We start from the raw sequence: 71,861 nt of genomic DNA, 5'->3' as shown, positions 1-71,861 counted from the left end.
TAATCATCTTGGTTCATTTGGTAAGTTTCACTGCTGCCTTAAAAAAGAAAAAGCACAAGCAATTGGGAAATTAGCTCTCACTGCTATACATTTTAAGATCACCCAAATATTCAAAGACTCTAAAGCATTAATTTACTAAATACTTACTGAGCATCTACTCTATACCAAATAGTAAAAAAAAGGTACAAAGAAAATAACACTTACAAAAAGATGGTAATATTTTCCCAAATTCTTGCAATTGGCGGGGGGGGGGGGGGGGAGGAGAGTTGTTATCCAATAAACCCACACAAGCAGAATCTGAATTATAAAAATGTTGCTCCCTAATCCCTCCACCATCCACTTCCTCAAAAGGAAAACCACTTGACAACCTTCAAATAATGGATTATTAAAGTTATTATTAAATAATGAATTCATTTTAGCAAAAATTATGAGCACACTGCTAAAAGCAGTAAAGGAAATCAACTACCTTGTTCTTCAGGTGAGAGGTCACTATCCTCATCTTCACTGCTTTCTTGTTCATGAACCCGATACTTTGGCTCTGAGCCTTCAGCAGCAGCTAATCTACACAACAATCATTTACAAAGACATCAACACTGTGATATTCTTTTACTGAGTGTCTCATTCAACTTCTCAGTCTCATAAAAACATTTAAAGATCATTAATATGCTAGCTATAACCTGATGAGGAAAATAAAATAAAGTGGGAATGAGTACAGAAACCAGTAAGCAACAAGAACAGTGGAGGGTGACAGAAATCAATGAACAGCAAAGGAATAGAGCTTTTTGTTTATGAACCCACTTATTTTTGCCTTTCTTACTTCAATCCTTTTTAAAGTTTATTTATTTTTAAGAAATCTCTAGATGCAGACCCAATATGGGGCTCGAAATCATGACCCAAGATCAAGATCATGATCCCATGCTTTTGACTGAGCCAACCAGATACTCCATCTTACTTAGATCTTTAAAATACAGGATATTTAAAAAAAAAAAAAGCATAGGGTATTGACAAAAGGAACCTGTGTACCAGCCTCTAGTACTCTAATCTTTCTGCTACCTGCATACTTTGATTTTAATCTAGAAGCAAGTTGCTATGAAAAATCCAGATAAATTTAGCACAGGCTTTTTCACACTTGTACAAGTGGAATGCATTTAACTCTGCACAATTAAACACAAGTAAAAATGCTTCATAGTAGTCTTCAGTACTTACTTCTTAGCTAAGATATCTGGGGTCAAGGCTTCAGTGGTTTCTGAATCACTCAATGCATCTTCATCATCACCTACCATACTAGAATGACAGCACATTATAATTAATACCTGAACTATAATTTTTCAAGCAGAAAAGCAAGGTAGAGAACGGTAATTCTATTGATTTAGTTGTATCAACATATTTATAGCTCTGTTGTCATCTTCAAGCCTTAATTTTGTTTCTATTTCATGCAGATACTTAAAAATTCAGCACTAATCAAGAAAATCCTCAAAATGATCTACTGTAGCCATGAAAATAAATATTAACAACTCGAATCATTTGTAAAAAATAAAAATACTCCAATTATTCCATCCAGCGGGAGGAAACAAATATGTAGGAAAACAGTAACAAAACCACTGTCTGGTTTCAGAATATGTATTTGTACATCAACCTGAAGACAGAAACAAATGATCTATATAGACATAAGATTAGGTAAAATACCATAATTAGATCCTAAAAGACCTAATTCAGAAAGTTAAAAAGCTATTTATATTTAGCTTTCCCAATCTAACTCTAATAAAACATTTTCTCCCCACTTAATTACAAACATGGGCATCTTTAATTCTCAAGTTGCTGAAAAAAAGCAGAAGTCACCTATATTTTTAAAAAATGCTGATTTATACCTTTTCTGGTCGACAAGTTAAATAAGTGCTATAGTTTAGATAATGCTCTTTTTTCCATGGGAAGTTGAAATAAACTCATTTATATTATTGGATATAATTAAACGGAGGAGGATAAAATAATCTATCAATTTGCAAAACTTCTACAGACAACTCTAGGTTATGCTATAAAATTTACAGACGAATCATATGTGTTTGTGTGTGTATATATACACATACGTACATATATATAGAAGCATAACTTTTGTACACTGTGAAATTTTTTTTTAAGTTTAGTTATTTGAGAGAGAGAGAGAAAGAGAGAGAGAGAGAGAGAGAGAGAGAGAGAGAGAGAACAGGGGAGGGGTAGAGAGAGAGAATCCCAAGCAGGCTACACACGAGCAGCACTGAGCCCAACACGGGGCTCGAATTCATGAGCCGTGAGATCATGACCTGAAATCAAGAGTTGGGACACTTAACCAACTGAGCCACCCAGGCACTCCAACAGTATGAAATTCTTTAGTATAACATGATTAGATCTATTAAAAGCATCTTCTTCTATTAAATAAAACTCTTTTTAAAAAGGGCCATTAAAGAAATTGGTAAAACTGAGCACTAAGTTGGGGCGCCTGGTGGCTCAGCTGGTTAAGCAGCCGACTTCAGCTCAGGTCATGATCTTGCAGTGTGAGTTCAAGCCCCATGTCGGGCTCTGGGCTGACAGCACAGAGCATGGGAGCCTGCTTGGGATTCTTTGTCTCCCTCTCTCTCTGCCCCTCCCCTGCTTGCACTCTGTCTCTGTCTCTCAAAAATAATAAACATTTAAAAAAAATTTTTTTTTTAAAAAGAGCACTAAGTCGATAAAAGCAAAGCACGTGTGTGTGTGTGTGTGTGTGTGTGTGTGTTGTGTGTGTGTGTGTGTGTGTGTGTGTGTGTGTGTAGCCTCAATTACTTAAGGACCAAATAACTTTGACAACTCCCAGAGGAAGGATATAGGTAAGGTAACGGTTGGGGGGGGGGGGGGGAGCAGTACCTAATAAAATACCATTCAGATTTATTATATTTTAAATATAAACAGTCTAAAAATAATGTCTATGACTGTTTTTTTCAGTCACATACAATTTTAATTCTTTTCGGATAGTTATTTCTAACCAACACAGATAATAAAGGATATCTATCTATTACAATTATTGAAAAGGAAGAAAGCCCTGATTTTTGCTTCTGGTACAATAAAAGCTTTAAGACATGTTTTATATTATATACTTGTAATTAGAAAAACAAGGGCATTACCTTTTCATAAATAATATGTCTATTTCTTCCCTCAAGCTTTATTAGTATTGAGTTTCAGTACCTGTACCTGTTTCATTATCTCTTTCTACCTTTGTCACAATCTTCATGTTTATTCTTGTTTTTAGTGTTTTTACTAGGGACCACTGAGTTACAACAAACATTTACTACTACAATTATGATGTACAAATGGATCCCCCAAATTTTAAAGTTACATATTACTTATACTATTATACAAAAATATTCAGTTAAGTTACTGATTAGTGCTCCAGTAGCAAGTATAAAATCATACAGAAACTTAAATCAGCTGTTTATCCAGAAGCTCAAATCGAATGCAAAATGGAAGTAAAAAAGGAATGTCTGGGAAACATTACCTATGGTAAGGAGTGCTAGGTTCATCTATTTTCATTAAACCATAGTCTTTGTCTGCTGGATGATATGTCGCCAGGATATTCATTTCATCCCACTTCTGGGATTTTTTACTAAAATTAAAAAGAAAAACAAATTTCCTTAGTGAAGTAAAAGATAAAAAATGTGCACATCTAAAGTTCACAAACATCCAAATCCCACATTTCAACTTCTATTTGACTGCTAGCTTCTATTTTTACAAATACTCTCTTGGAATAGAAAGTGACTTAGGGTAAAAGCCTAAGTAATTACAATAAATGTCAGTAAATATTTTATAGAATATTTAGTGCCCACATATTAAAAACACTATCTAGAATCTTCACCAGGCATTCAAGACACTATTACATTATGACATGCTTAGTCTTATCTGACCTATAGAATTAACAACAGCAAAAAACCTGAAATTTACACACTGCATGATATTAGTTGAGGATTTTTCATCTACTAGTAACCATTCAATAAAAAACAAGATGTTTCCAGGCCCTGAGCTTGGGGTGCCTCTGTTCCTCATGGTGGGACACCTGGTTTCCGCTTTGGCCTTCTTGTCCCTCCAGGCAGTGGAGGCGATAGGCAATGGAGATGATGGGCAGGGAAGGCCAGAGCCCAGCTGGGTTGACCCTCAGACCTGGCTGAGCTTCCAAGGCCCTCCCAGTGGGTCAGGAATGGGACAGGGGGGTTGGGCCAGGCCCTGAGATGTGGGGGATTCCCCCACGCCCGCATGCTGTACGAATTCTGAGGGGAGATGGCATACTGTGGACCTCAGGTTGGAGGTCCTGGCAGCCTGGAGACCTCTCAGCTGGAGGGTGAGTGGGGAGCCAGGGTGGAGAGCAACTCTGAGGGGGCCTCCCCCAATCTCTGTGGTGCCCCACCTGGGGCTGTGAAGCTTGAGCAAAACCCTAAGGAGTCCCAGGACATCAAAGCTCTGCAGACCTGGAACAATTTGCCAAGCTCCTGAAGCAGAAGCGGATCACCCTGGGATATGCTCAGGCCAATGTGGGGCTCACCCTGGAGGTTCTCTTTGGGAAGGTGCTCAGCCAAATGACCATCTGCTGTTTTGAGGCTCTGAAGCTCAGTTTCAAGAACATGTGTAAGCTGTGGCCCCTGCAGAAGTGGGTGGAGGAAGGTGACAACAACAAAAATCCACAGGAGCTATGCAAAGCAGAGACCCTTGGGCAAGCCCAAAAGAGAAAGCAAACAAGTGTCAAGAACTGAATGAGAGGCAACCTGGAGGACATGCTCCAAAACCTACCCTGCAACAGATCAGCCACACTGCCCAGCAGCTCAGGCTTGAGAAGGATGTAGTATGAGTGTGGTTCTGCAATCGTTGGCAGAAGGGCAAACAAGCAGTGACTGTTCGCAACAAGAGGATTCTGAGGCTCTGCATCCCCTTTCTCAAGGGCACCAGTATCCTTTCCTCTGGCACCAGGGCTCCATTTTGGTACCCCAGGCAGCGGAGGCCCTCACTTCACTACACTGTACTCTTCAGTCCCTCTCCTTAAGAGTGAAGCCTTTCCTTCCATCTGTCACCACTCAGGTCTCTCCCATGCAAAGTGAGGTGCCAGCCCTTCCCAGAAATGGGGGCCAGAGGAAGGGGGAGAGCTAGAGAAACAAAACCTGGGGTTTGTTCAAACCAGGACTTTAGGATTAAGTTCTTCACTAAGAAAGGATCTGGGAACACAAAGGGTGTGGGGGCAGGGAGTTTGGGGGAAACTGGTTGGAGGGAAGGTAAAGTTCAAGGATGCTCTTGTTTTTAATCCCCACATCACTCATAACTTTCTTAAATAAAGAAGCCTGGACACACACAAATAAATAAAGACAAAAAACACCAAAACTTTCCTTGGCCTAATTTTTTCAAAGATTTTCAAAACAATAAAAAGAATTAGAACATAAAACTGTAGAGAATACCTCACTAAATTTAAATACCATTAATAAAGATTTAGGTTGCAAATAAAATTACAGTTCAGTTTTTCTTTAATCTAGAAAAATAAGAGTTTGCTAAGAAATGGTATATTCAGAGCACCTGAGATAAATTTACTTAAGAGAAATACGAACAAGTGTTTTATAAACATTAATTAACATCCATTCAACAAAATATTTACACATCTTTTAACGTGCTAAATAATTAGATGACTTAACTATAAATTCTTCTGATCTACTCATTAAAAGAGACATCAAAGACCTCTCTGCCACCCAAAAATATTTTTTTCATACACAGTTTGTGCCTTGGTTATATACTTGAAAATAAAACTACTGTAAAAAATCAATGTAGATTTTACACAGATTCAAATCTTTTCTGCATTTGTCCACACTGGTGAGGTTTTTGTAGTGAGATATTGGTGAGGTATTTTTAATTTTCCTAAATCCACCAACATCCAGATTGAAATGCTCTTGAAAAATTACATTATTTAAACTTTAACACCGTATTCCCTTCATGCCTTGAGTTACCTCAAAATTTTATGTGCCTACTCATAGCAGGTGAGCCTTTTATGTTCTCTTGCTTTCTCCTCCAAAGCACCCCTGCACCCCTATCTCAGACTAAACACTTTTTTCTTCTTCCTATTATGGTAAAATGTGTATAACATAAAATTCACCATTTTAAACCATTTTTAAATGTACAGTCATCCTGTGGCATTAAGTACATTCACACTGCTGTGAAACCACCACCACCACCCAATCTCCAGAACTTTTTCATCTTCCCAAACTGAAACTCTACCCATTGAACCCTAACTCCCCATTCTCCCCTCTCCCAGCCCCAGGCACCCACAATTCCATTTTCTGTCTCTATGAACTTAACTACTCTAGGTACCTCATGTAAGTAGACTCATAAAGTATTTGTTCTTTTGTGACTGGCTTATTTCACTTAATGTCTTCAAGATTTATCTGTGTTGTGGCATGTATCAAAATTTCCTTCCTTTTTAAGGCTGAATATTCCACGACAGACTAAGTACTTCTGACTACAAGTTCCTTACCCTTTGTTTTATCAAGAGGCAAAGGTTGGCCCAGACATACTTCACAAGTGACTAAGACTACAATTCTCACTTTTCCCCCAAAAGCAGTCAGAAATTACCTAATGTCTCTTCGCCATGAAACAGGTAAAATCTTAAAAGCCTGTTACAAAGTTAAAAATTAAGACATATGGGTCCATCACTGGAAGAACAGAAACAAGATTTCTTCTTTGAAGAGTTGCTTTTTTTCTTTTTAAAATTCAGGATGGAATGCACCTGAATTTTCAACTTATCAAATTTAAATCTCACTAGTATTTCAAAACAAAAACAAAAACAAAAACTTGATTGAACTAAACTGGAAAAATAGACCCTGCTTTATAATATTGATTTCTTTAGAGGTCTAGATGCTATCTATCGAGTAATACATAACTGGTCTTGGGGCAGAAAAAACAAAACACAGTTTAACTGGGAGACAGATATTTAAGGTTCAAGTCTCAGTTAGTTACTCTTCACTAGTTCTAGGACTATAGGCAAGTCCAACAAACACCCTGCTTTGGGCTATATTTATTCTACATGGAAATTATAATAAAATGGAGTTTTAGTAAGTCTTCCTTACAATATAGGGTTGTTGAGATAATCAACTGAAATACTGTCTGTGAAAACAAAATTATACAAGTACCAGGAAAACATAAGGAGTTTTTATGATTTTTTAAAAAAAATTTTTTAATGTTTATTTCTGAGACAGAGAGACAGGGCATGAGTGGGGGAGGGGCAGAGAGAGAGGGAGACAGAATCCGAAGCAGGCTCCAGGCTCTGAGCTGTCAGCACAGAGCCCGGCGCAGGGCTCGAACTCACAAACCGTGAAATCATGACGTGAGCCAAAGTCGGTCGCTCAACCAACTGAGCCACACAGGTGCCCCTTATGATTTTAAAATCTAAAGCTTTGGGTTAAAAATCCTGAAATCATATCTCACTTAGCACTATAGAGAATGGGCTGAAAAGGGCATTCTGAAAAGACGTTTGAAGTTGCTTTTGAACTGGATACCGTCCATCTTGCCCTGTAAGACTCAACATTTAAATGATTTTGAAATATTTAAGATCTGCCACAGGATGAATTTTTCTAAAAAAACAACCTGTTCTGTATTTGACTAAGTCTACTGTTTCAGACATTTTGCTAAACACTTCTTATCTATACATTTCTGTGAATTTAGAAAGCAAATGACTAGGTCCGCTCATGGTCATAGTCTATATAAGGAAACTCACAGTGAAGAGATACATTTCTAAAGATTTAGGTAACAGACATGATAAAGGAGCTCTGATTAGAAGAGTCACAAAAGAAACAAACATACACAAGCTTTAAGAGAATTAAAGTCTGTGAAGAAAGCAATTCAATTAATAAACAACAGGGAGACTTATGATACCGTAGCTAATGTTCCCTCCTGAGAAACAAATGTCTCTGAAATGACAGCTGGAGTTAAGCGTGAGTCAGAAACAAAAGCACAGGTAAAAGTTTCATAAAACCTGTATTAATAGACAGTCCTATTCTATTAAGACTTCCTATTAAAGATACTGTGAAAGAAAACTAACACATCCATATATAAAGTTTGAAAGCTGGCAAAACTAAAGTGTGTAAGGATGTATGCTTATAGGATTACCATAAAAGTCAGGAGAGTGATTATGTTGGGGGTGGGGGGAGGAAAGAGTGTGACCGGAAAGGGCAGGGGACATTTCTGAAGTAATAGAAACATTTTTTTTTTCTTAAACAGGATGGTGGTTACAGGGGTTTTTATAATATATAATAATTTTATAACATAAATAATTTATAATTTTATAATTTCTTAAACTTTAAAATTACATTTAACACACCTTTCCATACGTGTATTATGCTACAACAAAATACTTAAATATAAACACATATTAATGACCTTGTTAGGTACTTCCTAACTTCAAAGAAAACAAGTTATTTCCTAAACGATGTTAACAATATTGAATTAAAAATGACAATTTATCATCATTACTTCTTAGGACAGGGGAATGATAGACCTTTGGAGTTTAAGAGGTTCTTCTAATGGGTGGGAAACCAAACACCCTATACATCTATTTTGTGAGATAATATGAGAAAAAGAACTGTAGGATACAAGCAGAAATAGTTTCCTTGGAGCACCCGGGTGGCTCAGTCAGTTAAGTGCCTGACTTTGGCTAAGGTCAGGATCTCATGGTCTGTGAGTTCCAGCCTGGCACTGGGCTCTGTGCTGACAGCTCAGAGCCTGGAGCCTGCTTCAGATTCTGTGTCTCCCTCTCTCTCTGCCCCTCCCCCGCTCATGCTCTCTCTGTCAAAAATAAACATTAAAAAGAAATTTTTTTTTAAATTTTTTTTTCAACGTTTATTTATTTTTTGGGACAGAGAGAGACAGAGCATGAACGGGGGAGGGGCAGAGAGAGAGGGAGATACAGAATCGGAAACAGCCTCCAGGCTCTGAGCCATCAGCCCAGAGCCTGACGCGGGGCTCGAACTCCCGGACCGGGACCGCGAGATCGTGACCTGGCTGAAGTCGGACGCTTAACCGACTGCGCCACCCAGGCGCCCCAAAAAGAAATTTTTTTTAAAGAAATGTTTCCTTAAAATTAAGGATAATATTTAATAATCACAATACCAGCACCTGAACCCATTAACAATTTTGATTTCTGCATATTCTTTCACTATAGGAAATAATATATATTATATAAGAATATATAAGCTATCAGTATATATATAAAAACACATACACAGCCTACATACACATATAAAATAATAAATACAATATATAAAATAAATATACTGATATGGAAGCTGTTACCATATATATTTTAGCATAATAAGCCAAGTTGAAAATAGCAAATAGAAAAATTGCATTTTCTAGTCTTTAATTTCTTTTTTTTTAAGGTTTTATTTTTTAAGTAATCTCTACACCCAACTTGGGGCTTGAACCTTACAACCGGAGATCAAGAGTCGCATGCTCCACCAACCAACTCAGCCAGGCTTCCCTCTAGTCTTTTTTTTTTTTAAGTTTTTTTTTTAATGTTTATTTATTTTTGAGAGAGAGAGAGAGACAGAGCATGAACGAGGGAGGATCAGAGAGAGAGGGAGACACAGAATCCGAAGCAGGCCCCAGGCTCTGAGCTGTCAGCACAGAGCCCAACGTGGTGCTCGAACTCACGGAGCGCGAGATCATGACCTGAGCCAAAGTCAGACGCTTAACTGACTGAGCCACCCAGGCGCCCCTAGTCTTTTTTAACAAATGCACAAGACTCATAATAAACTGTTCACCTAATATTAGATATTTATATTAAATCCAAGATTTTCCTATTTAGAATAAAGGAGAAATGACCATATTTGGGCACATTCTATTCAATGATATTTTTAGGATAATTTGCTAGGATAGGTATATCTAAGTTAAAATGTATTAAGGGCTTTATAGTTCTTGATATTGACAACATGGAGTGTCATGTTGTAAAAGTTTTACCTTTTATTTATTTTTTAAATGTTTATTCATTTTTGAGAGAGAGAGACAGAGCACGAGTGGAAGAGCAGCAGAGAGAGACGGAGACAGAATCTGAAGCAGGCTCCAGGCTCTGAGCTGTCAGCACAGGGGTCCCATGCAGGGCCTGAACCCGTGAAGTGCAAGACCATGCCCTGAGCCAAAGCCAGACGCTTAACCGACTGAGCCACCCAGGCGTATCCATCATAAAGTTTTAATAGAGAGAACAATACGTAATGTCCCCAATCATCACCAAACTTTGCCAAGATTGGGTATTTGTGCATGTGTTTTCTCCACCTGAGCAGGTATAAATCAGTATTTAAAAGGGTGGCTCAGTCAGTTGAGTGCCCAACTCTTGATTTTGACTCAGGTCATGATCCCAGGGTGGTGGGATTGAGTCCCTCATCAGGCTCCATGCTCAGTGGAGCCTGCTTAAGATTTTCTCTCTCTGTCCCTCTCCCTCACACATGTGCACTCTCTCTAAAAATTAAAAAAATAATTTTAAAAAGCTGGTTTCTTTGTTCATTACCTTATAAATATGGGAAAATGCTTGTTATTTTACTTTCCTTTTATTTTTAAAAGTTTATTTATTTGAGAGAGTGTGCAAGTGCAAGTGGGAAGGGGCAGAGACAGAGGGAGAGAGAGAGGGAGAGAATCCCAAGCAGGATCTGTGCTGTCAGCACAACACAGAGCGTGATACTGGGCTGGACCTCACAAATCGTGAGATCACAACCTGAGTGGAAATCAAAAGTTGGACATTTAACCGACTGAGTCATGCAGGCACCCCTTACTTTCCTTTTATGAATTATGTTTATATACTTTGCCTTTCTACTGGAAACCTTCTGAGTTTAACTAAGTTCTTTACATATGAGTAACTTCTTCACATCTATATAGATTTACAATGATGAATTATATAAAGCACTCAAATTTAAAGATTTAAACCATGTTGTGTATATATAAACCCAAGAAATATATATATATAAGATAATAAACCACATTATGTATCACTACATTATATATAGCCCAAAATTTTTGTTTGCCATTTACTCTCCACTATAAATAGAACTAAAGTTTTATATATTCAAAGCTTTACTCCACTTTCTCAACGTAATACTAAGAACAAAAGAAATTCTTAGAATTAATCAGCTCCAAAGAAGATAACAATATCTTGAAAAATCATCAATCTAAATAAGGGCATAAAACAATAGGCTACAAAGCACACCGGAATTCTTAGGGAGAAGGTAGTGAAGCAGAAGAAACTCTCAGCAGAGGACACTAAATATGGAAATAAGCATCTCTAAAGTTTTGGCAGAAGTAACATTAGTTTGGAGTAACAAAATCCAAAAAGCAGGATTTGAGGTTAATTCCAAACTGTTTGTATGACCTGCGGTTCATTCTCTCTACCTAGAAAAAAAGAGGGACACCACCACTTACACTGCAGATCTGCTAGGAGCACGAAAGCACCTGCTGGTTTCATTTTCCTCCTCCCACTTGGGAGATTGGTTTTCCTGCAGCCTAAATCTGGTCCAGAAAGTCACCCCTTCTCACTTTCACTTTGATAGCTCATATGATGCCACCTCAAAACCTACTCGTACTTCTTGTTGCTTGTGACTTGCTCATTTGATAAGTTTTAGCCACGCTTAGAGTGGGAAGCAAGATTTTGCTTCAAGGTGTTACACTTCTTAATTGCACATTTCAAGAAGTGGTTCTTTCTTTAAATAAAGATTCAACTTACGTAAGTTGACAAAGTACAATACTTTGAAGCTTGACACAATTACTGAACAATTAAAGTAAGAGTTAACAATAAAAGCAATCAGTAATCAAGAAGTCACTTTTGGAAAACTCTGCTCAGTGAGGCTTTGACTATAGTCCATATCCCTTTACAGGCAGAAAAAGATGAAGTTGAAGCATGCTTATATGAAATTTTATTAAAGGCAATTAATTCAAGCACAATGTTTTGAAGCAGAATTTGCCTGTATCACCTTAGAGTACCATAGAATTTGAATGGAACATAGTGACTTCAAAGCATACTGTGTAAAACAACCTACTGAGATGTGGGAAAAATTAGACTTCTATATTTATTTCTACTTGAAGACTAACATTTGAGGGTGAAGTACTGAGTTAAAAGCTTTACATTTATTAACTCATTTAACAATTAAACTAGGCATGGATATAATGAATAACCCACTGGAAGTCACAGAGCTAGTAACTAGTAGAATCCAAACCCAGGCAATCTAGCCCCAGATTAATCACTAACCTATAACACCTCTCATAAAATAGGCTTTAGTAACATTTCTAAGTTTTTTCTTAATGTTTGTTTATTTTTGAGAGGGAGGGAGGGAGAGAGCGAGCGCGCAGGTGCGAGTGGCAGAGGGGCAGAGAGCAAGGGAGACACAATCCTAAGCAGGCTCCAGGCTCTGAGCTGTCAGCACAGAGCCTAATGCAGGGCTGGAACTCATGGACCATGAGATCATAACCTGAGCTCAAGTCCAATGCTTAACCAACTGAGCCACCCAGGCGCCCTGTCTTTAGTAACATTTAACTTCATTATTTTCACCAAATTCAAAATGCACACGTTTCTCATTTCAACCTCTCTGAAAACAGTGTATCTTAAAATGGATGGCATCTTATAATTGACAGTATTTTTTTCTTTCTTGGTGGTACATAAAATCATGGTACATCTTAGAATACATGATTTCTTATTTCTGATGAAATGCACATGGCTACTCACCAGATCTGTTATGTTAGACCTTCACAAGTTGTACACTATATTCAAGGTATCCTGATAGAATGGGAATTCCAAAATCATAGGAGATGACAGTGGTGTTCTAATTAGTTGAACAATGTGATAAAATTGAGATTTACCTATAACTGGTTATGTGGATTTACAGATTCTGTCCAGTGGAACTAACCCTCAAAAAATGGTATCTGACAAGTGGTAACTGAAGAAACCATTCATTGACGATAACAGTACCGTAACAAGAATAAGAAAATAATAGCACTGAGACATCAAAAAAAGTTTGACAAGAACTGTATAAAAAATATTCCAGGACTATTTGAAATATGGCATTATATGAATCTCACTTTAAGTGTATAATGAGCCTTGAAATATTATCTAATGATAATAATATATGAGATAAATTATAAACAAACATATTTGAAGCATATTTTTTTCCTACTAAAAAGATACACAACAAAAAGTTTAGAGACCACTGGAATAAGACAACTCAACTTCTGGCCTTAGGAAAAAAAAATCCCTTGGTAACATGTCTCTATGTTAAATAAAATATTAAATAATATCCTCATAACTAATGAAACCAGGGTGAAGCAGTGGTATGTGCAGAAAAAGGAAAACTACGACTTGATAAAGGCACCAATAAAAGGTATGGTTACTTGCAGATTCTGAATTTGCAAATATGCCTACTTGATAAAATTTGTAACTCCAAAATCAATACCTGAGGCAAGTTTTCTCCATCCCTCACAGACATGCACAGAACAGGGAAAAATTTGAGTTGCTCCATGCACATCTTTCCAGCTGTTAAACAAGGGGATACTTTATCTTCTTGCTTTAGCACTCATGTTGTAAGTGTCTCTTTTGCAGTCCATTTAGTACCACGTTTTTTGCTTTTTTGTTGAATGTATTGTTTTAAATGGTTCCCAAGTGTAGTGCTAAAGTGCTGTCTAGTGCTCTAGGCACAAGAAGGAACCTTGCAGGAACCTAACTCTGTATTTCCCCTTGGAGCAATGGTTCAGTACTCACTAATTCAGTGTCTATGGTTATTATACAGAACAGAACTACTAAGAATAACAATTTAGAATTGACTTAGATCCTGGTCATTTTCACAGTAATCTGAGATTCTTTTGCCTTATACTCTGGTCCAACATTTAAAGGTAAACTATTACGTTACACTTACTAGTTTCTGAATTTTCAGTGTATTGTAACTAAGATAGCTATTTATTTTCAGTCCTCTTTACAGGAAAGGGGGAATACTGGTTGTATTTAAATTAAAATCAAAACATTACAAAGAGTGTTCAACTGTTTTTTGTTTTTTATCATTTCTGTTCAAAGAGGCTCTCATAATAATACTGTTTGCATAAGCTATGACATAAACAATGTGGAGTGTATTACCAATAGAATTTTCTTTGCTACATGACTATAATCATTAACACTGATCATGAAAAAGCCCATCCCCTTTTACTACTTGGAACCAAACATGAACCTCAATGAATTAGAGCTCTGAAGACTTCAGTGCTAACCCTCTCAACTGGACAAGTCAGTCAAAATCATCTACCCTGGAACCTTGTAAAAGGTCCCTTCTAAGTGAATCTGTCCTGCTAGCAGTCTAGGATAGTGGTTTTCAAGGCAGGAAGACCTGGAAGTAAACCCCAGCCAATAACAGAGAGAGGCTAACCCACTGAGTAAGGCCACAGGAAATTATGGCAGATCAAAGTTGAGAATAAGTAGAAGATAAGGAAGCAGAGAAAGAGAAAAACAGTAAGTTACTTGGTAGCCAAACAAAAAGAAACTCAAATTAAGCTTGCCAGTGAGAACCACACTCTTGTGGTTGAATACTCTGAAACTGCATAAGAGCTTTCTGCAGTTTGTTTTGTAAACTATCTTGGTCTTCCTGCTATAGCTATGTGCCCGTGAGATTTGTTTTCTTAATTTAGTAACCTACAACCAATTCCCCACCAATTCCCCACCAATTCCCACTTGAAGCAGCTTACCCAAAAGACAGGTTTGAAAATTTCCTGTTAGAGAATGTAAGTCAAGCATCCAAAGGCCATGATTCTATGCTGTCATCCTACTTAGTGTTTTCTTTAAGGTAACACAAATTTCCATAAATCTATGTGGTGGGAAATTTGATAGCAGTAGTTCATTGTATACACCTAAATTGATATTTGAACAGGTTTGCTCTAGTTGCAATATTTTAAATTTTTACAAACATCCTCGTTTTACCTTTATGACTTTACAGATTTCAGTAACTTCTCTCCAGAATGAGGAGTCTTTATACTTTTAGTTATCTTAATAACACCGAAGCCCCCTAGCACTTCTAATCCAGTGGTTATGTTTTACACTCTACTGTACTGTACTACTTTTTTCATTGAGCATGGCACCTTGGATATCTTCCTCTGTGCAAATACATCTATCTCATTCTTTTTAAAAGGCTGGTGTATTGTTTCATTATATAAATGTACCATAATTAATATTTCACCAGTCCTTATGAGCAGACCTTGGGTTGTTTCCAATTATTTACTATAACAAAATGCTATTGGGCAACATCTTTTTACATGTGTATGTGTGAGTATGAAAGACTAAAACATCACTAGATCATTTTAGGTTGCTACTCTCTGAACTGTTCTGAGTTTAGTTATGCCTTCCAAGAGGAACAAAGACTAGAAAGTACTCCTAATTCTTGCTGCAGATACAAAAACAATTAGCAGTAAGTATATTTTCATTAAATATAGACCAAAGACTTGGAAAATTTTTGTTCCCCTTAGTGGAGAGAAAATGACAAACCAGGATCTACCATACCAGACTGAGTGAGGCATGATCTTCACCTAAAAAGGAATGCCTGTGGAAGCTCAATTAGAAAAATGGGGAAAAGGGTCTCGTTTATGGAGAGGTCTCCTATTGGCTTGAGACCAGATTTTAAAGGGTTCACATAACAAGAAAAGACTTTTATCATTGAAAAATTTTAGATACCTCAGATACGAAGTTAAGAAATTATAAAAGCTTAACAGGTGAAGCTCTGAAACTTCTATTTGATTCTTTAATGTTCCTAATTTCCCAGAGTTCAAAGATCAGATGTTTGTTTTACAAAATATTACATCTGCGCATATACTTTTAAAAAAGAAAAAAACAAAACACAAAAATGATAAACGTCATAGCTCCTGTCTTCTTTAAATCACTCTAGCCGGCACCCTGGCCGGAGGACGGAGACCCGAGCGGTGCCGGAGCTGCATCCACAGAGCTGCCCCGGTCGCCGGTCAGCGGTCGGGGTCGGGGTCGGGGCCGGTAACGGCGGCGGGGAGGAAGGCGAGGCCGCCCGAGCGGGGAGGAGCTTCCCAGGCCCACCCGCGGCCGTCGCTCCCGGCTCTCACCTCAGCTCTTCGTCGACACTCCGACCGGGCTGTTCGGCCGAGGCCACCACAGAGGAAGTCGTAGAACTCTTGTTCTTCAGGATCCCCTTGATGGGCCGATGCGAGGCCGTCGAGGCCGCCATTGCCCGCCGCTCCGGCGGTCGGCTCAGCGTCGCTGCTTGGCGCTGGGTCCAGGAAGGAAAGGGCTGGGCGCGTGCACAGACTCGCCAGGCAGCCGCGGAGCCCGCCTGGGGCTAAAGCGGCCGCACCTGCTGTCGCGGAGACGACTACCGGAGTCGTTGTGACGACACAACGACCCCGACGCCAGGGCCGACGCCGCGCGGCTGGCGGCCCTTCGCGCGCCCTTCGCCACCGACACCTAACCGCGGCCCGCGGAGAGAAGCCGGCCTACCGCCCCAGCGCGGGAGCGACGCCGACGCCTAAGCCGAAGCCAAGCGGACCCGCCCTCTCGCGATATCTAGGGAGGGGCGGGGGCGGGGCGAGAACAAAGCCTACCTCCTCTTGTTCTCGCCCCGCCCCGTCCTGGTCTTTTGGTCCTCTCGACCCTACCCGGGCTCGGTCGCAGAGAGCCCAGGAGCTGTTTTAGAAAAGGTTCAGAGGTTTCTGGTTTGCCTCTCGGGAGGAAGAGAGAGAGAGAGGGAGAGCGAGTTACAGCTCTCTCACTCCCACCACTTTATAGGGTCCATATTGTTATTTCTGTTTTATAGATAGGAAAACTGACGCTCAAGGTGACATCATTCCCCAAAGATACTATCTGATTTTCAGAGAAATGATATATGTGTCCCCTCTTTATTTCCACTTAACCGCATAAAATGTTTTAGCTATTATAAATTCATGGAATATTTGCATTAGAATGCTCCTTAGAGACCTGCTTTGAAATCACAGAATATTGACTTCTATGAAATCATAGAATACCAGCATTGAAATAGTCTAACCTAGTTTTACCATTGGCGTAGCTAAAGGACAGAGAAGAGTGACCCACCCAACCACTAATGTCAATTGTAGTGTGCGGTCATAGAACTTGAGATTTCTGACCTCTGGTGTTTCTGGGTCTGGTCTTCCCCCATTTTACCACATTCTCCCTATGTGTTTGTAATCCCATGGAAAAATATTGCAGGGAAATTTTTCTAGAGTTGCAGTTTATAATGTGTCTCCCTACAAATTTTAGGAAATTCATTTAAGATACCCAGTTGTCCAACACTGCATAAAATTGGCCAGAAATCTTGGGTGCTGTCTAGGTGGTTCTAAGAAGAATCCCAAAGGAGAAACAAACAAAACCCAACCCCCCCCCCCCTCACACACACACACATCCTCCCCAAGTTATTCTATGCCTGAGTGTGAAGGAAAGATCTCAGAGAGGACTTTGATAAAAGGAGACAGCTTGAGACTCTAAGGTGTCAGGATATGCACAAGATATGCGGGTGTCCAGGTTGTGGATGTTGTAAGGAGATGAAGATTCTGTGGAATGAAAGGGCAGAATTTTTTGAAGCTCTGGTAACAATCTCAGAACCGTGTTGTATATAGTCAATCTAGGGCTAACAGAGGGAGTGGTGTCCACTCCAGCCCTACCCAGCCTCTCACCATGCAGTGTCAGCATCAGGAGTTGTACAGATTGCAAAAGTAGAAGTCTCAGAGATTAACCAAGTTGCTTCCTGTTACGGATTGAATTGTGTCCCCCTAAAAATAAGATATGTTGAAGTACCTCAGAGTGTAAACTTATGTGGAAATAGGGTAATTGCAGATCTAATTAGTTAAATTAATATGAGGTCATACTGGAGTTGGATGGGCTTTTAGTCTAATATGATTGGTATCTCTGTAAGAAGATGACCATATAAAGACAGAGAATGCCATGTGATGGCAGAGGACTGGAGTGATGCATCTATAAGCCAAGGTAAAACAGGGGTTATCCAAAGCTGGGAGAAGCATGGAACACATTCTCCTTTAGAGTGCTCAGAAGGAACCAGCCCTGCTGACATCTTGGTTTTGGACTTCTAGCTTCAGAACTGTGAAATTCTAAATTTCTGTTGTTTAGAGCTACCCAGTTTGTGGTACTTTGTTATGGTAGCCCTATATACTCCCTTCCCTCCCACTCCTACCCTCAGTTCCCAACTCCCTCGTCACCAGGCTTTCTCCTACCACCCTTTCCTGATCAGACCTCATCATCCTTATGACCCACTAGAGCAGAGCAGTCTAGTTCACCCGGAACTGCCATCTCCAGGAGACCAGCCTGTTGGGGATTCATAGATCGTGAGTATGGAAGAGATCTTGTCAATCCCACCAGTAACTATCCAGCCTTCTCTCCAATAACCCCAGTGGCCAGCAGTTTGCCACCCCCAACACAGCTCATTTTATCTTTGGACACTTCTGACTCAGAAAGTTCTTCCTCAGGTTGAGTGGATACCTGGTTCCCAGCCCTACCCAGTGGGTCCACTGGGGTTGGGGGTGGGGTAAGAGACTGTGGATGGGGGGAAGGGCTGCAGTCTATCTTACCCCAGTGGCAGCCATCTCACTCACCTCATATCTCTGGGCCCCAAATCTCACCTTCCTTAATACAGGCTCTGTGCCTTAAGGAGCAACACAGTTCATGTCGCTAGAACTCTGCTCCTCAGAAATGACTTCAGGGTTCCTGAAAACTATTCTGCTTTTATTGTCTGGAATCCAGCATCTAGCTGAGATCTTGGCATGAAACAGGGCTTCAGTTAAAAAAAAAAATAAAAATTTAAAAAATTTTTAAAAATGGCTGTTGAATGGTGATAACAGAAGGGAAGTGAGCAGGAAGGGCAGAAAGGCAACAGCTTTGCCAGTCAGGGTCCCCTGTGTTCCCCAAGGATTTCCCCAGGCAGGGCCTCCACAGCCATTCTTGGCACCTCCCTCTCCTTGCCCTACCTCTGTTCCAAGCCACAGCTCTCCAGCTGCCCTCCTCCCTCTCCACCTTGGATTGGATCTGACCTCACTTGCTAACAGCCCTGCCCAGCCCCTGGGGTAGAGAGAAGGTTCTCATTAAGGGGGAAGCAGGATGGCTACTTTCCTTCCTGAGTCCTTTCCCATCACACAAAACTTCCATCATATTCTAAGTTATTGGGCAGATTTGCTTTGTTCCTGCTTGGGCCCACAGTCACCTCCCTGAACCTGTGACTGGGCCCTTAATTAAACACTGTCTTGCTTTGAGACCCTCTAATGAAAACGTGTACCATAGTATGACATAATGTGTTTTACTACAGTTAATAAAATAAAATACTTTGGAACAGGAAATAATGACGAGTTCTCTGAAGAACCTTGAAAAAAAATGTTTCCCTCATCAAAATTAAAACTTTGCCTTTTGTATTATTTCTTCCACTCCCAACCCCACTAAAAGTGAATGCAAATGAATAGGACTTTCTTAATATTTAAAAAAAGAATAAAATGTTAGTTTGCAAGATTGTGAGTACCAGTATAGTTTTTCCTTATAGTTTAGAACAGTTGAACCACTTGATTCCTCAGTGTGGCCCAAAGAAGATTTCCAAATGGCCCTAAATAGAACTCTCCTTCTATGCTTTGCTGAGATCCACTCTTGTAGGAAGTCATCTGGACAAAATAGATCAAACACTAAATTTGGCTGTATTTGTATTACTTCCTGAGTGTTGAGGGTTTGGCTTCCAAGAGATGGATTGTGGATGGAATCTTCCATCGTGGATCCAGTTTCTGGAGGTAGCTATGGAGCTCAAAATAAATCATATATTTAAAAATATATACATTTTTGAGTATTATCTCACAATTATTCCTGCTTTCTTTTTGAAGACTTCATCATGGTTGCCTGATTCAATGCCACATATAGAGAGGACGGGACACTTTTTAATTTATTTACTTATTTTTTTTTAGAGAGAGTGAGAGAGATAGCACGAGTTGGGGGGAGGGGCAGAGGAAGAGGGAGTGAATCTTAAGCAGGATCCATGTTCAGCCTTAGTGTGGAGCCCGATGCAGGGCTCAAACTCACAAACTGTGAGATCATGACCTGAGCCAAGGTTAAGAGTTGGACACTTAACTGGCTGCGCCACCCAGGTGCCCCCCAATGTTTTTCTAAAAAGTTTATTTATTTTGAGGGAGAGAGAGAGAGAACGTGCGAGAGAGTGAGGAGAGGGACAGAGAGGGAGGGAGAGAGAATCCCAAGCAGGCTTTGCGCTATCAGCATAAATGTGGGGCTCAAATTCACGAACAGTGAGATCATGTCCTGAGCCAAAATCAAGAGATGCTTCACTGACTGAGCACCCAGGTGCCCCAGGAGACACTTTTAACGTACGCCCTTATGTGGCTAAGCCACTTGGCTCTCTGCTCATTGAAACTGGCTATTGAGGCCAATACCACTTCGTTTCTCACCGAGAACAGAATTTCAAACCTACAAAGGGCTTCTGGGTGGCTGGCTTCACCTATCCTGCCTAAGTCATCAACCAGGGTTCACTGAGCAGAGCAATGGTAGTGCTTGCCTCCCAACCTCTGGACCAATAACCCAAACGTTGTGACTTAATGACCACTGAGTCAGCAGCAGCTCTTTGCTTGCCAAGAATAGCATTGTTCTTTTCCTTTTCAAGTAGTCTCTCCACAGGACAAGAAAATCACAGATTTTGTAGTACATGGTAGAAATTCATGCATCAGGGGCAAGATTAAACAAAATACAAAAAGTATTCAAATGAGAGAAAGCCAAGGACAAAGATGAATCATTCTCTGCTTTAAAATGACTTTGCGGGGCACCTGGGTCGCTCAGTCGGTTAAGTGTCTGACTTTGGCTCAGGTCGTTATCTCACAGTTTGTGGGTTCAAGGCCTGAGTCAGGCTCTGTGCTGACAGCTCAGAGCCTGGAGACTACTTTGGATTCTGTTGTCTCCCTCTCTCTCTGCCCCTCCCCCACTCATGCTCTGGCTGTCTCTATCTCAAAAATAAATACCCCCCCCCAAGAAAATAAATAAATAAATAAATAAATAAATAAATAAATAAATAAAAAAAATGACTTTGCTTTGCAACTCTCCACTGTTCTCTTCAAAGATATTTACTGAAATGATTCCTTAGCTTTACCATAGAAGCCTCCCATGGGCCAAATACTTTTTCCAAGAAGACTCATAGAACATATACACACCTGTCAGGTATTAAGGCTTTTGTTAGTTTCCAAATGTTTCCCAGTCCTTTGAAAACTAGTTAAATTTAGAGAATCTAGAGAAGCACTTGCTTTTTTCCAAAACTTATCAGACAAAAAAAAAAAAGGGAAAGAGGAAAGAAGGCAGGATAAGTAATGCGAAGAGCCTTAGAGTAGTAAATAGGAAATGTGAATTATTTTCTTGGCTAAACTACAAATTTATCTTGTGCCTGCCAGAAATCACTCAGTTTTTTGTGACTGTAAATTTTCCATACATCTCAACTGGTCTGGTTTGTAAATTATTGCAAGAAGTAAGCAAGCAGTGCCATATACTGTAATTTCATTGTGCTAATGTTGCCAGAATCTGTTTTAATATTCTCTGAACTCATAATGGAATCAGGAGTATAGATTTTGATTCAGAATACGTATGATGTTTTAATATAAACACTTCATGGAAAACCCGAAATGTATCTTGAAGCCTGTGTAGTCATTGTTTACACTAGGGAGACTGTTTTACTTTAATAACTATGTTTATGCTCACTTGCATTTGTTCCAATTTGAAATTTCTCAAATACGTAAGCTTCTTATTTTTATTTGACCGTTGTGACAGTCTCCAGATTTGTCTAGGGACCAGTCTCCATTTTCTTTCTGTCTATTCATCTTCACACTGCTCTCATGGTAAAACAAAAATTGGGTTCTGTAATGAGCCTTCTTTATCTATAAATTCAAATCCACTTTGCCAGCTGTGGTGCTGAGTACAGAGCAAACAATTAGACCCTTCTCCACTTCTGTCACTTGCTCAAGGAGGTCAGTCTTCAGTGACTGCTTATTGCATAAGATAAAGTCCCATTCCTTGGGCCTTTACAATCTGGCCCCATCTGTTTCTCTTTTCACGTCCCCTCCCTTTCTCCCTGTGTTCTTCGCACCGGTCACACTACGCTTCTCAAGGTACCAGAGCACCACATATGTGCCCTCACTTTTTCATGCCTTTCCTAATCTGTGTGAAATGGCATCCTCCCTTCTTGCCCTGGAATTACCCCAGCTCAAAGGTCACCTCCTTCCCCACTCCACTTGGGCAGAGTTAGTCTCTGCCTCCACCGAGATCTCGAGGAACTGTTTGTATTCCTCTATCACATAGGGCCATAATTTTCTAAGTGTCTGTCTCTCCCACAGACACTTGGGGGCAGGTGCATTTCTCCCTTCACTGCCAACAGCACAGCTTAATGAATGTGGTGTCTGTTCATAAGAAGCCTTGAACGAGTGTTGGTCAATCAGCGAATAAACCATTCGGAAATTCCCCCCATCCAAATGATGGTTGACCTTAAAAACATCAATGTTGGAGCGCCTGGGTGGCTCAGCTGATTAAGCGACTATTGATCTCTGCTCAGGTCACAATCTCATGGCTCCATGCTGAGCGGAGTGTGCAGCGTGCTTGGGATTCTCTCTCTGCCTCCCTCTGCCCCCTTCCCTGTTCATGCTCTCTCTTTCTCCCTCAAAATAAATAACCTTAAAAATATAAATTTCTTGGAAAACAAGCTGATTATATATCATCTTCTGCATGGCAGAATGCAATATTTACAGCTGTAATACTGGAAAGGAGCTCATAGAAATGAGGGCTACTGAATAGGGTGGAGGAGGCAACCATCAGTCAAAATCTTTATTGAGGGCTTTTTATATGCTAGGTTCTGTCCCAGGTGCCCCCTATTGCTTGGTTTCATAAATTGAACCACAGCAGTTATTTTCTTTCTTTTCAGAACGCTTTCTAAAAGCAAAGCAAAGCAAAACAAAACAAAACAAAAAACAAAACAAAATGTTATGAGAGGCACACACATCTACTCCCAAGACATCTCTCCCAAGATTTGGTTCTGTGCTCTATGAGAACAATGTTGCTGTTTTCGTGAAGGTGTATCTTCCTATTTGTGTCAGCCAGGTGTTCCTATTATGTGGGCATGTGCTCTGGATAGGATTCCAGACCCTCCGTGTGCTCCTGTGGCTGACACAGGTGGGAGAAAACTCTCAGTAGGAACCACAGAGCTCTCCCCAGAGCACCTGGTGTCTCGTTCTTTCCCCCATGGACAGGAAAGTCCGGAGAAAGCAAGACAAGGGAGACTGTGGAGAGAAGTTCTTATTTGGGAAACCAGCAGTAAGAGCCACGTTGGTTGGTGGTTTCTGTGCAAACATTCTCATCTGTGAAACATAAAGCAGGAAATAGTGGTTTTCAACAAACTTATATCTCCTATCAAGAACATTCTAGAGCACCAAAGAATTTGCTCCTCATTGTTTCTCATATATGGGGTTTTCTAGCCAGTGTCTGGAAGGAAATTGAACTAAAAATGAAGCCAAAGTGAAAAGCAGCTTTGTTCCTAGAATCGTTTTTTGTTTTTTGTTTTTTGTTTTTTTAACTATGGTACAACTATATTGTTGTATTGTAGGTAACTAACTAGAATATTCTTTGTAACTGCCTGTCACTAATAGTTTACCTACTGGGAAACCCAACTCTGTCCAAATTAAGCCCTCAGCCCACATTGATTTTGTCTCAGTTTTATGGTAAGCTTTTATGATAGGGTTTACCATACCCCTAGTATTCTGATACTCTTAGGTACACTGCTCAGCTGTGCTTGTCAAAGGCAATTACATTTGCTACATTTCATAAGGGTCCAGAAGCATGTTTGGTTCTGTGCTAGAAAGGGCTGCAGTGTAGGATTGTGGAGTTTTATGGGTGATCCTAGTTGAAACTCACTTTGATCTTGCTAGATCTCTTCAAATAGCAAACAATAAATTAAGGCTGCAGAATAAATTCCCTCTGACTCGTTTAGGGTCAAAGCAAATGCATAAAAACATTAACTGCTTTTGTTTCATGCTTCCTGTCTCTACGGAGGTAGGGGGCAGCGGAATAGAAATAAAGAAAAAATATATGGAGTAGGTAGGGATAAAATCCTCTGGTTAATCAAGTTAGCATACTTACTAAATGTGAGATTACATTTGAACATAATGAAATTAACTCAATGCTAAAATAACCCCAAGCAGAATTTAGCACAAATCACCCCCACCCCCACCCTTTCCCCAGGCATTGAACTCCGCTTTCAATTTTGCCAGGCTCTGGGACCTGGCCAACTAGGAGCCAGCTAGGCTAGCAGCACTTCTCTCCCAGCTCAACCAGCTCTCAGAGACAGCAAATGGCATGGTGGCTTAGCTCTTTCACACCCAAGGCCAGCTCCGCTCAATAAGCCTCCCAACCCTGTTACCTTTAGCTTTCCTGGATGTGCAGTCTCTTTCCCCACTGCCATCTTCAGGCATCTCAGTGCTGCTTCTCCTCAGCCCTGTCTGCTGGGCAATCCAGCCTCCCCATTCCTCACAAACAAACTGCTTACACTCTGGGCGAGAATCAGAATAGTTGATAACCAAAATGGTGTGGGCTGGCCCCAAGCAAGCAGAAAGGAAAATGGCCATCATGCAGATGTGGATTCGTATAATTCACGGGGCCTTCTGCTATACCCAGTGCTGCTCCTTTAGTTTCTGGGCTCACTGGGTGGGGGGCAACCTAAGGGTGGCCAAGTGATGGGGAATACTCTGGAGGCTGGGAAGAGTGGCTTATCCTGGTCCTGTTGTACTGGTACATACCCACTGAGTATCAGTCCCTCTGGGACCCCAAATGACCTCCCAGAATGTTGCCTGCATTCCTCACTTTAACAGAATTCTGGTCTTTACTCTTCCTCACAGCTCTTACAAATCACTGCTGGCTGTTTACTATGTGCCTCAGAGTCAGGGCAAGGAAGGGGTGGAGCTTTCCCTTGACTCTCCAGGCTGATCCTTCTTCATGGCTCCCCCACCCCAGCCCACCTCCCCAGGTGAAAACTCCCTCCTGAACGACTATGCATCCCTGTCTACCCCTTTCAGTTGCTGCCATCTCATAAGCTCCTGCCAATCTTCATGTTTTATCAAGAACTTTGGCTCATTTCCCCACCCCTCGTTTGCACTGTGAATTAACAAGTTAGTATTCTGACTTTACTCTTTAAATGCAAGTTAAATTACTTCCCAGACGACTCCCCTTCACAGTCACCCTGAAACCCAAATTCTTTGTCATGGTTTTCATGATGAGCTGACCCTCGACCACCTGATCCAGCTTTATATTCCACTGCTCCTCCACAGACCCTGGACCCCGATGCTACCAAATTATGTGAGTTCTCTTGTCTGACAGTCTTTCTTCTGCCTGGGATGCACTTCCTCACCCTTCTGGCTCTGGCCTTCTCTTGTTTGTTCTGAATGAAGCTCAGGATTTGCTCCTCAGTGAAACCTTCTTTGACCCTTTCAGGCCAGGGTCAGGTGACCCTCCTCTGTGCTCCCAGAGTGCCCCGTTCTAACCTCGATTACGGTCTTTGAATCCTGTGTGGTCTCCAAATCCTACATTGTGATGATTGATTTTTTTGTTTTTCTTTCCCTTTAGACTGTAAGCAACTCAAGTAAACTCCAGGTCAATTCTCCTAAAAGCAGTATGCCTAATATAATGTCCCTTTTTGGCATCTGCAGAGGTATTTCGTGCTCTTCTCCCCCCCCCCCCCCCCCCCACCAATTTTTGGCATTTTTATTTTACTTCCTCCTGATGGAATTTGTTTTTTGCATTTTAGTTTACTTTTTCTTGATGGAGTTGCTGGATTTCCACAGACATTAGATGTGGACTCTAGGGCACTTCCCTTAAAGGGGTAGTATTTGTGATTGCCCATGATGGAGGTTGAGCAGCAAAGCCTGAGTGGGGTAGGGATGGAGCAATCAGCAAGCATCTGGAATCATTGTTGTGGATGAGATATGGAGATACGGAGACTCTGAAGACTGCAGGTGTAGGTGTCTGTAGGTGGATCCCAACTGTAAATGCTTGAAAAAGCTTGCATTCTGTCACCCATAATATTTGGTAAAAATTAGTATGCATAATGAGCATTTCAGAATCCAGTATATTTTATAGTGATTTTGAGATCTTGATTATAGTATCATAGTAAATACAAGAAAAATAAGTTAAAAGGGACCTAGCAATACCATCATTCATAAGATGTTAGAAGTCTGTTATGAGCTAATTTGAACCACAAAATCTGAGTTGCTTTTAGTCAAAATATTTTTTAAAAGTCTTTAAAATGCCAAAAATACGGGAACAAACACTAGAACAGATAAAAGAGAAAGGTCTCAAAAGAGGATTGACTTTTGAGCCGTGCTCCACACCCAATCAGTCACGTGTTAACTTCATTCCTCTGTGCTGGAAGCGGGGGATGCAAAAATGAATGACAGGGTTCCTGCCCTGAAGGCCCTCACCATTTAGTAGGAGATGAGGCTGGCCAACGAACAGCAAAGAGTCAAGGAGATAATTTAGGTCAATAATTTAGAGGGACACACTGGATTTATCTTTGCAGGCAGTAATTCTAAGAATAAGAGCTGCCTTCCTGCCACAGCTAGTATGTGAGCCATTGGAGTTCTCAGGCATGATTCAAATAATGAGTCAAACCAGTCCTCAGAGCAGTTAACTGAAAACATTGCATAGGCTACCAATCTCTGTCCCTCAGGCAGAAAATGACCATACTATGTCTTGACCATTATTGAATTTGGTGGCTTAATGTAATGTTTTCTGGCACATTCTGGGGATTCGGTTTTTAGAAAGTTGCTCCACCACCTGAATATTATTCTGAAATAATAATTATGCTTAATTTAAAATTGCTTTGCTTTGTGAGATCAAGTCCCACTATTAGCACAGAGCCTACTTGGGATTCTCTTTCTCCCTTTCTTTTTTGCCCTCCCCCCCAAATAAATAAACTTAAAAAAAGAAATCGAAAATATTTGAAATTCTATCTCCTTTCAATGAAAGCTATACTTTTCTATTATAATTAAAAACAGATTTCCGGGGCGCCTGGGTGGCGCAGTCGGTTAAGCGTCCGACTTCAGCCAGGTCACGATTTCGCGGTCCGCGAGTTCGAGCCCCGCGTCGGGCTCTGGGCTGATGGCTCAGAGCCTGGAGCCTGTTTCCGATTCTGTGTCTCCCTCTCTCTCTGCTCCTCCCCCATTCATGCTCTGTCTCTCTCTGTCCCAAAAATAAAATAAACGTTGAAAAAAAAAAATTTAAAAAAAAATAAAAAATAAAAAAAAAAAACAGATTTCAGAATGGGCAATGTTTTCAAAGAGCAGCAAGACAGAAGGGATGAATGAATGAACTGGGGTGCATTTTCTGTAACATGGAAAGAGAAAATGAGAACTAGACACAAAGAAAACATTCAGGCTCATTAAAAAATTAGTAATGTTTCTCAATCAATGTATTAAGTACCTGCAATCAGTTTTCACCCTTCAAATCAAGAGGGGGCAGTGTAGTCTCGTGGGAGGAGGGGGAGTGGGTATTAGGAGCTCCTATTTTTCATGCTTCCTGTGCTGTCCTTGCCCAGATGGACCCAGATGCTGGAAAGGTCTCATGAAATCAGTCAGTGCCTTGCTTCCGAGTAGAGTTGCCCCTTAAATATGCGAAATAATATCCCTAATGCTAACAATAACCAGAGTTTGAATCCAAGAATTCCATGTCGGTCATCTCATGTACCTGGTAGCCCTGGGGAGTCCTCCTCTTACTCATCTGTAATGACATAGAGTATCATCAAGCCTAGCCAAAGTTGTTTCCTTGATAATTATTCCTTGGATATAACCTCCTACGTAGTGGTTGTTGACTTGCCAAATGTAACGCTCACTTTGTACCATGCCTTCATGAACCAAAAACCTATGGTACACTCATAGGAGGTGTTTTGTTGTTTTATTTGGGGGCGAAGAAGCAAAACTCCCAAGGCATCCTATGAGTAAATTACTTCTCTGATAGAAAGTAGTGTCCAAGTCATAACTATAACTAGTGGCATAGTTTTATTCAAGTCATTTCACTTTCTGGACTTCATTTTCTTCCGTTGGAAAGTGAATGTGCAAAAGTACATATGAATGTGCATACAGCAGTATATTGTGGGAACACAGCAGAAATAGTAAATTGGGAAGTAATCTTAGCTGAATATGCTGAAGCCCATGAATATGGGATATTTGTATTAATTTGGGTTCTATTATCACTTCCATGACTGATTCTTTTTGAGCCCTGGGGCATTTATTCATTCAAATCCATTCATTTGTTTATTCATTCATTCATTCATTCAGTAAAAATGTGTTGTATACTATGGGGCACCTGTGTGGTGGTTGGGCGTCTGACTCTTGATTTCTGCTCAGGTCATGATCTCATGGTTTGTGGAATCGAGCTCAGAGCCTGATTGGGGTTCTCTCTCTCCCTCTTTTTCTGCCCCCCCCACACACTCATGCCTGTGTGTGTGTGTGTGTGTGTGTGTTCTCTCTCAAAATAAAATAAACTTAAAGGATTATTGTATACTGTCAGGTACTGTCCTAACCTCTGAGAATATAAGATATACAAAAAAGCAGGGCTCTTGACTTCAGAAAGCCTACATTCCAATGAGAAAGATGGACAATAAATACATTAGCAAGTAAGTAAACAAGATAATTGCAGATTGTGAAAAGTGGTTAAGAAAGAAATAGAAGGGTTATGGGATTGAAGGTAATGGGGCTAATCACTTTCAGGTAGATGCTTGTAGAGATGCCATCTGAGTGAGACTTGACAAATGAAATGCCAAACTTCAGCTTCTCAGCCTGACAAGGTAGAGAGGTTATTCATGTCAGCAATCTGTAAGTGCAAAAATGACCCATTTAGACTGTTTCCCATGCACAGCACATTTTGTGCAAAATGTACAAAATGCCCTTAAGCAGAATAACACAGATGTCAGCCTCAATTTTTAGATTTCCATGGCATCCTCCAGTAGAGTTGGTCCTGGCCATTAACAGTATTAAGCTTAAAAATAAAACTGCCAGTTATTTTACCAGCAAAAGCGGGTTTATTTGGGAATGACAATGAATCACAATTCGGGACAAGCCCCCAGGGCAAAACCATAGGCAAGTCCCGAGAACAGAGGAGGGGAACATTTTTTTTAAGGTTTATTCATTTTTCAGAGACAGAGACAGAGAGAGGGGGTGAGTAGGGGCAGAGAGGGATGGAGACACAGAATCTGAAGCAGGCTCCAGTTTCTGAGCTGTCAGCACAGAGCCTGATGTGGGACTGGAACCCACGGACATGAGACTATGACCTGAGCTGAAGTCAGATGCTTAACTGACTGAGCCACCCAGGTGCTCTGGAGAGGAACACTCTTCTATAGAGGAAAGGAGGAAGTTAGGAGGGCTGTTATAAATTAAAAAGTCCATTGGAGTAAACTGGGCATTTGCGGTATAGTGGCTTTTCATTGGCTGAACAGTGATAGTCTCTCATTGGCTGGGCTGTTGCCAGAGGAGGAGTAAAAACTTTCCTCCTTTTGCTGGGATAGTAAAGTAGTACCCTTGTGCAAGATGTCTCTTCCTGTTGGGTCTGCAATTGAGGGGTGGTAGCCCCTGAGAGCTCCCCCCGCTGACCTCCTGACTCCATTCTAATTGGGTTTCCTTTACCAATTTTCACACCAACTGCTCCCTCATTTGGGGAGGGAGGATGCAGGGAGCCCTCTGACTCTGTGGTGCATGTTCTGGCTTCATTAGTCCTGCTCAGACCAGGCTGCAGGCAAAGAAGAAACACCTGCTTAGTCACAGCTGAACTGTGCTGAGAAAAGAGTGACCACCCGCTTCCTTTAGCTCTGCTCACATTGGCCAACGAGCTTCTGAGCCCATTTGTCATCTCCTGGGAATAGAGCTGACTCAGAGCATTGGCTTCTTGTTTGACCTGGAAACAGCTGGAAACAGAAGGCTTGGATAAAAAGCAGGTGGAGCTGGTGGCTGCCTATGTAATAGGGAAATTTTCTGCCCTGACCTGTCCTCAATGCTTGAAATTTTACTGCTACAAGTTAGCATCCAATCCACTCAGTTTTGAAAGGTTTTTATTTGGCTTTAGTCTTCAGTTTTCTCAATTTTTTGGAGGAGGTAGCCACTCTTTAAATATAATTTAACATCTTAAAAGGGGCTCACAAAAAATTCTATACATAACAAGAGTCAGTTTATAGGTGACCTATCCAGAATTACCCCACCTCTGAAATGACAAATTCATACACTCTACTCTTACAGCATAACTCCTAGTCTTCTGACCCGCCCACTGAATTACTCCCATTACATTGCTCTCTAGCCTCCTGGAGACCTCTCCTGCCATGACTGGTTCACAGTCTCTGTCTGATGTAAGACACAGATAAATGGAATTCAAGGTAGAAGTCCATCAGTCTACGTTTGCTATTTCCACCATTCAGCTTAAGAAATAAAACATTATTATGGTAGGCTAGCAATGCCTTCCCTCCCAAAGATATCAGCTCCTAATCCCTAAAACCTACAATTTGGAGAAAAGGTCTTTGCAGATGTGATTAAATTAAGGGTCTTGGATGAGGAGATTATCCTGGATCATCTGAATGGGTTCTAAATGTCATCACAAGTGTCCTTATAAGGGAGGTGGCAGAGGGAGATTACACACACACACACACACACACACACACACACACTAAGGCCCTGTGAAGACAGAGCAAGAAGAGATTTGAAGACTGGAGTGGTGTGGCCACAAACCAAGGAATGCCAGCAGCCACCAGAAGCTGGAAAAGCTAAGGAAGAGATTTTCTTCTAGAGCCTCTAGAAGGAGCATGGCCCTGCCTACACCTTCATTCTGGCTCAGTGATCTCGATTTTGGACTTTAGGCCTTCAGAACTGTGAGAAAATAAATTTTGGTTGTTATAAGTCACCAAATTTGAAATAATTTCTTACAGCAGCCACAGAAAATTAATACAATTACCAATGCAGTGGAAGCTACTGGTGTTTCCCTACCCACCTGCAACCCACTCCTTCTACCTTAGGAGGTAACTAAGACTTTGAATTTGGCATTTATAATTCTCTGAATTTCATACTTTTATTAGATATGTATGTATTCTGAAGTAATGTCATTTTGTGTATCGTATTCTCCTGTATCCTTCCACATTTTGCTTTTATACTTCTGCATATCCTTTGTGTATATGTGTAAATATGTATTATAAATTATATATAATGACACGTTGCTCTAGTTCATTTTTACTGTTGCATAGTATTCCACTGTGTGTGTGTGTGTGTGTGTATGTTTGTGTGTGTGTGTGTGTGTGCACGCATACATCTCAATTTTAAAATCAATTCTTCTGGGAGCACTTGGGTGGCTCAGTCAGTTAAGCATCTGACTTCAGCTCAGGTCATGATCTAGAGGTCTGTGGGTCCCAGACCCACAATGGGCTCTGTGCTGACAGCTCAGAGCCTGGAGCCTGCTTCGGATTCTGTGTCTGTCTCTCTCTGCCCCTCCTCTCCTTGCACTCTCTCTCTCTCTCTCTCTCTCTCTCTCTCTCTCAAAAATAAATAAACATTAAAAAACAAGATAAAATGATCAAAGCCCATTAAAAAAATGAAATCAATTCTTCTGTTGATGGATATTTCGGTTGCTTATAGTTTTTCAGTCTTTCAGACAGTGATACAATGAAGATCTTTGCACAGGCCTTCTTCTGCTCATGTGTAGGAGTGTTTCTAGAATAGTTACCAGAGAATAGAATTACTGGGTGAAAGGTTGTGTCATCCTCAGTCATGCTAGATATTGCCAGTAAAAGTGTCAATGTACACTTGGTGGGTTGGATTTTGACAGCAGGAGATTTCAATAAGGGGACTGGTGTGGGCCTGAGAAACACAGCTAGTGGTAGCTAGTCAGTTCTGTTTGACAAAGCAGCAGGTCCCATTTGCGGCATGAAAGCAAATCTGAATTTCCTGTGGGGACTTTCTGCAATCTTTGCCCTCTTCTGCCTGCTCTCTCCCCGTTCTGGGATGTCTTCCCTAGAAGCTGATCTAATCTCTCGGGTACCTGTGGCATGCCTCGGTTGAGACCAGTGGACTGGGAGCCTGAGGAGCAAAGGGAGGAGGGGCAGGGAAACTGGGCTGGAAGGGCCACGGGAGGGGAGGCCTGAGGTGTCAGCCAGGAGACCGCAATCAGGCAGCACTTGAAGTCTCTAAGCGGAAGTGAGCACCTGCCACTCTGCAGGTGTCCGGAGACATCGGGAGGGCTTCAGCACCTGAGGTCAAGAGATTTGGAATAAAGGTCTGCATGGTTGACCATGTGTATCAAGGTTTGGCCTTTGATAACACTTTCCTCAAGGTCCCTTCGAACTGTGCTCACTGAGAGAGTCACTTTATAATTCAGTGAGCTGCTGCTTTGCCTGTATCTCTGGGTGTGCTGAACGTGCTGAAGTGTCGGCTGAAGGCTGACATTTTATATTTGAATTATAATTGGCAGTCCAGGAAAATTCAGGAGAGTTAAATGTCATACATCCAATGCATTTATAGAACATAACATGTTATAAGAGTAATAAAATATGTACTGAACATTTTATGCATCCAAATAACGTACAGCATGAAAAAAGACATGTGTATTGATTAAAAAACAGGGCAAAGTGTGTATGTGTGTGCCCGCATGTACACTGATAAGGATTAGAAGACACAAAACAATGCCAAGAGTTGGTCTTTTAAGTTTATGGCTCATTTTCCCTATGAAGATATGGGTACTTTCTCTTTCTTTTTGTTTTTTTTTGTTGTTGTTGTTGTTTTTAATTTTTTTTAATGTTTATTCATTTTTGGGAGAGAGAGACCAAGTGCAAGCAGGGGAGGGGCAGAGAGAGAGGGAGACACAGAATCCGAAGCTGGTTCCAGGCTCTGAGCTGTCAGCACAGAGCCCGACGCGGGGCTCGAACTCACGGGGCCGTGAGATCATGACCTGAGCTGATGTCCTACACTTAATGACGCTTAACTGACTCAGCCACCCAGGCGTCCCGGCACTTTCTCCTTCTTAGCAAAAAATTGCTCTTTATTAATCATGTCCAAAACTATAGAACTATAAACATTTGACCTGGAAGAGTCCTTGGAGATACCTCATCTAGGTCAGCTCTTTCAGTGACAGGCAGGTGAGGAGACAAGCCTGACGGGGAGGAGGTCTGCTAGAGTAAGCCGCTAACACACCTGGGGCTGGGGTCAGTGCTAGATCCCATCCCAGTGCACTTCCCGCCATGGGACCTCTTAGCATGTCAGCCCATTCAGATCACCTCATTTTGCTGGAAAATGTTTGATAGCTCTTGATGAGTCTATTTTAATTTAATATTTGGTACTCAGTCAAAAAACTGATTGTAGCAGAAAAGTTGACCATATTTAACAAAATATTTTAAAATTTTAATAGTTTCTTATAATTGTCATGGTGACAGTGATTGCATTTTTGGGGAAATCTTATAAAACTACAAAATGTTTAGACAACTGTGCAAATGCAAACTTTCGAAATTACTTGATACCCTCCTCCATGTCTCCTAGAAATAAACAGAGGACCTTGTTAATAGTAAATAAAGATTGCTTTAATAACATACCCTATATTCACACAACAAGCCATCATCTCAAATGTATGGGATTACAGTGGGATGGGAGAACAGTCCAGAAAGGCCTCAAAGTCTGAAGTAGTTACTGGAAGAAGAAGCCTATTTCTTGCCATTGGTGCTAGACCTGCCAGAGGGTCAGGCTGAACTAGAAGGAAGTTTTAGGGTCCAAAGTTTTAGGGCCCTTACTACAAACACCCACAACAAAAATAAAAAAGGAGGAAACCACTTTGAATTCCAGCACTCTCACACGGTAATTGCTTTCATTTTCCCTGTTCACTTTTAGTCCTTCATTTTATGCCTTCATTTCGTGTAACTATAAATACAACATCATTACAATGCTACATTCTTTTTTCACTCCACATTATACCGTGAACACTTTTGTCTTAGTGCTATTTTGGTTGCAAGGAACATTCACTCAGTCAAGTTAAATTACCTCAAAAAAAAAAAAAAAGTGTGTGTGTGGCTAATGTCACAGAAATCCAAGGACAGGAACCTAAGTCAGCTAAGCACCCCAAGACTTGGGAGGAGGACTTGGGATGGCAAGCCATCAGCTACTGGAGCGGCTCTGTTAGGCGCTTGGGGTGGGGTCTCTGCCCACCTCTGCACTTCTGTTCCACACTCTCCTAACTTGAGTCATGCATCACCAACAATAGCCGCCCCAAACAACATGACTTTACAGTTCCAGAGTTTTTAATCATTCTTTCTCCAGATCTCTGGAAGTCAAATCCTGATTTCATGGAGCTAATTTATCTTTTCTGGCCTGTGAGGCCACAGAGACAGAGGTTTCTGCCCAACCTGTGGACTGGCTGTCACTAGCTCAGGCGGACGCACCTTGGTTCAATCGGGGGTGGCTCAGAGGCACGACCTCCAGATACTAGCCCTCCAGGCAGCAAGGCCGTAGGCAGGGGCCCCCACCCTCAAGCAGTGCGTGTGGGTGGACAGGTAGCAGCTCTCGTGTGGCTGCCTAGCCTTCATAACTACCAACTTTAGTGAACATACAACATTAATTCAGGTGGCTGTTCTGCCATTTACGATCCCATTTCCTCTGCTGTTAGTATTAGACTTAATTGAGCTCCTTTCGGTTTGGGGACTGCTACAAGTAAAACGGTGACGAACATTACTGTGCATGCTTCTTCCCTTTCATCTGGATTGTATCAAAAAATCTTTCAATTACCTAGAAATTACATTTTCTGGGCACCTTCAGGATATAGAACATAACCTTATGTTTTTTTGTTCAAAAAGTACCTGAAAAAAATGAAAAAAAAAAAAAAAAAAAGAAAAGTACCTGTATTTACTAGAGACTTATACATAGGTAGTTATGGGCAAATTAAGAGGATGTGGTATCTGGGATTTGCTTCAAACACCCTAGGAAAAATACTGGGGGGCACCGGGTGATAGCCGAAGCGAGACTGGCGACATGTTGATGACTGTTAGAGCTGACAGTGGGTATGTGGGGATTTACTCTCTACTATTGTCTCTATTTTGCTGATTATCTGACTTCTCTTCTCTTCCTCTACCTTCTGAATTTTTTGCTCTTTCCCCCAGGTTTCCTCAAGTTACTTGGTGCCCACATGCTTCCCTCTGGATTCCCAAAAGTTTTTGTCAGGTTTAGTCACCCCTGATACCTGCTTCACGGTTTCCTTTTCCTTTACTGGAAAACTCAAGCCCGTCCATCTACACATTCAGTCAGTACTTCATTCACATACACACTTTGAGTCTATGTGTTGGGCAAGACACTGTAAAAGGGACAAAGTGTAGTCACCTTCATGGTCTTTGATGTTCCTCTGCTGTTAAGAGGAATGCAGTCATAACTTATTTTGTACCATGAGCTGAAAGACGGGCAGCTTAACACTCTTGGGAGTAACCGTATTTGAGAAGAGGAGCCAGCAAGAGGAGCGTGATATAGCACCGGGCTCAAGAGCAGGCAGAGCTGGGAGACAGGATCTGCTTTGATACCTACCGCCCCCTGCCTGCCTTTCTGCCAGGTAGTTTTCAGAACTGGAAGCTACAATTTGAGGTCGCATTTATGTAACAAAAGAAAAATTGTACATATTGAGATCCTTGGGATTTTTGTAACCGTTAAAACATTAAAGAGTCTCACGTGCTCAAGGAAACTCATACTTTATGATCATGCTGAAAAAGCCAAAATCTAATCAAATGGCTTAATTTCAGAGTCATTACCCAAAGCCTTCGTAGATTATAAATGCCATGTGAACTAAGTGAAACTGTAGGGTGATAATTCTGAGGTCTTTCCGATTTTAAAAGTCATAATGCAAAAACAAAAAAAAACAAAAAAAAAAACCACAAAAAAAAACAGCAACAACAACAACAACAAAACAACAACTCAAGGTGGTTCCTGATTGTCCGAAGTTGGAACACACAGAGGTGGGGCTGCACTCCTCAGCTTGGATTATACTTGCATCTTTACTTGTCAGTCTCCCTTTCTAGACTGTAAGCTTCCACAGGATGACAGAGTTCTAGATTTTTCAATGCCCAGAATGCAGTTGGGCCTCGGTAAATATCCGTTGAATGAGAGACCCCAAAAATGTTGATTTTCTAAAAAAAAAAAAAAATCCCCATAGTTTTCTCCCTTATAGATTCTCTCCTGCACAGACACCAAGATGGTCCCATTCTTTAGCCTGACTCTGAAGACCTCCTGATGAGAAAGTAAATACTTCAGAGAAACTGCCTGTCAGAGACTCAGAAAACCCAAATGATTCCCCCTAAAGGAGTGCCTACTGGGGGCACCTGGGTGGCTCAGTCGGTTAAGCGTCCGACTTCAGCTCAGGTCATGATCTCGTGGGCCATGGTCTGTGAGTTCGAGCCCCGCCTCAGGCTCTGTGCTGACAGCTCAGAGCCTGGAGCCTGCTTCAGATTCTGTGTCTCCCTCTCTCTCTGCCCCTCCCCCGCTCATGTTCTGTCTCTCTTTCTCTCTCTCTCTCAGGAATGAATAAATGTTAAAAAAAAAAAAAAAGGAGTGTCTACTGTAGGATGTGGCACCTAGACTCAGGTCACCCATAATAGGCCTTTGCGGTCTGCTTTCTCTTTCCAGAAACAGGATTGTTCTCTTTAAACTTAAACTGTACAGTGCTTTGTTTCTTTCAACAGAACTGTTCATGGATCTCCAAACATAAGCGTATAATTGAAAACCCACAATAATCAATTCAGAATCTACTGTGAGCACAGCAGGTCAGCAACAAGTTTATTATTAGACTGGCAAGGTAACATGGTACATGGCTAAGTGTTTGGGCCAGCGTTCCTGGACTTTCTCTCCACAGGCTTCTGCTTTCAAATTTCCCCTCTGGTGTTTGCAATGTTGCCGTGGTTGGTCTTTATGAAGGGTGGGGTGGGGGGAAGCAAAGCAAAAGAAGTAACATTGAGTGAAGGCAGGTTCCCTTTAGAGCCTCTTACAGTGGCTCAGGGCAGTTCACCTGATCTGTGATAGTCATTTTTTCTATGTCAATTTCATTAGAAGTCAAGATATCTTTTAGATAGGTCACTGTTTCTGGAGGGAGATAAGGGTTTCTTCCCAAGATCCAAACATGATCCATGTGAAAAAGCCAGACGATTGTGGTACAGGAGTACACGAGGGCGTAGTTCTCATAGTCGGTGGCCAGGACCCAGTATGGAGCAGATGGCATCACTGAGAACCAGAGGAGAGCAGTATTAAGAGGGACCAGGACAAGAGGAACCTTCATCTCCAGGACCCTGGAAGCCAGGATCCTAGTTCTTCTACTGTAGTAGAACTTAAAAAAAATTAAAAAAAAATTTTTTTTAATGTTTTATTTATTTTGAAGACAGAGAGAGACAGAGCATGAGTGGGGGTGGGGCAGACAGAGAGGGAGACATAGAATCTGAAGCAGGCTCCAGGCTCTGGGCTGTCAGCACAGAGCCTGACATGGGGCTCGAACTCACAAACTGTGAGATCATGACCTGGGCCGAAGTCGGACGCTCAACCGACTAAGCCACCCGGGCGGCCCCCCAATTTTGTTTTAAATGTTTATTTATTTTTGAGAGAGAGACAAAGAGAGTGAGCAAGAGAGGGGCAGAGAGAGGGAGACAGAATCTGAAGTAAGTTCCACGCTCTGAGCTGTCAGTACAGAGCCCGATATGGGACTCCAACCCATGAACCGTGAGATCATGACCTGAGCTGAAGTCGGACACTTAACCAACTGGGCCACCCAGGCACCCCAAGAGTAGTGGTTCTTAATTCTGGCTTTATGTGGGAATCTTATGGGAACTTTGACAAATACTAGGCCATGTTTCTCCAGACTGATGTGGAGGTGGTTGGTACTCTTGAAGGCTCCCCCATGATTCTAATGTGCAGCCAAAGCTTAGAGCCATCCTTCTGGATCCTTCTTCCCTGATAACACATCAGTCTGCAGAAAGCCACAGTAATGGGGTGTTTTGCCAGACCTCTTAGACTAACAGGCTGCACTTAGCACCAGTAAGTATGGAGGCACCACTTAGCTAAGTGGAGTTAAGATGGCAAGGTCAGGGGCCCCCAGGCTTTCCAAATCTGTACTTCCCAATTTCCTCTAGAACCTGTCTGAGAAAGGAGGTAAGGGCTAATGTTGGTGTGTTTATTTTCTTTCTGTGTGACCTTCGAAAGTTCTTTTGCTCTCAAGAATATGGTAAATCAGGTGGTAACAGGTTATAAACTCCTCCTCACAAGGGGCCCATGAAGATTCATTGACAGAGGTCTGCACAGTGTTGAAAGCTTAGCATTAAAGGGTCCTTACAACAAGAGAGAGAGGATTTACCTTCTCCGTTTGAATCCAGAGACTTCCTCTGTGAACTTGACCTCCACAGCCAAGGTCCAAGCCAAGGAAATGTCATAGCCCAACTTGTTAAAGTTAAGTGGAAAATGGACCCAAATGGGAGAAAGCTGTGAACTGACCCCATAAGAACAAAAGATTTGGACACAATCTGCTTTCTTGGGTTTCAAGCAACCCACCTCCTCCACTCAAAAATAATCCCTCTCTTTGCTAAATCAAACCAGATCTCAGCACTCGTGAATGACCATGAGAAGCTGGACAAAAGAGGCAGGGTGTAAGAGATTAGAACTTGGCTGGGTGTCAGGGACCCAGCTGGTTATCAGGACAACACAAGAGGGCTAGTCCAGATGACCACCCACTGAGGTCCCTCCTACCTCTGACTTTCTACCTGTTTACAAATATGAAAACAGAAGGACAGTTGGAGGACATCTGGACAGAAGCCTGCACAAGGCTACAGGGCCCACACTGAGTGGGCCCTGACTTACCTTTCTAGCACCATTGGTGCCTGCCTGCCAGGCTCACTATTGAGAGCTTGTATTCATCACAGATCTGCGACCTTTGAATTTCCACTGCTTTGTGTGTTCCCAGCTGGACTGGGAACTCTGCAACCCTGAGTGGTTTGGGGGAAATATGTCTTCCAACCTCTTCCTGCCAAGGCGACGCGCCCCGCCTGCACAGAGCCACACATTCACACGCCGTCTTCCTCCCACAGGGTCTAGCTCTCAAGCATACATTTACCCAGACATTTCCTCATAGCAAAGAAAACTTCCACATCTCTTTATTATCTGAAAGCTCTGACCGTCTCCTACTGCTTATGGAAGGCACGTCAACCCATTACATGGCTTTTGAGGCTCTTCCCAGTCTTGTCTCGTGCTCCATGTACCCGCCCATCCTCTAGGCTTCTCTCTCCAGACCTTTCCTCAAGCCATTCCTCCTCCTGGGAAAGCCTTTCCCGTAGTCTCCTCCACACCCTGGAAGACCCAATGCAAACACCTGATCCCTTCAACCAGAGTGAATCTCTTCCTCCTCTGTTTCCCCTGCCAGCAGCTCCTCCTGCCTCCTTTAGCTCTTGTTACAGGCCTCCTTGTGAAGGTCGTGCACATAGTATTTGGCCTTCACTCCCATCCCCCCTTCCTCAGTGGAGAGTTTGGGAGACCTTCGTTTTGGTCCCAAGTCTGCCTCTAAATGGTCTAGCGACCTTGCCTATATCACCTAGCTTTTCTGCACTTTGACGTTCTTCTTTGTAAAAATAACAAGAAAGGCTGAGATGCACAAAGTCCCTTACAGCTTACAGAGCATGTGCTATCTCATTTACCCTTAGAATACCGGGCACAGAAGTGAAGTTAGTTGCCCATGGTCACATGTGCGGGAAGAATTATTTTCATCTCCCAGCATTCCTATGTTGGTCTATAAAATAAGAACTTCCTCACTGCCCTACTCTTAGGGACTTGAAGGGGGAGCGGGCTGGGGGACAGTGATTCTTCTTACAGCTGTGAGTGCGGTGTCCGCCCCTTGGGTGGGGAGAGGGGCCCTGAAACACTCTCGGGAAAAGAAAGTCTCACATTTCTGAGCTGGCTTCTGCCGTGTATCTATATCAACAGTAAACTAAAAATTTGGTGCTTTCTCTGTTGTCTGTGTCCTTTCCCCAGTTAAGCCAGAGCTCAGAGGACAAATGCTTGTGATCAAATATCTCTCAGGGAACCCTAAAGTGTGGTGAGAAAGTGGCAGATAGAGCCAGGGCTCAAACTTACCTTCACTCTTGTCATCTCTTGTGTCCAAGCCTTTGCACATGTGAATTGTTCTGCTGATAATACCACTACTAACAACTAACTACTACTGGCTACTAATATTTCAGGCTTCCATTCCCTCTGGGAAACTAGTCTAGGCTGGTGCCCTACTGCTCTCCCCGGGTGCTACAATTTGTGCTGCCTTTATTGAAACACGGTAGTTTTACAGTAACTTGCCTGCATGCTTGTCAGTATCCACATGGGATATAAGCCTCTCAGGGCCAAGGGCCAGCTCTGTCTTGCTCATCATCACATCTTTGGTGCCTAGACCCAAGCATGGCACATAGTAGGTGCTCAACAAAGTATTATGCATTGAGTCACTATAGGTGACACACTATAGGTGACACTCAGATGTGACAGGAGTGTTTCAATCCAGGGCTCTAGCCTTTGGTTTGCATATCTCCTATCCCTGAAACCTCCTGAGAGAAGTGAATACTTACACCAGAAAAACTTAACTCCCAGCTTGGCAGGCTCTGTGAGGTTGGCCTGGGTGGCTTCGCCTTCAATTTGATTCACAGTTCCATCCGGTCTGCAACGAGTTAACAAAACAAAACAAAACAAAACACCTTAATTCCATGGAAGCCAAAAATCAATGAAAGGCCACTAAGCATCAGGGTGGCCAAGATTGTGATTTCAGGTTAGGGAGGCTCTTTCCTTTGTCACTGTCTCTGAGACCAAGCGGAGGAAGATGGCCCTGGGTGATAAGAAGCAATAACTGAAATGCTCCAGGACTGGATGATATGTTAGGCCCTAACACTTCTGTGCTGTGTTTTGAGTCCTACAAGGCCATTTCCTGCGCTCAGGCTGCAGAGGGAGGGAGTAAAAGAGAAGGGAACACAAACGAAACAACCCTATACACCAAGATTTACTTCTTTAAAAATGAGAATGGGCCAAAGGGAAAAACAAGGACTGACATGATTACTCAAAGTCTGGAGATCTGCACGCTTTCCTTGCTCTTGGGGCCTCAGTGACATCATATGACATCATCTGACCCATAAAGCCGTCCATACACCTGAGCTCTGAGACCCCTATCCAGGCCTGCAAGCTTCTGAGTATGGGAGATTTCAACATAGGCCAGGTAAAAGCAGGCAGTGAGGAAATATTAACCTCATCTCAGTGATTCTCAGAGACAATAAATGTGCAGAAATGCACATCTTGCAACAAATGCCACCTTACAATTCGCAGTGTCATCTCTTTCTTAGTGGTATATAAAATGGTGGTGTGTCTTAAAAGTGATGGTCTTCGATTGGATGAAATACTTTCGCTCTTTTGAAAGAGTGGCTCCAGGTTTTGGCAACTCCCAATGACTCTGTGGACCTGGGGGAGAGGGGAAATGCCTGGGGCCGGAGGCACTGAGGGGAGGGCGCTCACATATCATAGTGCTCTTCCTAGGAAGCTGACAGAGGAGGAGCCTGTTCATCAGTCCTCAAGGGGGCACAGAACAAAAGTTAGAGCAACAGCGTGTGATAGAAAGTCAGTAGGCTATGGTTAGTGGTGACGGATGTCCCAGAAACCAGGTAATAAGCAACAGGTAAGGAAGGATGAGAAATGTACCCTGGATGCATAGTCTGTTTATCATCAAGTAGGGCTGGGAACCATCCCTTCCTCTGTCACCTGAAACTCAGCTGGGAGAACAGGAAGATGGTCCATTTCTATCTGCATGCAGTTGCTTAGCAACAAACCAGCCTCTTCTCGGCAGACTTTCCTGCTTTTCATCATCATTTATGTTTTGGCCAGAACAGTTTTCAAAACACCAGTCTCTGATCGTAAATGCACAATTTGTTCATGGGAAAAATACATTTGTATTTTCAAGGGTCTCAGCAGATTAATAGTAATACATAGTATTAATTAAATAATTACTACACACCAAACCTTGTTCTAAGCAATTTACACGTGTTGCCTCATCTGATGCTCACAAAGCCCTATGCAGGGAGGTTCTATGATTAATGTCACTTTACTGAGAGGAAACTGAGACCTAGAGTATTACCATAACTAACCTAAGATCACACCATTAGTAACTGGCAGAACCAGGATTTGAAATGGGGCAGCCTAACTCCAAAGCCTGAGCCCTTCGGCTCCCAGCCCCGTGCCAGCTGCTTTTGCCCTCAAATTCTCTGATACTGGCTAAGAGTACTTTGCTCAGACTCCGTGCTGTGCCTCTGCCCATCCTGTAGTATTCCTGAAAGGAGAAGCCATATCATGCTCCTGAACCAGCAAACCTTTCTCCATGTGCCCTTGTATCTTAAACAAACGTGACCCTACAGGCAGAGCAACCTAATACTCAAGATACAGTTAAAGAGGACTCCTGGCCGGCTCCGAAGGAGAGGTGGAAAAATCTTGTGGGTTTTGAGATCAACGTCACTGTCTGACTCTTGGTCATAGAATGGGACAAAATATTTGAAATGAAGTCATTGCAACTTTAGATGGAGGTCTGCATCTCAATCCTTCTCTGGGCTCTAAAATAATCTGTTTTTATCTTTAGAGGCCCTTGAGATTCTTAACTTTATTTCTATGGTTTACGGAGGCAGGGAGTCAACCCACTGATGTTCTGGCTCACAGAAAGCTTAGTGGATAACAAGATGGCCACACAAAGCCTCTCAGAGCCTGAGTAACTTCCATGCTGGGTTATAATTGTTTTCTTGGAGTTGAGCACAGTTCTCAGGTCCTGTAGGGAACAAGAAGGACAGCCCTTCACCCCAGCCTTTCTTCCATTTGTCTTCTGTTCTCTTCCCCATTTCACTTCTCCCTGGGTTTGAATCTTAGCTTTGTTGCTTACAAGCTGTGTGGCCCTTGGGAAAATTACTTTCCCTCTCTGTACCTCAGTTTCCTCATCTATAAGTGTGGAGTTGATAATAGTACCTACCTCAGGGTTGTTATGGGAATTAAATAAATATATATATTCATTTACATATATACATATATGTACACACATGTATATATACATACACATACAGAATAGTGCCTTGCATTTAGGAAATACTTAGTATTTGTTACTATTGTTTATTGTTGCTCTTATCTTTGTTGATAGAAGGTTGGTAGGAGCTCTTTCTGCGGCTTTTTAAAGTTTCTGTTTGCTTTCTAAAGTATGAATTCTCATATCAAATAGAAATCTGTATTTCAGTATCAGAAAAGTATACTTCTATAGGTGATCCTGTTCCCATAACCTAGAATGTGACCATGCATTTGATTCTTGCTTAACAAGAAAAGGAGTTTTCTAATAGTTAAAGCTGTCTGGAGATGAAATAAATTGTCATGGAAGGCAATGAGCTCCCAGTTCCCGGAAGGAGTCAGGTAGAGCTGGATGTCTTCTGTTAGTAGATAATATAGAAAGGGCTTCGTTCTTAGTTTGGAGATCAGATGAGCTGGTCCCCCTCCCCACCCCCCTTGTGCCCCCTCTCCCTCATCCTTTGCTACCAGAGTATCTATTTTGCTGAGAGCAGGAACCCTGCAGTTTGGATTCCCATTGAGTTCCTAGTGCCTCTCATAGGGAGTACACATATAATAAGTACACAACACTCAAGGGAGTCCACGATACAAAAAGATGCTCAGCCAGTGGTCATGCAAATAAATGAGCGGCTTCTCGTCCCCACCATTCTGCTTGCCAAAAACTTTCATCTTAGGACCTGCTGTGAGCAGGCAGGGCAGACCCAGCAACATCTGCACCACCCCCCTCAACGAGATCGCAAGGACACCCAGTCACCCCAGGACAACTCTCTGCAGGCTGGCTCCAGGACTGTGTTGCTTTTGAAACCACAGCCACTCACCTCAACTCCTGGTTTATCACTTTGATGTTTCCGTTTTCCATTAGCGAGTAGTTGGCTTGGATGCAACTTCCCTTCTCAAAGCTCACTGGGATCTTCTCAATTTCATACCATCGTCCAAGATACTGCAGAGATAACAAGAAGCAGAGAAAACCCCATGGCTCTCTGGGGACCTGCAAACTCTTCCCTATTGTTGCCTTTTAGAGCAGAGCCCTTTCCTGGGGAAACCAAGCAAAATGGGCTGCATTGTTCTGACAGCAACTGAGCAAGATATTGATTCAAATGAGAGTAAGTGAATCGGATGTGCAGGCATTGGTTGAATGCCACATTTTATTCCTAAAGTGCTCTTTATTTAGATATCCAGTCAGTGGCCCCTCCAGCCAAAATCTATGTGAAATTCTAAACTCTGTGAAAGAGAGAGAGCAGTCCAGATGATGGAAGGTGCCATCTCAGACATTTTGTGATTCTACGAGGCATCTTTGAGTTGTGTGCAAGTCAGATATATTCACTGGGGGGAACTGGGACTCCAGAGTTGGTTGCGTTCTCCTCATAAGACCTCGCACAGGGAGGTGGACACAAAAGCTTTTGGCAGGTGATCAGGACTTAGAAGACTGATACCACGGGGGGTATGGTCTCAGTTCATAACTTCGTGTACAGAGTCAACTCTAAAGAAGTGCACATTGTTGTGGGGGAGGGGGAGAAAGGTATGTTCACAGTTCCATGCATCGCCTTGCATGGAGATTGCTCCAATTTACAACCTTCTTGGAGGGCAATTTGGCAATATCTAGCAAAGCAATTTCACTTCTGGAAATGTAACCTCCGGATAATAAGAGAAAGAAATGATGCATATGTGAGGTTATTTGTTGTGGTACTATTGTAAGAACAAAATACGGGAAACTAGAGTCTGAGCATTCGTAGGGGACTAGGTAAATAAATTATGGCACATCCATATAATGGAATGTTACACACCCTCTTTTAAAGGAGTCAGATGCGGGGCGCCTGGGTGGCTCCGTCGGTTGAGTGTCCGACTTCGCCTCAGGTCATGATCTCACGGTTTGTGGGCTCTGTGCTGTCAGCCTGGAGCCTGGAGCCTACTTCGGATTCTGTGTCTCCCTCTCTCTCTGCCCCTTCCCAGCTCATGCTTGGTCTCTCTCTCTCTCTCTCTCTCTCTCAATCTCTCAAAAATAAATAAACATTAAAAAAAATTTTAAGGAGTCCTGTGCAATTATCTCCAAGATACATACAATGGAAAAAGAGCTAGGTGAAAAATAGTGTATATGTAAAAATGGGGGGAAAGATTATTATATTCATTTTCTATTGCTGCTATAACAATTTACCAGAAGCCTAAAACAACCCAAATTTATGGTCTCACAGGTCTGTACATCGAGTGAGTTTGGTTAAAATCAAGGTGTTGGCAGGGCTGTGTTCCTTCCTACAGGCTCTAGAGGCCTCTGTCTTCTTGCCTTGTCCGAGTTGTTGAGGCCACCCGCATTTTTTGGGTTGTGAACTCCTTCCTCCATCTTCAGAGCCAGCAAATGCAGGTGAAAGTCTTTTCACATTGCATCTCTCTGATTCTTGTTCCATTGTCACACCTCTCTGACTACAGTTGGGAAAGGTTCTCTGCTTTCAACGATTAGATTGGTCCTTTCTGGATAACCCAGGCCATGCCTGCCATCTCCAAGTCTATAACTTTAATCACATCAGCAAACCCCCCTTTCCGTGTACGGTGGCACAGTCACAGGTTGCAGGCATTAGGGTGAGGGCATCGTTCTGCCTACTGCAGTTATGTATGTATTCGTGAACATATACATTCGCTCCCAAAAGATACACAATAAAATGATTTTACTGGTTGCTACTGGGGAAGGAAACTGAGGTAGGAGGGGAAAAGGGGTAGGAGAAGAGCTTCATTGTATGTTCTCTGGCACCTTTAGGATTTTGATCCATGTGACCATATTTACTTAGTCAAAATATTAATTGAAAGTATTTTTAAATTTAAAAATGTATTACTCAACAAAAGAAAATCAGAGACGCACTCACCTTCAAAAAGTGAGAAGTGGAAATGAGAGTACTGCAAACAGGTGGCAGTACGGCTTCGGGCACATGGCTCTTTGCTCAAATATACACCCACGTTTATGACCTAAAATTTCCACTCATTTATTAAAGGCACATCTTTCAATTAAAACCACTGAAATGAACATTCATTGAAGGCACCAAAAAAATACGGTTAAAAGTCAGTTGGTTTCATAGGCATTCTCAAAAACACACTCCATTTTATACAGAGCATTTAAAATGGTTCTCTTATTGTTAAGGTGACTTCAGTGCTCCATAATTAAAACCGATGAAGCAGGATTTTCTAGAAAAGAGGAAACTGAAAGGTGGAAGATTGCTTTTGATGTCACGCTCCCTTATAATTTCACAATATTTTTGTGAAAACCTTTTCACGTTTGTGGGTCCCAGTTTCTCTATCCATATAAGAAGAATGCAATGTTTAAAATGAATCCTGGATGGGAATGCAAGCTGGTGCAGCCACTCTGGAAAACAGTATGGAGGTTCCTCAAAAAACTAAAAATAGAACTACTCTACGACCCAGCAATTGCACTACTAGGCATTTATCCAAGGGATACAGGTGTGCTGTTTCGAAGGGACACATGTACCCCCATGTTTATAGCAGCACTATCAACGATAGCCAAAGTATGGAAAGAGCCCAAATGTCCATTGATGGATGAACGGATAAAGAAGATGTGCTATATATACATACAATGGAGTATTACTCGGCAATCAAAAAGAATGAAATCTTGCCATTTGCAACTACGTGGATGGAACTGGAGGGTATTATGCTAAGTGAAATTAGTCAGAGAAAGACAAAAATCCTATGACTTCACTCATATGAGGACTTTAAGAGACAAAACAGCCATAAGGGAAGGGAAACAAAAATAATATAAAAACAGGGAGGGGGACAAAACAGAAGAGACTCATAAATATGGAGAACAAACTGAGGGTTACTGGAGGGGTTGTGGGAGGGGGGATGGGCTAAATGGGTAAGGGGCATTAAGGAATCTACTCCTGAAATCATTGTTGCACTATATGCTAACTAATTTGGATGTAAATTTTTAAAAATGTTTTTATTTATTTTTGAGACAGAGAGAGACAGAGCATGAGCACGGGAGGGGCAGAGAGAGAGAGGGAGACACAGAATCCGAAGCAGGCTCCAGGCTCCGAGCTGTCAGCACAGAGCCCAACGCGGGGCTCGAACTCACAGACTGAGGTCATGACCTGAGCTGAAGTTGGACGCTTAACTGACTGAGCCACCCAGACACCCCGTAAATTTTAAAAAATAAAAAATAAAATTAAAAAAAAAATGAATCCTGTAAAGGAAGAGGTAAAACTATCTCTATTTCCAGATAACATGATTTTGTGTATAAAAAATCCTAAGGAATCCACACACACACACAAACTATTAGAACTAATAAATGAAGCTAGCAAGGTTAAGGGATACAAGATCAATATACAGAAACCAAATGGCTTTCTACACTTAAAATGAACACTCTGTAAATTATGAAAATTCCATTTACAATAGCATCAAAAGAATAAAATACTTAGGAATAAGTATTTAACCAAAGAAACACAAAACTTATACTCTGAAAACTACGAAATATTGTTGAAAGAAATTTAATAAGACCTAAATAAATAAGAAATTAAATGGAAAGATAACCTATGTTCAGGGATTGGAAGGCTTAAAATTGTTAAGATGACAATATTCTCCAGATAGATCTAGATTCAATGCATTCTCTATTAAAACAACAACAACAACAACAACAACAACACAAAAAGAAACTCTGCTTCTTCACTAAATTGACAAACAGATCCTAAAATTCATATGGAAATGCAAAGGACTTAGAATAGCCAGAATAAAGTTGGAGGCGTCATATATTCTAATTTCAAAACTTACTACAAAGCTATAGTAATCAATACTGTATAGCACTGGCATAAAGATAGACACATAAAACAATAAAATAGAATTGAGAGTCTAAAAATAAGCTGTTACATAAATGTCCAATTGATTTTCAACAAGGATGCCAAGACTGTTCGATGGGGAAAGAATAGTCTTCTCAGCAAATAGTTCTGGGCAACTGAATATCCACTGGCAAAATAATAAAGTTGGACTTCTATATCACACGATATAAAAAGTTTAACTCAAAATGGATCACAAAATTAAATGTAAGGATTAAAACTATAAATCTCTTTTTTTTTTTTTTTAATTTTTTTTTTTTAATTTTTTTTTTTTTTTTTCAACGTTTATTTATTTTTGGGACAGAGAGAGACAGAGCATGAACGGGGGAGGGGCAGAGAGAGAGGGAGACACAGAATCAGAAACAGGCTCCAGGCTCTGAGCCATCAGCCCAGAGCCCGACGCGGGGCTCGAACTCACGGACCGCAAGATCGTGACCTGGCTGAAGTCGGACGCTTAACCGACTGCGCCACCCAGGCGCCCCAAAACTATAAATCTCTTTTAAGAAAATATAGAAATAAAAATCATAACCTTGCATTAGGCAATGGTGTTTTAGATACCAAAAGTATAAGCAAGAAAGGAGAAAAATAGATAAATTGGACTCCGTTAATATTGGAAACTTTTGCGCTTCAAAAGACACATTAATAAAGTGAAAAAGCAATCCACAGAATGGGGGGAAATATTTTCAAATCATGTATCTGATAAGAGACTTGTATCTAGAACATATAAAGAACTCTCAGAGCACAATAATTAAAAAGATAAGTAACCCAACTTAAAAATGGGGAAAGGACTCAAATGGACATTTCTCCAAAGAAGATACAAAAATGGACGATAAACACATGAAAAGGTGTTCAACGTCATTAACCATTAGGGAAATGCAAATCAAAACCACAATGAGATACCCTTCATACCCTGTAAAAATGATTACAACCAAAAAGATGACAATAGCAAGTGTCGACAAAGATAAGGAGAAATTGGTATTATATACACGGCTGATGGGAAAGTACAATAGTGCATGCAGCGCTTTTGAAAAATCGTTTCCGTGGGACGATCTGAGGAACATTCTGTACATTTCCTCAGAGGATTCCCAGCAGGACTGAACCCTTCTGTTAACAGTGTTACTGTTCAGGAATGCCATCTTTTATTGCTGTTCTGCCTTCTCTCAGTTTCCCCACATAACCACAGTGCTTCCTGGGATCAGCTTCCCAAAACCCTCTGCTCCCCAGTTCTTGGTCTCAGAGCCTGCTTTGGGGATGCCCCAGTAAGATAAGTACCTACCCCAAGGCTTGCTGTGGCAATCAAAGCAGAAAACTAACACTGAATCCTAGAGGATGCTTATTCAAATGGGAGGCAAAACAAACGGGAGTTGAGACTTTGGCCACACCTTGTGCACGTCAAAATTCTCCTGCACCGGAGGAGTCGGGCATTTCCCAAGGTGAAAGGCTTGTCCGTCTGCGGCACTGAAGAGGCTGGCCAGAGCAGAAAAGAGCAGCAGCGCCGTCATCATCTTGGGGCCCTGGATGGAACCTGGGGCCAGGAGAAACAAAGCAGCTAGAGTTGTTCTGAGCACCCTGAGGACACGCAGTCACCAGGGGAACATTTCTGGGGACCTCTCTGGGGACCTTCCCCTGAGCCCTTTTGAACGGTCACCCTGCAGAGCCACCTGAATCGTCATCATCGACCCTGCTGTGAGGCCTTCCACCCCTGGGAGCATCTCCCGACCTTTGTACCTCCATTAGAGCACGCTCTGCCTGGTGTTAGAGCTCGATGGATTTATTTTGCAACTGCTCCCCCTCCATTATGCATTTTTCAAGGATGGGAGCCCACAGAACCTGGCAGTGTCAGGCACAGTCCATACTTGTTGATGAACAGAAACAATGTGGGGTGGGGATAGGCCGAGGGGGAGGTCGAAGCGGTCAAGTGAACCATGCAAGAGAAAAAAATGAGCACAAACCATGCACGTTTAGTATCTTATGAGATTCATAAGAGAAGTGCCTCCCTGATCTACACCGCCCCCACTCCTGCCCCATCTTGCTGGGCTGCTTACCAACCCAGGAGTAGGCCTGAAACTTTAACAGGCTGTGGCGTGCTGGGGACCCCAGGGTCACCCTGACTGTGTTTGAATGCAGACCTTGCCACACGCCAAGTATAACTGTACATTTTATGCTTTAGTTTCCTGGTCTATTAAGTGGGAGTAATAATCATACCAACCTCACCAAGTTTGGTGAGAATTAAATGAGATACTATAGAGAGAGTATTTAGGGTGAAGTCTGACACAGAGGAAATGCTTAATAAATGCTAGTTATTATTATCGTGAAAAGCAGAAACAAATAACCACTTCCTGAATTTCTCTTTGGCATTCTGTTGGGGATACTTCTCAGAGATGTTCATTTCTTTTTTTTTTTTTTTTTCTTCTTTTAAAGGTACATTGACAGGGACGTAGATATGCATTTAACTAGAGAAGGACTAATAGCTGGCAACACGCATTTCAGCCCAGGCACCCTTCCCTGCTTCTTTCCCTGACTTGCCTTCAGTCTATTCTCCTCCTTGTGACTCCTTGCCTGTAGCTGCACAAGAGCTATTTCTAGCTCTTTGCCTTTCTCCCGCAATAAAGAAGACTGAATCAACGCAAGCAAAATGTTCTCAGATCTGAGCATTTAAAAGGATGTGTCATAACAGGAATAATTATAACCACTTTATTATGGTTAAACCTCCAAATAACCTTTAATAATCAATAGCTTTTCTTCTGGAGGTTTTATCGTCCCATTTTCAAAGGAACAGTTACATAACAAGTAAAACTGCCAGCTGGGGATGGTGGGGGCGGGGTGGTCGCTGAGCCTCCTTTGAGCAAGCCAAGTCTGTGGTAGGACCGCACCTTCTCTGAGAATCCATTTTCCATTAGCTCCTGCCACCCCGTAAACAACACCTGTCTTTTAATCTTTTGGGAGAGGATGGATGGATTTGTCTAAACTTACAAAAATTTGTATCCATTTCCAAGGAATTCTTAGAACCGCGCAGCTCTACTCTTGGGCCTCAGTAGGCTTCAAGCTCAGTGCCTTGCCCAGAAGATCTTACCTCAAAGGATGGTCACACATTACGCACATTCTACAGGGTCCCCCAAACTGGCGTGACTTAAGAGGTCCTTTCTCCACCCCACCCCTCAGCCCCTGGGAGTACAGATGTCACGCTGAGTGCCAGAAGGGGCAGAGGGCTGGGACTCAGGTACTGTCTGTGGCTGTCCGTCCTGCAGTGACCCTGAGCCATGCTTCCTTCTGTGCACCACCTTTGGTGGCTTTCAGTAAACACCTACCTCTGTAACCTGATGAGTGTCATTTCACCATGGGACAGTTAACACCAAAAGTCAGTTCCATGTCTTACTCTGACAAATATCTTATTACAAAATGTTCTATTATGGGCTGAAACATGTGCTTTAGCTGTGTAGGAGGATTTCAGAGCAAGGCTAATTCTTAGCCTTGCTTACATATCTCTTCCAAAGATGTCTCTTTATGGCAGTAGTTTCATTCCTATGGTTAAAACTTTTTGTGATAGAAAGGGTTGATGGCATCCATAATTTCTTTTCCACGTCCCGTCCGTTCTAGTTCACTCAGCACTTACTGAGTACCTTCTGACGGTGAGTGAGGCAGGAAAGAAGGGAGACTCGGGAGACAAGTTGACCAAAGTAAAGCCATTTTGGTTTTAGCCTGACCCTTAACCTAACAGTCAGCAGGTCATAAAAAGAGTTACAAGATCCAACTCACTGAAGACCACAAGATCCCATTCTCTCCAGCACTAAAAGCCACAAAGGTCAGATATTCTTAAAATTGCTCCCTGTGGGTAATTTCATAATCCCCAGACAATGGAAAAACTCACCACCCAATAAAAATGATAAACCCAAAATTAAAGAGTAAGCCCCTCCCTACACGCTAGCAAATTAAAAAAAAAAATTATAAAACCATTTATTACGGGCAAAGGGATGTCCTCTTCCTCAACTGGGAGGAGAGACCACTACTTTGTAAGAAAGCTCCTTTCTTCTATATTTAATAAATCTTTGTCCCTTTCTCTAAATGGCTTGCTCTGAAATTCTTTCTTGTGCAAAGCCAAGAATCCTCTTGGCGATGAGCCTGAGGCCCTCCCTCTAGGGCCTCAACCCCATCCAGCATCAAAGGTAAGTCGCATTATTATCTTATACCTGTGAACTTGGGTAGGCGTGACCTATATTTTTGCTCTGTCTTCTAACACTAATGGGAAGATTGTCTTAATGAGGGGAGTTTAAATATTTTAAAAATAAACAGAATTTAAATATTATTTTAACTGAATATTAAATTATTTAATAATAATTCTACCAAGGTTATTGTGCATCCGCCCTGGGCCAGCACAGACTCTGTGAGCTGGTACTCATACTCATTGAACTTCCCCGTGGAGAAGCCCGGGTCTCAGTTTTTCACATGTGCCACACACTGGATCTCCATAACATCCTATCTAGAAGGCTACTGCTATGACATTCTCTGTGTACTCAATGATGTTAATTTCCCAGGGGTTACTTCCTGATAAGGGGTGAAGCCAGAACTTACGCCAGGTCTCTTAGGAGCCTGCTCTCCCAACACCTGCGTGTTAGTGCGGGCAAGGTACCTGCTCTGAAAAAGCTGCAGAACGTTGACGACTAGATTTTTAGATTTCACATGATAAAACAAAACGCATTTCCACAAGCCAAGCGGTCTAAAAAACCCATTTAGCTATTGACTCTAACAAGAAAATATGTCTTCTTAAGAAAATATTTTTGTGCCATATTGTCAAATGTGTTTTCCGATTCACAGAATGAATTACAGTTCACTTTTTGGTAAATTTTACTGTAATGCACAGTTGGACGACAACTCCTTGAGAATTCATCTAGTACAGTATTGGTTATGGAAAATGTTCTCGTTGTCTGCTTGCACAGAAGAGAATGCATAGTGCAAGCACAAGACATTGAGGTAGGTCAACGTTGGGTCGGCACCCCAGTTCTGCCATTTGTTGGCCTATTGCTTAGGATATCTGAACCTCAGTTTCCTCGTCTGAAAAATGGCACTAATGAGGTTCTATCTTGTAAGGTGGTCTGAGGAAAAATGAGACCAATTTTGCAGAGCGACTGGCACAAGCCCTCAATCGTGGCTGTTATTATTTTTAGCTGAAAGGGGGAAAGTAAAAGCCAAGCCTGTCTCTAAGCACTTTTTAACGAAAGCGAAAATGAAAACCACAGTACATACCTTTTCTGTCAAGATGAAGGCAGTTTCCACATGCAAATTCATCCAATTTGAGATGCGTGGTCTTGTTGACTGGCTTCTCCCAAGCTATTTTATAAGCTTCATTCGGTCACTGACGTTTAATTTTAACGCATGCCACACCCACTCCGGGTCGGGAAGGCTGGCCTAAAAGCTTAGTTCTGTATGAAACACAAAGATGGGATGTTTTGTCCATCTCCCTCCCCCAATTTCCTTCACAGCTGCTCCCTGAAAAAGAAACAATGAGATACTGTGTGTATGTGAGAGAGGGAAAGACAAAGTGCATTTCATTCAAAACATCTTTTTTGCTGTGTGGATTTTCGAATTTAATTTTCTCAGTCAGAATGCACTTTAAAGTTCCAGTAAGATGAGCTGCAACATGTTTCCAAGCATCTGGTATTTATTTTTCATTTTTGTGTAAATGAAAAATCAACAACCTCATTTCCTGAAATGGGGCACCCCATGTGGTCCCTGGCCTGGAATGTGACTCAGGCTAGAGAGTGAAGGGTAAGAATTAGAGATGGCTTTTTGTGTGATCCTGGACAAGCCATCCACTTCTCTGAGGCTCAGTCTCCCCATGGTGACGCAGAGGCTGTCATTTCTGTCTCCACCAAAGTTGGGTGAATAGGGGAGATACCGGTTCTGAAGGGGCTGGGGCTAAAAGCTGAGAATGCCAGACCTTTCGTGATTCGGGAGCCTCCCAGCTTCACCATCTAGGCGGCCTCTCCCTGCCTGGGATGAGAGTGGATTTAATGTTGCTCATTCCACAGAGACACTTTGGGCTGGGCCCCATTTCTCTCTGTGGAATGAGCAGTTTTGAATCTTAGGACTTGGATTCTGTGCCTTTGTGATAAGGCAGGAGGCTTCTAGGGGCCTGTAGAGAAGAGAGTACCTTTGTAGTAGACAGATTCCTGAATAAAATGCATTCTCCAGTTTCTAAGCAATAGAGAGAAATTTATAGCACTAGGCCTTATAAACATTAAAACAATAACCATGGGGCGCCTGGGTGGCTCAGTCTGTTGAGCATCCAACTTCGGCTCAGGTCATGATCTCACGGTTCATGAGTTCGAGTCCCATATAGGGCTCTCTGCGGTCAGCACAGAGCCTGCTTCTGATCCTCTGTCCCCCCTCTCTCTGCTCCTCCCCTGCTAGCCCTTTCTCTCTCTCAAAAATAAATAAAGATTAAAAAAAAAACAACAACAGTAACAAAAGTGAATCTTTCACATACCAGAGCTTGTTCTTTGGGATGTTCTTTGCCTTTTCAGAAAAAGGAGAAATTAGGATTTCCGTTCAGGCCCTGACTTGCTGGGATCCTCTAAGGCTTTCCCTAAGATCTCTGCAGTCTCTCTCCCTCTCTCCCTCCTCCGTGCCCTCACTCAAATATCACTTCCTTTAAAGGTCTTCCTGACCTTTCAAAAATAGTACTTGTGTCACTACCACTTTACCTGCTTTATTATACTTTTACCTGAAATGATACCCTTCATTTTATGTATGTTTTGCTTGTTGTGTTTTCCCCGCTAGCAGATAAGCTCCACAAGTGCAGAGAATTTGTCTCGTCGACTCACTGCTGTACCCCCAGTGCTAGAACACGTCATAAGTAATCAGTCAATACATTGAATGGAAGGGATCTATCTATGCAAAGACTTTACCGAGTATTCTAAGATCTGCAAACAGAATTAGAGGTAATAGTCAAGAGACTTTTATTTGAATTGTTTTTTCTGGGATACTACTAGCCTGTAAATTTCTGTGTCTTCTTTACTTATATCACATCTGTCACCAGGAAGTGCCTGTCATTGAAGAAATACACAATTAGTCTCTGATAACCTCATAAAAAGAGTTATTTGCCTTTACCCTAAAGAGTCACACAGTTTTCCACAAAGCAATGGTGCTAAAGTTTCCAAAATGTGTTAAGTTGGAGATCAACATATTTTTATCATTTATTCCGCAGCTTGAATCAAGAACTGTGAAGCTGACCGTACTGGTCTAGGAGTCGTAGCGCGAGAAACAGCACAGTTATCTTTCTCAGTCTCAGTTTATTTTTTCCCGTAAATGTCGGCAAATGATATCATTTCGGGCAATCCTCTCTTTGCATGTTTCTGGAATGTAGAGCCAAGCGCAAGTTTTTAAGAAGCATCGTAAAACAAACCAGACCTGTGCTCTAAATGAATCTTCATTGTTGAATTCCAGAATAGCACACACATCTGTCGTAAGCAATTAAAATAATACCAAAACGCAGGCCTCAAACTGTAAGTGCCTCATAATCCCACACCTCAGAGATAACCGTTGTGTTTGCATTTATTCTTCCAGAAATTCCTACACAGATCCCAACAATATCCAGGGGCCTGAAACTTGCCTGTGTTCATGTAATAACGTAGCTCTTGGGGCGCCTGGGTGGCTCAGTCGGTTAAGCGTCCGACTTCGGCTCAGGTCACTATCTCGCGGTCTGTGAGTTCGAGCCCTGCATCGGGCTCTGTGCCGACAACTCAGAGCCCAGAGCCTGTTTCAGATTCTGTGTCTCCCTCTCTCTGACCCTCCCCCGTTCATGCTCTGTCTCTCTCTGTCTCAAAAATAAATAAATGTTAAAAAAAAATTAAAAAAAAAAATAACGTAGCTCTTTCTCTGTCAATACACACAGATCTCCTTCATTCTTTCCCCTGCTGCCAAACCTGGCTTTTACCTGACAGCACGTTTCTTCAAGGACACGGCCTGTGGTTTTACAGGGAAGTATTTCTTTGGTTGGGTGATCTTTCATCATCTAGGTGATTGCCTCAGGGGTCTTAGGGCAAGACCCTCGGGGAAGATGAATTTGTTTTGGTGGACTTTTTGTGGCAAGAAATAGAAAAAGAAAACTATCCTTTTTTTTTTTTTTTTTTTTAAGTGGTCCCCTGGTGAAAATGCCTTCATTTACAAGTGGTTCTCTCAACTACCAGGGTCATCCTGCCTGCCCTTCCAAAGTGGTTTTTCTTCTGTCGGTTAAAATCGAGGGGAAACACAACTGTACTTTTCATGTGAAAACCCAGATGAAGAGTTTCCAATAACGTGTATTCACTCTTGGAGACTCAGCTCCCAGGTTCCAGTCTCTGGGATCAGTCTACCCGAACCGGCGCAGCTGTCCTCACTCTCTGCCTGTATTTCCAGCACGTGTGGTATTTGTTCTGGGGCGCCTCACCCCATGGCAGGTGTCACCACAGGCCTACCGTCTCCTTCTCAGACCGTCATATCCTTCAGAACAGGTTTGTGTTTCTATCCCCGGTAAACTGCACACTGCCGGGTACATACTAAGTGTTTACTAAATGTTACTGGATGGTTGAATGAATAACAAAATGTTTCATCCTCATTATCTGTGGGGTCGATTGTGTACCTCATGATTTATTCAGATGCCCTCTTTCCTCTCCTTCCTGTTCCCTTATAGCCATTTCTTTTATCACTAGGAGCTGAAACCAGTGGGCTGCTGGCTGGTGCCAGACATCTGGTGAACAGCAAGAAAGCAGTCAAACTGGTGAGGCTGAGGGGCGCCCGGCTGGCTCATCAGTACAGCATGCGACTCTTGATCTCGGGGTCATAAGTTCAAGCCCCACATTTGGCCTAGAGCTTAGTTAAAAAAAAAAAACAAAAACAAAAAACAAACAAAAAAAAGTAAATAAAAACCAGTGAAGCTGCAACTTGCCAGGGCGGGGGGCGGGGGAGGGGGTGGGGAGGTTGAGGGGGGGTGGGGGGGCGGGAAGAACACTGAACTGTGATGCAGGAGCCCAGGCTTCTGGTTCTAGCTCTGGTACGAATTCATTTACCTGTTCATTCACTTTTTCAATAATATATGGCAACCTCTTCTAAGTCCTGCAGATGTAGTGGTAAAGAAGAAACACAAGGTCCCAACTCTTGTCTTCCAGAGGAGAGTCCAATGCACGGGCAGTAAAAGGTGATGTGATAGGGAGAGTCTGGGTGGCCACTTCAGTTTTGTGGTCAGGAAGGGCCTCTCTGAGAACTGACATTTCAGCTGAGAGGTGAATGATGAAAAGGGACCAGTCATTCAAGGACCATGGGGATGGGTGTTCCAGGGAGAGGAGCCAGGGCAAAGGTCCTAAGGAGGAAACAGGCTTTGTGTTTTCCAGGGACAGAGAGACCTGTGTGGTTGGCATAGAAAGAGTGAGGGGGAATGTGATTAAAAATGAGTTTGAAGAGGTAGGCAGAAGCCATATTATATCCCACTTTGAGGAATTTGGATTTTATTTAAAGCACAATGGGAAGCTGGTGGAGGGTTTTCTGTTTTTTTTGTTTTTTTTTTTTTTTTTTTTTTAATATTTACATTTGAGAGAGAGAGAGCACGAGTGGAGGAGCAGTAGAGAAAGAGGGAGACACAGAATCTGAAATAGGCTTCAGGCTCTGAGCTGTCAGCACAGAGCCTGATGTGAGGCTCAAACCCATGAACCATGAAATCATGACCTGAGCCGAAGTCAGCTCAGCCAACTGAGCCACCCAGGCACCCCTGTTGGAGGGTTTTAAGCAAGAGTGTGAGAAGAACATTCGGGCTGCCCTTCCAAGACTAGACTGCAGGATGGTTACAGAGAGATCCTCTGAGGGCACTTCGGTCATTCAGGTAGTGTGGAGTTGGGCTAGAGTGATTGTAAGGAAAATGGAGAGAAGTGGACGAATTTAGAACATGCTTTGTAGATAAAGTGAACAAGACTTGCTAACAGATTGAATATGGAAGATGAGGAAACAGAGGAATCAAGAATGAATCCCAGACTTATAGGCTGAACAACTGGGTGGATGCTAGTGCTAATGACAAAAAACTAGAAAGACTGAGTTAGGAGCAAGTTCAGGAGGAAAACTTGAGTTCTTCATGGATAAATTATGTCTGAGTTGCGTATTAGACATCTGAGTGGAAATGTTAAGGAGGCAGTTGGATATCTAATTTAAGCTTTGGGGAAAAGTCAGGGCTGGATGTAGAGATTCAGGGATCATAAGTACATAGATAGTCTCTAAAGCCATGGGACTGGATGGGGTTACCAAAGGTAGTAGTAGAGAAGAGGGGAGGAGAAGGAGCCAAGAAAGGAGACAGAAAGAAAAGAGGACAGCAGGGTATCACAGAGCCAAGAGAGAAAATATTTCAAGGAGAAAATGATCAACTTTTGCTGAAAGGTCAATAAGAACAAAGAAGTGGCCTCTGGATTTAGCAACATGGAGGTTGTTGGTGACCTTGACAATAGCAGTCTCTGTGGATAGTGGGGATGGAAGCCTAATTTGAGTGCGTTGAGGAGGGAACATGGAGATAGTAATTTTCTTGTGAGGTTGAAGGAAAGTAGAGAAATTAGTAGCTGAAAGGAGACTTAGTGGTTAAGGGAGATGCTAAGAGCATGCACATGGGGATGATCCAATAGAGGAGAAGTATTGACTATGTGGGGGAGGGGGCTTGAAGACTCCAAGAGCAACCCTGAATAGGAGAGAGGGAGTGGCCCCGGAGCACAGGTGGGTAGGCTGGGTTTTTTGTTTTGTTTTGTTTTAATTTTTTTTTTTAACGTTTATTTATTTTTGAGACAGAGAGACAGAGCATGAACGGGGGAGGAGCAGAGAGAGAGGGAGACACAGAATGGGAAGCAGGCTCCAGGCTCTGAGCCATCATCCCAGAGCCCGACGCGGGGCTCGAACTCATGGACCGCGAGATCGTGAGATCATGACCTGAGCTGAAGTCGGATGCTCAACCGACTGAGCCACCCAGGCGCCCGGGTAGGCTGGGTTTTGAGAGGAGCTTGGGTTCTGGGTTTATAAAAACAAGGAAAGCAGAGGGGAGGCAACCAGGCACAGGGAGCTATGTGGATTTGGTGTTAAAAAGATGCAGGATTTCCGGGGTGCCTGGGTGGCTCAGAGATTGAGCGTCTGATTCTTGATCTGGGCTCAGGTCACGATCTCACAGTTGGTGGGCTCTGTGCCGAGAGTGCGGAAACTGCTTGGGATTCTGTCTCTCCTTCTCTCTGTCCCTTCCCCTCTTATGGGTGCTCTCTCTCTCTCTCTCTCTCTCTCTCTCAAAATAAATAAAAAGAAGATGCAGGATTTTCACTTTGTGTGACTATGGTTGAGTCACTTATCTTGACAGGATGTGTTGGAGAAAGTAAACAGGTCTGCTCAGACCATGGTGAATAGGCTTCTTTGAACACAGTGACTCTGCTAATTACACCTACCTTAACATCTGCTTTATTCAGTAAGTGGCCTAGGAGGGAAGGTGCAAGGTTCAACCTGGAACTAATTATACTAATAGCTCCTAACTATTGAACATTATACATCAGGTCCAATATCAGAGCTTTCCATAAATTAACTCTAATTGTCACCACACCCTACAAGGCAGGCTCTGGTAATAATCCCATTAGAGAGATTAAAAAAACAAGGTGGGAAGAGGTGGTTAAGCAATTTTTCTAAAATGATGCACTGAGAATTTAAAACCTGAAGTATGACTCTAAACTCTCTCTCTCATATATATATATATATATATATATATATATATATATATATATATATATAACTTACATATATATATTTATATATATATTTCTCTCTCTCTCTTTCTATATATATATATATATATATATATATATATATATATATATATATTTTTTTTTTTTTTTTAAGAGAGAGAGTGATCAGGGGAGGGGCACAGAGAAAGAAAGCACCAGCAAGCAAGTAGGAGAGGGGCAGAGAGAGAGAGAGAGAGAGGGAGAGAGAGAATCCCAAGCAGGCTCCACATTGTCAGCTTGGAGCTCGATGTGGGGCTTGATCCCACAAACCATGAGATCAGGACCTAAGCCAAAATCAAGAGTCTGGTGCCTAACCAACTGAGCCACCCCAGCATCCCTAAACCCATACTTTTAATCATTATGTTCTACTGCCCCCACATAGAAAGGAGTGAAAGGGCTCAGCTAGGAGGGTTGGGGGTTCACACCACCAGGATAAATACCTTCCAGCCTTCTCCACAGAAAAAGATGACAATAATTGCTTATTCCTGAAAAGTGTTGACAGAAGCAGGAGAGGTGAGTTTTCTATAGCACAGAGACTAATGTTCCAGACTCCTTGCCAAAGGCCACCTGAAGGCAGAGGGATTGAACACATCCATTCAGTTCACAATCCAACACTATCATCCGTGCAGCTGGGACATCTGCTACCAATTACCAGTGCCTTAGATGAATCCTCAAATTACTGTGGCCTTAGGTTTTTCCAGATGTTTGCTGGGAAACAATCTTTGTCCAGTTTTGCAACCCCTTATAAAATAAGGTCAGTTCTTATGAATACGTATTGGGCAACAGGAACTCATCCATACCTTCCAATTTGCATACAATTCAGAAGTTTTCCATGCAGAGAGTAGGATTTCCATTTTGTTTTTCTTAATTTTCTAAAATAGTAAGTAAGTTGGTGGAAAGAGCCCAGGTCCAGGAGTAGGGAGATGGGGCCCTTGTCCTGGCTGTCTCACTTCAGAGCTGGGTGACCTTGGAGAGTTTCTCAAGCTCTCAGTGAGGGGTTTGGCTATCAAGGGGTTCTAACATAGAATCGGTGGAACTCCATGGGAAATTGATTCAGTTGTATTTCAGTATAATTGAATTCTTTTGTGGTTCTGTGGCTTTCATTTTATGCATTTGTGGACATTTTCCTCAAACTGCCAAAGGGGTCCCTGGCACAAAAAGGGTGGGAAGCTGTCAGAGGATCTCTGGGGTTCCTGTTTGATTTGAAATTAAGCTCCAGCAACATACCTTCTGGAAACCTAATTTCTTTTAACAAAGTCCAACTGAGTTTGGAGGAGTAAAGTGCAGTTTCCTAAAGCTGGTGATGGAGTATCATGGCTGGGCAGTGGCCCGGGTCAGCAGAGGGAGACAGCCAGGCTCTTGGCTCTCACATGCTGTCGTCATCTGAGTAGAGGGACTGTGCCGTCCATACACCGGGATGTGCTTTTGGGGGCCACCCCTGAGAGGCAGGAGCAGCCCATACACAGATGCCTTGGGAGCCACGCACTGCCTAAAGAGAGAAAGGAGAGGGGAAAGAATGGCAGAAGAACCATGACCTGGCCTGGCCTTCTGCCTCCTGTGTTCTTTCCACTCCTATAACACAGTGTCTGATAATAACATGTTATCGGATATTGGACACTTATCATGCTGGGCACTCTACATACATTATCTCCTTTAAGCCGAGAGCAACCACATAAGGGAGATACAATTATAGTCATTTCACGAAGAAAAGAACAGGCTCACGGAAGTTAAACATCTTGCCGAGTACGGTGCAGCAAGTGGCTGAACTGGGATTCACACCATTGCCACGTTCACCTTCCTGTGATCGGGAGCTATCGGCCAGCCTCTTGGCTCGAGGTAGTGCTTCTCCCTCTCAGACTGGGGCATGCCCCAATTTGAAGAACAGGACTCCTGTGTCTTCGTCCAAGCCTCTAAGAAGATGGCCAAGCTTGATTTACTGATTTTGATTTACTTTGTCAAAAGTGGTGTTGTACTGTGTCTGGAGTTTTGTGTTTGATCGAAAGCCTTTTGAGCTTTCTGAAACTAGTATGTACAGGTAGGTCCTCACCAGAGCTATGAGATGAGTAGTATTGGATTTGAGAACACAGCACACTCCTGTAAGAATGGCAATGGTTTTTCGTGGGTTGTATCTCCTGGAGGGGCCTGTGTAGCAGATCTGTTACAGACTCAGGAACATATCAGTGCGTCCCTTGGCCTTGCGTGCTTTGCATAGGGTCTAGGAGCCAATGTTTTAGAAGTACTGGCAGAGTGAGTTATTATATCACAGTAGACTCTGTGCTTTTCTTTTCCAAACGTCTTGCATTAGTGACTTTTCCTTAACGCAGTGGTCCTTAACTCCGGTTATATATACCTGGGGTGCTTTTGACAAGACTAGGTCCTGGGCCTCACCTCCAAAGATTCTGACTTATACATCTGTGTAAGGGTCTGGGCATCGGTAATTGTTAAAAGCTCTGCCAGTGATTTCAGTGGACAGAAGGGTAAGAACCATGGAGCCATGGTCTTGCTTGCCTTGGGCCAGCCTGCGTGGTGCTCCCTTACCTAGAAAGCCTCGCTTGCCCTCTTCCCTGGGCCAGCTCTTGCTTGCCCTCCAGGAAGTCTTCTCTGAAACCCTGGTGGGGCTCTGTGGCCCTCGTCTGTGCTCCCATGCCTGCTTGCACCAGCTCGCTGTCACACATCACAGAGCATTCCAGTCTGGGCTTCACCTGTCTTCCCTACGAGGCTGTATGTGGAAGAGACGTGGCTTCATTTCTTTGAAGCCCCAGCTTCCCGCACAATGCCCGGCGCAAGATAGGTAAATATTTGTTGAGTACATGAGGGGGTGAAAATATTTGTGGGGGAAAGAATCAGCAATGTTGTCAGCCTCGGGTCTGGTTCCCCAAGGGCCTGGAAGATGTCCCAGGAGAGCTCAGTATGAGCATGTTTGGGGAAGTCTGAGGCTGAATATGAACCTGAAATTTGGAAATGATTGTGTTCAGTTTTTGATAAGGTGTCCTTCACGTTGTCGTATGTGAACCACAGTAAGTATTGCAATCTCAGGGCTTCGGCCCCAGCTACCACTCAACAGCCATCACTCGGCCCATCCGTCTGTTCGGCTCGGGAGTCAGGCTGCCTCTTTGTCCCTCACAGAGATGTTGGTTCTGTCTCAGAGGAACAAAGGGAACATTCTGGTTGTGAGAGAGAATGGCTTTCAGGGTTTTCCCGATGCAGCTCTAGAGAGAAGACACTTTTATTTCTATCTGTTTGGTGGGGACCAGGAGAGGCAGGGGCACGTCCGTGGCCTTCAGTCACGAGGTTCAGATTCACGAACCAGTGGCAAAGCCTCCTTGGGTGGATACTCTGAGGTTTCCAGGTGGGAAAGTTCTGCCTTTAATGGACATGGAGAGGGACGAGGAGGAGGAAAGCGGCTTTTCTCAGGTACTGACCCGATGGCATTCAGATACTGTTGCAGGGACTCTGTGTTAACTCCACTCCTTGCAGCAAGCCTGTGAAGTAGATATCTTGATATTTTCACCTTTGAGTCCCTTTTCTTCAACACCTACGTATTTTCAGTCCCCACATTCTCTCCATCCATCCTCCTAAATTTCAGTCTCATCCCTTCTCTCCAGTGGCAATGCCTTAGCTCAGGCCACCATCTGATTTGACATGAGAAAGTTCAAGTACCAATAGGCTCACACTTTGTATCAAAACCTTAGTGAGAGCTGCATTGGCCCTGGGTCTTGGTTAAAAGGACTTTCTCTGTTGAGCCAGTGATTCTGAGACTTAAGGGGCTCATGTACAGAAAGAAGGAGGTTCCCACCCCACAACCCTAAGTGATAAACACATATACTTTGCCTTTTTCTCTACAGTTTAGCTTGAGACAATCTTCCCGTTGTCATAGGAATTACTCCCCGTTGAGAATTTCACTTCCTGGAGACTCACCCTAACTCCCTCAAAAGAACCTGACTGATGGCCTAAAGACTCAGGCACCAACCTAACTCACCCCTTGCCCCTTTTCCCCACCAACCAGGGCCCAGGGCTGTGGAATTTTCCAGAGGCTAGTGTCTCCATTCGAGAGGAAGTGACTGGACTTCTCAGGACCCTCCCACTTCAGGAGGTACATTTGAAAAGATGTCATGGCCTGCTTAGGGAATAATTACAAGTTCTGGAGTGAGGATGTACTTGGGCAGGGCTGGCTTCAACTGAGGCCCTGAGGGACTGGGTTTGAAACTGAGGAGCAGGAAAAGTAAAAAACAAAACAAAAAAAAAAAAACACCAAAAAAAAAAAAAAAAAAACCCCACAAACAATGGTACAAAGGAAGCACTGTCCCTGTGAGCAGATGGGGTGGCGAGGTCAGTCCAGCCTAGGTCACTGTACCAGGCCTCCCACAGCATCCTTGTTGGGATGGGAGGAAGCACATCTCTGGTCCAGGAGATAAATGGCTACATTAGGACATCCTGTGGAACAGAGGGACACACACAGGACTTTAGACTTGAAAATCAGATAAGTGGAGAGGACTTTCCAGTTCTACATTAGGAGTCCTGCAGTGTAGACTGCCAAATAGAATAATTCAAGTGGCATAGTGAACATTCCAACTTGAAATATGAAGCTTAACTGCTACCCATTCTGGTGAGCCAGATAACCAGATCGCTGCCAAATCTTAGACCTCAGCAGGATCTATGGGCGTAGGCATGGGTTTGAGTATCAGGAGGCTGTCTTTGGGCCTGCAACTGCTTCTCACGTATGTGGTCTTATGTGCACCTAAAGAGCTGGTTAATTTGTGTGCTTTTCAAGGCCCCTTCCTTTCTCCCAGACACCTGGAGCTAAATGGTGTTAGGGATGAATCATACTGCAGATGGTCACTGGGTGGACAGAAGAGGGAAGGGAGAATTCATGTGACTGAACATATCCACTGTGTTACTAGATCCTACTCAGATCCCCTGAGACTCTTGGGCTTGAGAGAGTTTGGACTCTCCTTTCAATGATGCTATACACAACTAAGGTTTATTCTAGTTTGTCTTATTTCAGTGTTGATATCTTGACAGGCCATTATTATTTACACCCAGGGACTCAATCCGTGAGAATATCCATAACAGCTCAGTTATAGAATCCTTTTTTTTTTCAGTTTAATTTTTTTAATGTTTTTATTTATTTTTGAGAGAGAGCAAGACAGAGTGCGAACAGGGGAGGGACAGAGAGAGAGGGAGACACAGAATCCGAAGCAGGCTCCAGGCTCTGTGCTGACAGCACAGACGTGGGGCTCGAACTCACAAACTGTGAGATTGTGACTGAGCCACCCAGGTGCCCCTTTTTCAGTTTAATTTTAATTCTAGTTCATTAACTACAGTGTCATGTTAGTTTCAGGTATATAATATCATGATTCACCAATTCCCTACATCACCCTACAGCGTGACAAGTGCTCTTTTTAATCTCCATCCCTATCTGTCCTATCCCTCCACCACTTCCCCTCTGGTAACCATCAGTTTGTTCTCTATAATTAAGAGTCTGTTTCTTGGTTTGCCTCTCTCTCTCTTTTTTTCCCTTTGCTTCTTTTGCTTCTTAAATTACACATATGAGTGAAATCATATGCTAGTTGTCTTTCTCTGACTTATTTCATACTAACTCCATCCAGGTCATTGCAAATGGTGATATTTCATTCTTTTTATGGCTGAATAATATTCCGTTTGGTATATATACCACATCTTCTTTATCCATTCATGAATTGATGGATACTTGGGCTGCTTCCATTTTGGCTAATAATGCTGCTATAAATAAACAAGTGTATGTATCCCTCTGAATTCGTGTTTTTGTATTCTTTGGGTAAATCCCCAGTAGTGTGATTATTGGATTGGATTGGGTTGGATTATTGGATAGTTCTATTTTTAACTTTTTGAGGAACCCCCATACTGTTTTCCACAGTAGCTGCACCACTTTGCATTCCCCACCAACAGTGTAAGAGCTTCCTTTTTCTCTACATCCTCACCAACACCCACTGTTTCTTGTGTAAAGAATCTTCTTCTTAGGCTTCTGGAAAGAGCACAGGTCTGTGAATCAAGTCAGGAGGGTTCTAAACCCAGCTTTGTCATGAACTTGCAGCTGACCTTGGCAAGGCACTTCTTCTGCCTAGATCAACGTTTCATTTTCTTTCTTGATACTTTAACATTCTATGACTGTGGTTTGGTCATGGGAAGAAGACAGGACCCCAGGCAGTTTAGGGGAATCAGAAAGTGAAGTTAGCGGAGCATCAGATTAGTTTGGGAACCATTAAAAATCCCTGGATCCCTACTTAACCTGCTTGCATCTTTTAAATGTTTGAAGTCCCCTGGCTGCTTTCTAGCCTCTAAACCATCAGCTCTCACCAGAACTTGTTGGCCCCCTTGCAAGCACCAAGAATCACTGGGACCCTGTTCCTCTTCTATATGCCGTCACCATGGAGGAGGAAAGCCAGAGAGACAGGTGTGAGGACGGAAGGCATTTGGAGGGAACAGCAGAGGAAGATGCTTCTATTGTAAAATTGTTTGCTGCAGACCCTTCAGTCCCAGCACCGAGATAGGACTATAGTCATGGGCAAATGGCATCTGCTCTTCTCTTCAGATGAAACTGTTCATCTGAAAAGGAAATGCAAAACACTGGTTCTATTTTTCTGCCCTGTGTTATTCTGATGGGAGTGATAATAGTTGTGCAATCCAGAGTGTGATTATTAAACCTGTCTTATGGGCACAAAGGAGCTCTGTAAGGAAGCCAAGAGGCAAAGATTCCCCAAGGAAGGATTTGGAGATTTTGCAAATTCCAGTTTTCCTGATGAACTGTAGTAACCTACCCCCAGACAGGAGAGATAGAGTCAGACTCCAAGTGCATCTTGTTCTTACAGAGTGTTTTGAGACCAGAAGAATTTCGCCTCTGTGTCATTCCCATGGTTTTACTCCCATGAGCTTGTTCAGCACTCAGTCTAATGGACATTCGGTGAATATAAAGGTCGTCTCTCCAGCACAAAATAACTCATCGAGAATGGGAACATTGCATGATTCCATAGGTGAGTTTATTTGCAGGATCCAAATCGTCTAGTTGATTCTTCTTCTGAATTGCAGGACTGATTATTTGAGAGGAAGAGTTTATCACAGATACATGCTTAAGCATTGTGGCTGAGAGCTTGGGCCCTTGGACTCCAGGAGAAAGGCACCTTTGCAATGGTAAACCTCTACTGGTCAGATCAAAACCAGCATTAGAATTTTAGTGACGGGGTGCCTGGGTGGCTCAGTCTTGACATCTTTTCTTTAATTCTTAGCCAAACAAGTCTGCAGCTACTACACGTAATAAATGGAAAGGTAACTCCTTGTGTTTTAATTTTTTATTGCATTTTTGCAGACAAATAGAGTACATCGTCTTTCGGTTTATATAAGGTATAAAAATCAAAGGAAGTCCAATTCAAGTTGAAAACCAACAACACTTGATGATAAACTTCCCCAGGGTGCTATGCCTCCACGTACAAGTACCATGTTGTTGATATACCACAGGTATCTCACCCGTGATATTGTAGCTTGGAAGTAGCATCTATTTAAGTTGCTCTTGTCGAGATGTAAGATGCTGCCAATATTTATCTTAAAAACTTACAAAAAATGGGGTGCCTGGGTGGCTCAGTTGGCTAAATGTCCGACTCTTTGATTTCAGCTCAGGTCATGATCTCATGTTTGTGAGCTTAAGCCCCGCATCAGGCTCTTCACTGACCGTGTGGAATCTGCTTGGGATTCTCTCTCTGAACCCACCCCCTTCAAAGATAAATAAACTTAAGAAAAAAAAATGTTTTTAAAAATACAAAAAATAGTGGGGCGCCTGGGTGGCTAGTCGGTTGAGTGTCTGACTTCACCTCAGGTCATGATCTCACGGTTTGTGGGTTCAAGCCCCGCGTCAGGCTCTGTGTTGACAGCTCAGAGCCTGGAGCCTGCTTTGGGTTCTGCGTCTCCCCTCTCTCTGCCCTTCCCCCACTCACGCTCTGTCTCTCAAAAATAAATAAATGTTGAAAAAAAATTTTAAAAAAAGATACAAAAAAATTTTCCTACACCCTTAGTTGTAATACTTTAAAGTACTTTTGTAACTGTTTTTCGTATGTGTGATTATAGAAGTAATTCATATCTAATGCAAAAAATGTGGAAAACACAGGAGAGCACAAAGAAGAAAGGCATATAGAAGCAGTAATCCCAGTGGTCAGAGAGAACCACGGTTAATACTATTTCTGACATAGAGAGAGAGTTGCAGAGGTAGAGAGCCAGACATGTCTTAACACAAAACTGAGATCTTGTGGAGGGAGAGGGAGACCAAAAGGTGAGAGACACGCCTCGGTTACATCAGTTCATGCAAGGCCTTCTGATAGAGAAGCTCTATTCTTCTGATAGAGAACATTTGAGTTAGCTAAACCTTGAGCCCTCCCGGGACCAAGTCGTGGGAGGTTGGCCTTTCAAACTACCTACTGCAGGGTGTAGCCTGGATTTAACTGCATGGGACTGTTCCTGGGCGTATCTGTGCCTGTCAGTGTTTCACAGCCTGGCAAGGCCCCTAGAGGATTTACTCTGCTGTGTCACACCCCACATGGACTGTGAGGAAGGTTGTGAAGAAAATGCTTCTAACTTCCTCTCCCTTCTTTTCCCCCAAGGATGCTTGGCTTTCAGTAGCCAGGCTTCTCTGTAATTAACTCATTATTTACGATATTTGCCCTGCTGTCACTGAAATGCTTCTATATTTTGCTCCCCTTGGATACATTGTGAGAGAAGGAAATACGCTTTTTCCTTTGTTCCATTTTATGCTCCTTTATGCTAAACGTATAAAATGGCTCCTCATGATTTCCCACATGTTGCAGCATAGAGAAGTTTTCATTTGGTTGTGTTTTCTAATGACTCCACACAGGTTCCTTTGACTTTGGGCCAGATCCATTCAGTATTCGTTCCACAAATTTTATTAAGCATGTACACAGGCAAGGTGCCACTCTAGGTGTTGGGAATACAACAGTGAATGAAACACAAAAATCCCATCCATCATGGGGCTCTCATTCTGGTGAGAGCACGTGGCCAAATGCCTCTTGCTGCCATGGGAGCTTGTCCATTCATTCATGCATGCAATAAATGCTAAATTTATTGCATTCATTCATGCACGCAATAAATAGTAGGTGCTGACTGTAGTGACAGCATTGTGTCCACTTGGGTAGGCTGAACCACATTTTCCTTTCCTGTATGTTTTTGGTTAGGCTAGGGCACAAGAGGGATTCTCACGTGAGATTTGGAGGCTAAACGTGAAGCAGCAGCCATTTTGTAGTTCACACACCTTGTCATTTAGTGGCCTGCCTCCTTGTCATGAAGCCATGATCAGGCATGCGAGTGCCCACCGTCCCTGGATCCTCCCTCGGCTTCTCTGTTTCCTGGGCCAGCTATGGACATTTACCTCCAGGATGACAGGCACATTTATTTGACTCGTCAGCCCTACCAGCTCCTTTGCACTCTGCTCTGTTCTCCCAAGATCCCGTTCTGAAACATCTGGTCTTGCTGACCCTCAACTCTGCTGTACCCTGCCATTCACTTTTAATTAGTCAAGGAAACCATGATGTATCACTTACTATGAACTTTCCTCTTCCTTCCTTCCTTCCTTCCAACATCCAACAAATATTTTATTTATTTTTTGTTTTTATTTATTTTTGAGAGAGAGAGCGTGCACATGCGTGAGTGGGGGAGGGGCAGAAAGAGAGGGAGACTCCGAAGCAGGCTCCAGGCTCTGAGCTGTCAGCACAGCCGAAGTCAGCGTTCAACCAACTGAGCCACCCAGGCACCCCCAACAAAGATTTTGAGATTCTCCTAAATGTCAGGTGCTCTGCTAGGTGCTAGTGTTACAGTGGAGAGCAGAACAGACATGGTCTCTGCTCACATGAAGCTTTACAGCCCAACAGGGCAGGGTCGGGGCAGAGGGGTCGGGGAACAAGAAAAAATCAAGTAAACAAATGAAACTGGGGGTGGGGGGGGCGGGGAGGGAATGAATGGGTTGTGTACATAGAGAAAAATGGGCCAGGGTGGATAGGAGGGTAGGACCTATTCCAGATAAGATAGACAGAAAAGGTCTTGTATCAAAATGCATCTTCAAATATTAGAAAGTCAAAAGGATATTGACACGTTAAGAAAGCAGTTTTGTTAGAAGTTTTCATGCATTTGGAAACTACCCCATAGAGGTTACATTTCTTAAGAGGAAATAGGAGTAGAGATGGAAAGTTGGCAGTCAGAGAGACCCGTGTTCAAGAGGAAAGAGATGATCATAAAGATGCAGAGGGAGATTGGGAGATGTTGAGTTTATCTTTTTCTTTCCTTTTGTTCTGATGTTGAAAGGGGGAAATCCATGGAAAGCAAGTCTTTCATTCTAACAGACACCATTAAGAATGATTTCTTGAGAGTGAGCCCAAGCTGTGCCATCAAAAACCTTACTCAAGGGGCACCTGGGTGGCTCAGTCGGTTAAGTGTCCAACTTCAGCTCAGGTCATGATCTCACGCTCCGTGAGTTCAAGCCCCACATCGGGCTCTGTGCTGACAGCTCAGAGCCTGGAGCCTGCTTCGGATTCTGTGTCTCCCTCTCTCTCTGCTCCTCCCCTGCTCCTGCTCTCTCTCTCTCAAAAATAAATACACGTCAAGAAAAAAAAAAAAAAAAATCCTTACTCAAGATAGGAGTCAGGTGAAGGGTTGGGATAAAGATGGACCCTGAGAACATGCAGGTCGTGCTCAGGACAAACAACTGGTATGTATTCCCTACACAGAAAACCTGCTAGACGAGCCCATGCTGGGTAAATGAGCCAGGTGATGGCTCTGCATTTTCTCTGATGTTGCCTGGGAATCCAAGATGAAGCACTCAGAGAGGTTATGAGCACAGGTGCTACCTGAGTTGGAACTGCTCCCAGTCAAGGTCAGTTCCCCGGCCAAGGGTTTCTGGTGACCCTAGAATAATTCATGTCTGTCACCAAAGTGTAAGTACTATGACTATATTCCTTTTGCGTTCCTTTATAGTGCCATGCAAAGTGCTGCGTGCCAAGCGAGAGAACTGATACTTATTGATGCTTTTAGGCAAAAGCTTTCCACCTGTGCAAAATCAGCTTTTAAAAAAAAATTTTTTTATGTTTATTTATTTATTTGAGAGAGAGTGAGCCCGTGCACAGGTGGGGGAGGGGGAGAGAAAGAGAGAGAGAGAGAGAGAGAGAGAGAGAATCCCAAGAAAGCTCTGCGATGTCAGCACAGAGCCTGATGCAGGGCTCAAACCCAAGAACTGTGATATCATGTCTTAGCCGAAATCAGGAGTCGGATGCTTAACCAACTGACCCACCCAGGTGTCCTGCAAAGTCAGCTTTTAAAGGTTGGGGCCTGAAGTGTGGACTCAGGATACAGGGGCCCCAGTGGGGAACTGGTGGGTCTTCTAATGTTTCTCAGGGTGGTTCCAGGTCAAGCTACTGGTTTTGGATCCAGAGGAACATAGTTTGGAATTCTACAGATTAGATGAAGAACTCCAACTAAAAGTGAGGAGATGAGCCAAGGTGGTGAGGAGCAGATTAAAGCTTCCTTCTTATCAAACGAAGCTATTGCTTTCAGAACAAGGATGAATGCTGTGTTTTGGAAATTCCAAGTTCTTCTTGACTGTTTTGCTCTCAGGGAAATTTCAGTAAATAAAATCCCATTGTTATTCATTGGTTTCTCCAGGTTTGTTTGAAACTGCTTTAGCTTGGGGCTGGCATGCTGGTATGCTATACAGAAAATACAGGAAGATAAATGCAAAGCAAAATTTTTATTTGAAAGTTAGTAACTTACCCTGGAAACTGATGTTCTCTTCATGGTCAGAATATCCAGAGATTCTGCACCTCGTCTACTCCCCAGGAGACTAAGCACCAAGCATTTTACAGATTCACAAAAAAAACAAAGGTTTTTATAGACATGAACCCATACACATGCCTAGTTGTCACCTTCAAAAACAGTAGTGTTCCTCTGGCTTATAGTCTGGCCCTAATTAACAAAGACAGAAATATCATGGTCTCCAGTGTGACCTTGTCACAATTCATCCACCTTAACTATTAATGGCCTTCATCTGACATAAAGTAAATTACTTGTCATGGAACAAGTGAGAAAAATAAAT

The 71,861-nt window shown here is 42.5% G+C and overlaps 2 protein-coding genes and 1 pseudogene across 3 annotated transcripts in view; 1 reads left to right on the top strand and 2 right to left on the bottom strand.

Annotated features, from left to right (window-relative positions):
* The window catches only part of PPP1R2 (protein phosphatase 1 regulatory inhibitor subunit 2), a 24,888-nt gene extending 8,320 nt beyond the window's left edge, over positions 1-16,568 (bottom strand). The window contains exons 1-4 of the mRNA XM_045502531.1: positions 16,105-16,568; positions 3,503-3,610; positions 1,207-1,284; positions 467-561 (exon numbers count right to left, since the gene is read on the bottom strand). Of these exons, the coding sequence (XP_045358487.1) occupies positions 467-561; positions 1,207-1,284; positions 3,503-3,610; positions 16,105-16,226 (403 nt within the window). The 5' untranslated portion in view covers positions 16,227-16,568. The remainder of the gene's footprint in view (positions 1-466; positions 562-1,206; positions 1,285-3,502; positions 3,611-16,104) is intronic.
* On the top strand, positions 4,046-5,201 carry LOC123575966 (annotated as a pseudogene).
* Positions 16,569-36,816: 20,248 nt separating the features above from the next.
* Positions 36,817-53,353, bottom strand: APOD (apolipoprotein D). Of its 2 annotated transcripts, XM_045502529.1 has the most exons (6): positions 53,223-53,353; positions 49,364-49,506; positions 43,974-44,095; positions 40,650-40,738; positions 38,408-38,539; positions 36,817-37,287 (listed from the first exon to the last, which is right to left on the bottom strand). In XM_045502529.1, exons 2-6 carry the CDS (start codon positions 49,484-49,486, stop codon positions 37,052-37,054), a joined length of 702 nt encoding a protein of 233 aa, XP_045358485.1. In that variant the 5' UTR covers positions 49,487-49,506; positions 53,223-53,353; the 3' UTR covers positions 36,817-37,051. The 2 variants fall into 2 exon arrangements, with proteins under 2 accessions (XP_045358485.1, XP_045358486.1); XM_045502530.1 differs by lacking the exon at positions 38,408-38,539.
* Positions 53,354-71,861: the final 18,508 nt, after the last annotated feature.

Source organism: Leopardus geoffroyi, chromosome C2, assembly GCF_018350155.1.
Source record: "Leopardus geoffroyi isolate Oge1 chromosome C2, O.geoffroyi_Oge1_pat1.0, whole genome shotgun sequence".
Lineage (NCBI taxonomy): Eukaryota > Metazoa > Chordata > Mammalia > Carnivora > Felidae > Leopardus > Leopardus geoffroyi.
This window is presented reverse-complemented; position numbering and strand designations above follow the sequence as displayed.

Coding starts and splice junctions, on each gene's coding strand:
- APOD (XM_045502529.1), bottom strand. CDS start 49,486: ATGATGACGGCGCTGCTGCTCTTTTCTGCTCTGGCCAGCCTCTTCAGT. Junction 44,096..49,363: donor AGAATTTTGACGTGCACAAG/GTGTGGCCAAAG, acceptor TTATCTCTGCAG/TATCTTGGACGATGGTATGA. Junction 37,288..38,407: donor TCTGGATTCAAACGGAGAAG/GTAAATCCTCTC, acceptor TCTGGTTCTCAG/TGATGCCATCTGCTCCATAC.